Source organism: Panthera uncia, assembly GCF_023721935.1.
Source record: "Panthera uncia isolate 11264 chromosome C1 unlocalized genomic scaffold, Puncia_PCG_1.0 HiC_scaffold_3, whole genome shotgun sequence".
Classification (NCBI taxonomy): domain Eukaryota; kingdom Metazoa; phylum Chordata; class Mammalia; order Carnivora; family Felidae; genus Panthera; species Panthera uncia.
In genome coordinates this window covers 105,454,143-105,526,231 of record NW_026057584.1, presented here as the reverse complement: position 1 = coordinate 105,526,231, position 72,089 = coordinate 105,454,143, and positions in this window count along the sequence as shown.

The following is a 72,089-nucleotide window of genomic DNA, read 5'->3' as shown; positions in this document are numbered from 1 at the left end:
AGAGATTTTAAGACAGAATATACCAGAATAGCCTTAAGGAGGCTCCAAACACAAATCGATCTGGGAACTGCAACCACGGATAATCTCAATTATTCAACGAGAAAAAGTGTAAGGTATGAAAGACACCCATGTGGAAGCAAGATTCTCATAAGCTCATAATTTCATTACTTACAAAAGGCAAGAGAGGGACGCCTGTGTAGCTCAGTGGGTTAGGTGTCCGACTTCAGCTCAGGTCGTGATCTCACAGTCCGTGAGTTCAAGCCCCGTGCCAGGTTCTGTGATGACAGCTCAGAGCCTGGAGCCTGCTTCGGATTCTGTGTCTCCCTCTCTCTCTCTGCCCCTCCCCCACTCATGCTCTGTCTCTATCAAAAAATGAATAAACGTTAAAAAATAAAAATAAAAAGGTAAGGGAAAGGCCTTCATTAGAAGGAGTACTGCAGTTTTTAAAAATGTAATAAATACTTTCAAAAATGAACAACGATGGCTAGCGTCTACATCTAAAAATTAATTGCACGTTAAATATTCACGGAACACACAGCAGCTGTCAGACACCAATCTAGGTCCCAGGTAGCTGAGAGGTAGGACATAATTCCACCTTATAGAACAGATTGGTGACAGATTGGTGGGGAAGCCCCAGGTAACTTTAATTTAACAAGATGAAACCTAGAATTGAAACATAAAACCTAAAAGGGGGCCACATGGCAAGGTCTAGGAGGCAAAAAGATTTCAAAAGCAGGTGATATCTGATCTGGCTGGTGAAGGGCAATCAAGAGAGAAAACCTAATGAAGGAGAAAGAGGATTTTTCAGAAAAAGGCAGCTGCAAGAATGAAAACATGCAATCTGGAGAGAAGCCCAGGTCTGTGCCGGGAACCGTGCATGTACACACAGCGGAAGCTGAATATGGGGATATGGCAAATGAGAGGGGTGGAGAACTCTGAGCTCCGCCAAAGGCTGTGAGGAGCCCTTGAAGGGTAAGCCAGTTCTCCTTTCCAGAAGGTCCTGGAAGCAGGGAGACGGCCACTACAGCTGCTGAAATGCTGGCTGAGATAAGAGGAGGGACAAATCAGAGGATCACGTGACTGGGGTCTGCAGAAGTGTACAGGGCACGAGATTTTCAAGCCGGGTTTGGAGAAAGAAGAAAGAGGCTCAAAGAAAGCAAAAGGGAACAAAACAAGAGCCTCCAGCTGGGGCGGACTCTGCCATGTTGAAGGATGACTGCAAGACACTGAAAGGCAGCCTGCTTTGACTCCTCCAACAAGGAGAGAGCTTTTCAAACTGGAAAGGCTAGACTTTATTAGGAAGGAAGTGAAGCCCAGGAGAGGTTAGAGAAGAGGAAGGGCTATCTCTTACTATAAATATCTTTCCTCCTGCAGGCCAGATGAAGTTTTTTAAGTTACTGTAGGGAAATGCGGGAGCAGAGAGAGACAAGTGGCTCTGTTTCCTACCTTCCTGCCCTTGCCTCTTGTGCACTAAGCAGCAAAATCCCGCAGCTCTCCCCCAGTTTCCCCTCTGTGCTCACCCCTCCTGCTGCCTGGAGATCCCCTCTGCCGGGCAAGTCACTACTCAACTTCTGAGACCTAGCTCAGGCGGCTGGTATCTCTGCAATCTTTCTGATACCAACAGTAGCACTGGCTTACTTTGTCCTCTTCCCCTCCCCCCGGGTCCCCTTTGCGGATTCCTATGAGGCACACGCCGTATTTTGTGGCAGGTTTTTATTTACATGCTTGTTACACCCTCTCTGACTATCAGCAATGTCAATCATTTGACAAATACTGAAAGAATACCAAGAACCCAGCATTGTGATGGGTGTGGGGGTACCTGACAGGTGCAGTGACTGCCTTTTCAAAGCAGAGAGTCCAGTCGGGAGACATATGTCAAAGAAACAATTGAAGAATTAATTAATGAAATGCAATCATACAAAAGCGCTTCAAAGAAAAAAAAAACTACAGGATTCATTAAAGTTCACAGAAAGGTCTTGTTTATTTCTTATATCCCTCAGGGCTTTGCATGATGCGTGGTGTATGTGATGTATCTTAATTGCTCAATAAAGTTGTCAACTGAAGGAATAAATGAGTGAATGAGTGAATGAATGAATGAATGAATATGCAGATATTTCCAAAATGGTTAAAACTTTAAGTCTTAAGAAATTATAGAACTGTAAGTTTTCCACCAATCTTTAGCAACATACTCAAATGGATTTTTGGACAAAAAGGTTTATGAGCCCATGGTGTGGGGAGAAAAACAGTTCCCTAGAAACTACAATGGGTGTTATTAACAGCAAGTAATTTCAGGTGAATTACACGGTTGCCCATGCTGAGACTGGACTGATATATGTATCCATTCATTCCTAAATACCTATTTCTGCCTATTAGGTCCAGAGACTTAATAGACAAGGTGCCTATTCTCATGGCACTTACATTCTGGTGAAGGGCTTTGGAGAGGCAAACAACAAACAAGTAAACCAAAACAAACAAAGAAGATTCTGTTTTGTGAGAGAAACCACGAAGAAAATAAAGGCACAGCATATAGCCAGGGGATAACAGCTGATACACAGGAAGTAGGGCAGGAGACTTTAGAAGGGCAATTAAAGTGGACTTCTCTGGGGGCACTTGGGTGGCTCAGTCAGTTAAGCGTCTGACTCTTGATTTCTGCTCAGGCTATGATCTCATGGTTCCTGAGACTGAGCCCCACATAGGGCTTTATACTGACAGAGTGGAGCCTACTTTGGATTCTCTCTCTCTCCCTCTCTCTCTGCCCCTCCCCCACTCATGCACATGTGTTCTCTCCTTCTCTCTCTCTCAAAATAAATAAATAACATTTTAAGAAAAGTGGACTTCTCTGAAGAGGTGGCATCAGAATTGGAATTGCATTGGCTAAAGGAAGTAACTCTGTAAATTCTTGGAAAAGCTGTTCTGTGCCTAGGGAACAGAAAGTGCAAAGGCCCTGTGGTAGAAAAAGCCTGGCATGTTCCAGGAATAGCAAGATGGCCTCTAAGGGCTGGAAGAACTAAAAGGAATTTGAAGAGGTTGGCAAGGAACCTCCAATAAGAAATTCTACTTGCTGGAAAGGAGTCTCAATTTTATTTTAAGTGAAGTACACAGGGGAATGATGCAATTCTCTATTATATTTATAAGAATCACTTTGGCTACTGCCTCCCAAATAGGTTTGGGGAGACTGGGGCAAAGAGCGGGAACTCCAGCTGGAAGGTGATTTAAATACACTGGGGGAGAAGAGACAGAGGCTGCAGCTCTGGAAGGCAGAAATATGTGGATTCAGAGCACGTTTTGGAGGAGAGAGCTGATGCAGCTACTGTGAACTGAAATAAGTTGCACAGGAATGCCAGTTATGGGAAAGGAGGACTCAAGACTTCTTTCTGGGCTTTTGCTCTAGCAGGTGAACAAACAGTGGTGCCATTTATTGAGTTCAGGGAGATGTGAACAGGTGTTTGAGAGAATGGTAATCAGGAGTTGTATTTCTGCTCTATTCAATTTAGACTTTCACGAGGACATACCTAGCATATTGCCTATATAATTCTAGAGGTCAGGCCAGGAGATACAGATGTGAAGAAGATCAGCATATCCACAGTGTTTAAATTCATGGGACTCTGTAAATTCAGATGGGCTTGGGGTGTAGATGCAAAGAAGTTCTGAGACAGAGCCCTGAGATTGAGCACAGGTAGCTGGTGAGCCAGAAGGGAAAACCAGGTTTTTAAAAGGTAGAAATAGGTAACTGAACCAAATACTACTGAGAGGTTGAGTGAGGTGAGAAAAGGGAAGTGACCACTGGATTTGGTGATGTGGAGTTCTTCACTGGTGGTCTTTGCTGAAGTAGTTTCTGTGGGGTGTTTTGCATTAGATGATAGAGAGATAGATACGTAGATAGACAGATAGATAGATAGATACAGATATAAATAGATACAGATACAGATACAGATACAAATAGATACAGATACAGATACAGATACAGATACAGATACAGATACAAATAGACTACACAGAACTGCTTACATGAGTGTGGGGGCCCCAGGCAAGTCCGAAATTCATCTGCAGGGTGGGCTGTCAGGAAGGGGAGGACGAAACTCGGGCAGGACCTGAAGCTACACTGTTCAGGTAGAATGTCTTCTTCCTCAGGGAAACCTCAGTTCTGATCTTAAAATCTTTCGACCGACTGAATCTGGCCCACCCAGACATCAAGAATACTCTCCTTTCCCCAAAGCCCAGTGACTGCAGATGGTCACCACCTCCCAGCGACTCCTAGGTTAGTGTTTGGTTGGATCCTGGGACCCTGGCTAGCCAAGCAGACACCTGGAACGGAACAGCACGTGTGTCCAGACCGCAGAGAATCAGGTGCAGTGTGCTGGGGTGTGAGCGGGTGGAGGTGCTAACCACACACAGACCTTGGAGAGAAGCTGTTCTGTGAAAAGCAAGGGAGAGAAGGAGTAGCTGCTAAGTAGGGCTAGTCAGCTTTTGTTGTATTCCTTTTGATAGCTTATAGAGCAAAGTCTTCTATGTACAGGAATGACCCAGTCAAAGGGAGGATGAGATGGTATTGAAAGGGAGGACCATCCTCTGATCCAGAGGACACACAGAGACTTGTTTTTAGATAGAAATGAGAGATGAGGGATCGTCTGGGTGGGGCAGTCGTTAAGGAGGCGACTCCTGATTTCAGCACAGGCCACGACCTCGCTGTGTGTGAGATCGAGGCCCACTTCGGGCTCTGCACTGATAGAGCAGAGACTGCTGGGATTCTCTCCCCCATCCCCACATCTCTTTCTCTCCCTCAAAATAAATAAATGTTAAAAAAAAAAAAAAGAAGTGAGAGGTGAATTCTTTTTTTCCCCAAGGGAAAGCAAAAAAGCACCAGGACCAATGATTGGAAAGGACCGAGTGAAAGCAGCTCCCCAAGGTGGCTAACATCCCATCACTCACAATAGGTTCCCAAAGATAAGTTATCCCTTGAGGGAATGCACTCAGTGGACATGGAGCCTACCTGGAGGGCAGACCCCGTAGGACTGGCCTTCCTCCAAATCAGGGACTGTGAGCCTGGTCAAGAATTGGGCTTTAGCAGATCTGTGGGCCTCCTAATATTATAGAAAAATCTGCTTATGAAAAAATGTCACTGTGGGTGCTCTTCTTAAGGGGATGTCCCTTGCTGCCATCAGAGTCTCAAAGGGGTCTGACACTGGGAAAGATGAATGCGTCCCTCCAAGGTCTCTTTCAACCCTCCAGTCTGCTCTTCAACTTGATGCGAGGAGTCTTTTTGTGTATGCATGCAGAACGATGTACATGAACAGCAAAGGAAAGCTGACTGGCTGACAGAAAACAATGAGGACATGTTAAACAGTAATGGGATTGTTACCCCAAAATAAATGGCTGAAGCCATAACATAGGTAACCTCTTTACTTCAGCATGAAAGTGTCACCTTTTACTTAAAAATAAACCTCCGACTCTCTCTCTCTCTCTATCTCAAAATATATAAATAAACTTAACAAAAAATTACTTTAAAAAAAAGTTTTCTTTTAAAAAAAAAGGGGGCATCTGGGTGGCTCAGTTGGTTAAGCATCCAACTCTTGGTTTCAGCTCGGGCCATGATCTCATGGTTCGTGAGTTCAAGCCCCGCATCAGGCTCTGCACTGATGGTACGGAGCCTGGTTGGGATTTTCTCTGTCTTCCTCTGTCTCTGCCTCCACCCCTCATTCTCTCTCTCTCTAAATAAATAAATAAATAAATAAATAAATAAATGTAACAAAAAATTACTTAAAAAAAAGCTTTAAAATTAAACCTCCGAGTAGCAACACCTGTTATCAAGAGAAGGGGCATCAAGGGAATCCGGGCATGCCAGAGAACCTGGGATTGGAAGCATGTGCCCTTATGGACATTCTGTGCTGTGTTATGCAAGGGCTGAAGTGGAATGCAGTGTTTCCCTAGCCTAATGGTGTGCTGTTGATGTATCTGTTGTATAACATACTCTTTCTGGAAATGCTTGTTCAAGATAAAGACAGCCATTTCACAAGTAAATCCCCTCTGTGCAGAAATTTATTTTTACTAGATGCTCTTATGTCCATCACTTCCCTAGGGAGCTTGTTAATACTTAGCTTTCTGGGTCCCTACGCCCAGAATCATAATCCAGTATGTACAGGACTTGGCTAGGCAAATGCATTTTTAAGGACCACTCCAGATGATTCTGATACAGGCATTCAGTTGGCCATATTACAAAAAAGCAGTACAAGCACATAACCCAATAGGCACTCTTATAACCAAAACCAAGATCTGTTGAACCATGTTAGTGGTAGCAATCACATGTGTTCATACATTAGGGGTCACTGGGTTTTAGTATATAAGCAGGAGATGTCACTGCTAAGGTAGAAAACTAATTTATGATGGCCTACTTTTAGTTTTAAATATAAAACTTGCAGAGGAGAATTATAGGAATGATTACATTTCCTGCGTAATTCTGACTGTATTCCAGAGCGATTGCCAGTTCTACCCGTGGTTACCATATTCCTTATTTGCCAGCCACTTTTACGTTCAAGAACAACTCACAGATGAATAGTTGGCTAGCATAACTCCAGGCGAGAAGCACTCCCTGGGTTACATCAGGTTGGAATGCTCCTTTTCCTACCCTTCTAGAACAAGTGAAGAGGGAGAACCTTTTCTCTTCACGGTGCTGAAGGAGGGGTGAATTTATCATACCTGTAATACCTCACTTCTGGGAAAGAATGGAGCCCAAATTCCTCTTCTACTTCAAGGACAAATGATGCTCACATTTCAAGAGCTCTTCACTTTGAACTCTGGGCTGTTGTTAAGCTCTTATCACGTTATCACTACCAAGCTGCTTCATCCCTAGACAGAAGAAGACTTTTTCTAGCTCTGGGTTGAATTTTACATTTTCAAATGTGCAGAAGTTATTAAAGACTTGAAAGAGTTTTGAAACAACCTGAGATTGCCATCACAATGTAGATAAGCTGGTAACCCTTGGGGGGGGGCGGCACTCACAACACATCAGCGTTGAGGGTACGTGTGTACACTTACTATAGGAGCATCCGTAGACCTCCACCCTCATGCCAATCTTTCCACTTGGATTCCATTCCAGGGGCACAAAGCGAATGAAGCGGGCTCTCACTGAGTGCAGTAACTTATGGTGCATCACGCTGTCAGCATTCATGTTTCCTGCAAAGGTCTGCGGAGAGAAAAGGAGGCCCCATGAGATTTGTGACACCATTGCGTCTCCTTCCCATGCCGAGCTCAAAGCACCTCACTGCAAATCCACATATGTTACTCCACTGAGTCTTTCCAAGAAAATCCTCAGTTTCACAGATATGTCAAATAGAAACCGACTCCTGTGAAAATTCATTATGTGCCTTTTTTTTTCAGAAATGCTATCCATTACTCTTTGAGGAATTCTCTCCCCCAAGGTTAGACATGACACCTGAAAGCTTCACAAAGTAAATAATACCATGACGTTCCAATATTTCTAATACTCATAGTCCCTTCCTGTGGTAGAGGAGATAAGTGGCCATCTCCTCTTAGAAGGAAAAGGCTTTCATTGAAGTAACTGTTACCATCAGTTGAGGCCAGTCACTATGCTAAGCACTTTCTATTATGATTATTACCATTTCACAGATTAAAAAAAAAATACCTGAAGCGTAAAGAGAAAAAGGGTGAAGAAAAAAGAAATCTTCACATCATCCAATTGGTTAGGAATTGGTCTGAGATTCAATTCCATGGTCGTCCTATTCCAAAGCTTGTGGTTTTTCTACAGCCCCACACTCTTCAACTATCGCCATGTCAATCGTTACTGGAGGGAGAAGGGGGGTTCTGACTCTTATGACTCTTAGGTAACTCATTTTCTCAGGAAGTTGAAGCAAAGGAGCACATAGTTTGGGAACTATTGGGCGCACCAGAATTATGTCCTCTAGTCTTCATTTGGATGAGGGATTTCTGGAGTAAAAATTTTTCTGAAGATGGAATCCAAAGTCTCACACCCCATCTCTTTTCCCCATTGGGGTAGAATATACGTAACATAAACGTCCCACTGAAACCATTTTAAAGTGTATATTTTAGTGGCATTAAATACTTTCACACCATTGTGCAACCCTCACCACTAGCCATCCGGACAACTTTCTCATCACCCCAAGGTTCCCTAATCCTTAAGACAGTATGTCATCTAGCACATGGATTTGCTTGCTTCATTAAAAATCGTCATTTGCCTTCTTTTCTGATTCAAGTATTTGTAGACAAAGCATACTTGCTAATGTCCCATCAATGTCAATAAAAAGGAGATCCACTAGTTTGTCAAGTGGCCAAAATGAACACGAAGTAAAGTATCTTATGTAAACAATGGAATTGAATCCATTTTCAAAGATCCAGTCTGAACCTTGTCTGTATCCTCACCACAGCTGTGAACACTCAGACATTCTGCAGCACACAATACACCCAGGGGCTACTAACTCTGACATGAAGCAATTGATAGCGTCACTATTACGCAGCACAAAGTGGCTTACTGAAGAATGAATACATTCACTTCCTAATTTGCAGCTACACCTGCAACAAAATTCTCATGTAACGGAATGACTTAGTGGAGAGGAATTCCTCAAGATTCAAATCCAACATCCAGGCCACAGATTTAGGCAAGGCTGTACCATTTTTTCTTCATGCAAATAAGAATGACTCTACTTGGCAGGCTGGCTCTTCCACATGTCCTGCTCCCAACTTTACATCTGGTACAGGTATAAACCTTCTTCAGTCCCTTGTTCACTTAGAAAGGATCTCTCCCAGGGCACCCGGGTGGCTCAGTCAGTTAAGCATCCGACTTCGGCTCAGGTCATGATCTCACAGTTTGTGGGTTAAAGCCCCGTGTAGGGCTCTGTGCTGACAACTCAGAGCCTGGAGCCTGCTTCTCCCTAGAGAATCTCCCTAGAGATTCTGTGTCTCCCTCTCTCTCTGCCCCTCCCCCACTCACGCTCTATCTCCCTCTGTCTCAAAAATAAATAAACGTTAAAAAAAAGAAAGGAATTTTCCCTATAGAGTTTAGAGTTTTCGGTTTCCATTTTTAATATGTTTTTGTCCACATTTCTTTGATATATATGTTCATACATGTTGTATATCTTGGGGAGAGGTACTGGTGGTTTCTGATTGTCCTGGATAGAATGATGGTTTTCTACAACCTAACTGGGGAGTTTCCATTCAGTAATCTGGACTCCCTCTTACTCATGGATGCTACCACCCACCTCCCAGGCACATAAAGGCCCTGGGTCTATAGTATCTCTATCTAACCTAAACTTTCAATAAAATCTTTCTTACACTGAGGACAATGGGGTGCCCCCTCCAGAGTTCTATGTAATATATAGACCAAATATATCTTAAGCTAACATTTAAATCCTGGTTGTATAATTCTAGATATAAGATTTATTTTGTGAACCTGGAATCCTTTATAGGATCCCTTAACTCATGTACTAAGTGCTCTGATGACGGAATCTTGGATTCTCATCAAAAAGGGCACATCTTGGAAAGATTGTGTAACATTAGGCAAGCGACTTAATCTTTCTGAGTCTCTCTGTCATGATCTGAACACCTCACGGTCCCAGAGCTATATAATTTGTAGTTTCACAGCCTCATAGGCTCATGCCAGAGGAGACCCAAGGTCTCAAAGTTTGAGATCTCAAAGTATGCAGTGCATGGTCCCAGGACCCTCTTGGTGCTAAGAGGCTAACATTAACTTGGGAATACTTAAAGCTGGAGGCAGACTGAGTCTAAAGGAAGCTTCAGCCAAATTCTCACCAAGTTCACTAGTTCAACTTCTGACAAGATCAAAAGTAATCATCATATATCAATGCAGGAAGTTGCAGGCTAGAAAGAAAAGCAAACAAATGTCTCCTTCCTTTTCCAGTGCTTGAATTCCAAAGCCCTATTAGATTCATTAAAGCTATCACTCACCCCAAGTCAGCTCAACTGCTAAAGATACCTGGACAGCATTAAGGGTGACAGCTGACTTTTCATGAGAAATGTTAGAGACCAACTAATGCTGAAAGTAGGATACCATTAATCTAGCATTCTTTTGTTTTAAGTTTATTTATTTTGAGAGAGTAAAGAGAGCAGAGACAGAGGGAGAGAGAGAATCCAAAGTAGGCTCCACACTGTTAGTGCAGAACCCAATGCCGGGCTCAAACTCACGAACTGTAAGACCGAGACCTGAGCCAAAATCAAAAGTTGAACACTTAAGCCACCCAGGTGCCCCTCAACTTAACATTCTATACCCAGCAAAAATAGCTTCCAGCTCTGAAGAAAAAATAAACATAGTTTCATTTAAACAAAACCTGAGATAATTTATTACCAATAGATCTCCACTGCTAAGAATTGCTACATAAGTAATTCTATCTAAAGAAATTGATACAAGATAGAATTTTCTATTTTTTTAATTAATTTGTTTATTTTTGAGAGAAAGAGAGAGAACACGCACATGCCAGTGCATGAGTAGGGGAGAGGCAGAGAGAAGGAAAGAGAGAATCCCAAGCAGGCTCCATGCTGCACTGTCAGTGTGGAGCTGGATCCAGGGCTCAAAGTCATGAACTGTGATATCATGACCAGATGTGAAATCAAGAGTTAGACGCTTAACCAACTGAACCAACCAGGTGCCCCAAAGACAGAATTTTCAATGTGCAGGAAGGAATTAAGGATACTGAAAGGGTTAAATGTGTGGGTAAGAATAAAAGACTAGATTTCTTTCTTTTCCTAAAAATTGTAAAGTCAATTCACACTTTAGAGGAAAACTAAAAACACATTGTGAGATTTATAACATATATAGAAGAAAACATATGTCAACAAAGCTGCATAGAACGGGATACAGGATAAATAGAATTACACTAGTGCAAGGCTGCACATTGTATATAAAGTGATATATTAGCAATTTTATATAAATTATGTTAAAGATGCACAAAAATAAACCAAAAAGGTATAGCCGCAAAGCCAATAAAAGAGAAAGGATGGAATAACATAATAATAATAATAATAATAATAATGATAATAATAATAATATAAGAACAACAAACCTGATCCCAGTTTAACACAAAATAAGATAGGAAATGAGAAACAAAGGAATAAATCACAGACAAGAAAAAAAAAAAAAAAAAAGGTAAACTTAAACTTTACCAAACTGGTGATTACATTAAAAGAAAAATGATTAAAACTCCAGTGAAAAGTTAGAAATTGTCGGGCTGATGGAATAAGTGTGTGTGAGGAAGAAGCCAGTAAGGATGTAGAATATTCAAACAGTGAAACTGGCCTAATTAATGTTCACAGAACATGGAACAATTACAGGTTAAATACATTGTTTTCAAGTGCACACATAGGACATTCACTAAGAGGGACCCTATCATATATGGTAAAAAAAATCATATGGCTTGTTTTCTGACCACAATTAAGTTGTCATAATAATAACTTATTTAGGAAACCCTCAAATGTTTGGAAGTTATTCAACACACTTCTAAATGACTCATAGGTCAAAGAAGAAATCAAAATGGAATTTAGAAAATAGTTCTAATTGAATGATGATAAGAACACTGTATCAACATTTCTGGAACATAGCCAAAGCAGCCCTTAGAAGAAAATGGATGGTTACAAATGCCTTTTTTTTTTTTACATGAGAAGGAAGAAGTAAAGTTAAAAATCTATATTTCCATCCCAAGAAGATAAAAAACTAGTAAATCTGAACTCAGAATGTTATACTCAGCACTAAAAAATAACCAACAACACCTGCTCCAATACGTGTGTTGGGCAAAAGTAGCTAGCCATCAGGAGTGCATACTACACGATTCTATGTATATGAAGTTCTAGAAGGCGCAGAACTACGCTCTGAGGATGGAAATCACATCAGCAATTTTCTCGATGATGCAAGACAGAAAATGACCACAAAGAATATCCATCAATTCATCTGAACATAACTTCCACACAAGGTAGAAAATCTGCATGATCTTCATTTTAAAGATGAGACAACTTGATTTTGGAGAGCCTAAATTGAATCATAAATTATAAATCAAGAAATTATCAAATTGAGACTGGATTATAGAGACTCTGATTAAAGTCCGGTGACCCTCTGATTGCATTCTCATTATTGCCCATATACATCGGGTTTCCGAAACCAAATCATGGCTGTGGGACAATAAGAGCTACCAGGTTTGAGGGTCTGCTCCACGCCAGGCACTTGCTAGGCCCTCCGTATAATTTTCGTTCACTCTGTCTACCTCAAGAAGGTTTAGCCAGCTTCCTCACTAAAGGAGCCTCCCCCCGCTCCCCCGCACACGTACATTTCAACTTTCCGAAGTTGCGGCACATCTTACAATTGTGCTGCCAGTCGACAAGGGATTCCCCACCTCACTGGCAGACTTTGGGAATCAGGTCAATTTGGGGCAACGGTATCTATACTGTTTCTCACAAGTTTGTTTGGTTCTCACCCCACATCAACCAACAGTATACTGAATCTGGGCACAAACCTTTTACTATTGTCGTGGGATAAGTGGCATTATTTTATAATAAAATATCATGCATATTGTTCTTTTTAAAAAATGTTTATTTATTTATTTTTAGAGAGAAAGAGAGAGGGCAGGAGGGACAGAGAAAGAGGGAGAGAGAATCTCAAACAGGTTTCACACTGTCAGCACAGACCCCACGGTCGGGCTCCATCTCATGAACCATGAGATCATGACCTGAGCCAAAATCAAGAGTCAGATGCTGAACCTACTGACTCAAGAGTCAGAGCCACCCAGGAACCCCTCATGCATATGGTTCTTGAGGCTGTTCATTGATTTGGTCCTTATATAAGAACATAGTGCATAAGCTCATCTTTCTTCTCCCATATCATCCCCCATAGTTCAAGAAGTGTAACAACCACAGAAGGTGAGTTCATGTGCGCTCATAAGAGAAAACAACTACCTAGAAGGGGGCTCACAGGAGGAGCATGTAGGAGAACACACAAGAAAACGAGAGTTTCAGAGTCAGCATTCAGCTCCTTCCCCTTACACATTCATTCCTTGTCACTACACAACGTTTTGGCTTATGAAAGGAAGACCCTTTGCTCATGATGAAAGTGCTGATACTCTTTTTATTCTTTACTAGGCAGCTAATGGAGTAGGCACAAACTATGAGGCTAAGACGGGATGGTCAGTGGCACTTACCCATGGAGAGTGAACGGGTCTGGGCTCGCTGCTACCCAAGCAACTCACTTGGCTGTAACAAATACATCACATTGTGCCAAACCCACTGATGGCTCTGACTGGCAGCGAGACTGCAAGCATCCAGGTGCCATGGGGAAGATGTCATTAATTTGCCTAACTGCAGCGTGGGCAATAAATAACAGGTGCAGCAACCAAATTCTGCCTCCGTAACCTTGACAGGGAATATCAGGAATTCTCAGGGAGACCTATTTCAAGTCTGGTGCTCTGCCAAACTCCATGCTGCCTAAGGGTCTGTTTTAAAAGAAGCAGTAGAGTGGGAGAGAAAGGATATGAGCTGTGAGTGCTAATCCTAACCACCTTGCTGATTCGCTCTGTCGTCCCTTGCAAAGTGCAAGGACTGTAGTTCCTTTGGGGATATGGGCTGTATCTTATTTTAAACCGGAATGTCTAGTGCACGGAACGTGGTATTTCTTCAAGGTATGTTGAAATGGCATTTGGCAACCCAAACCAAATCTGTGCACTGTAGTTATTTCAAAATCAGTGAATTTCAAACAGCATCTTAACTTCGCTCACACTGGTATTAGTAAGTTGCTGAATCACTGAGTGAATGAATAAGCAAAGGAACACAACTTTTCTGACTCTTGGTTTTCTCACCAGGAGAACCGTGCAAATAAAATCTCCAAGGCAGTGGCGAAACTTACATTAAATACTACATGCAAATGACATTGCACATAATAGATTCTCACAAACCACACAATACTCTCACAGAGAGACAGAAATTCCAATAGCTAGTTCCTGTGTAAAAATATCTTTGTGTGAGAGCATATTCTGAAGCAGTGAGTTACTGATACCCTCAAGCCCCATGCAAGGCATTTGTCAATCATACTTACATTTTCTGAATGACATTCAAAGGGTTCTCCCAGCAAAACAGTACAAACTAAAGCTAAGGAAGGACTAGCAACCCAGAGCTAATCAGAAATACATTTTTTTTTCTTATTTAATAAGATACATTTAATAAGGCAGAGGGTAATTAACATGCAAACTGCGGAGTTAAAACTAAAATTGATACACCCATTCAGGCTTTGAAGTTCCAAACTGCTCTGTAGGTGTGCTGAGCACTTTGTGCTGAAATGGATTTCAGATAGGCACTTATACAAAAGAAAATGAGAGGTAAGTGTTAGGAACTAGACACTATTGGTGGGAGACAGGAATTCTGTTTCTTACCATTTATTTGCTGTTTTTATATATTTTTTTATTTGAGTATAATTGATACCCAGCATCACATTAGTTTCAGGTGTATAACATACTGATCTGACAAGTTCATAAGTTATGGCACGTTCACCCCAAGTGTAGCTACCACCTGTCACCATACCTCACTATTACAGTATCATTGACCATATTCCTTAAGTGACAAATTTTAGGGGTATAAAAAGGAGAATCAGACTACTGAATTCTTTTTTTATTCTACTCCTGTTTGTAGGAAAAGTGTCCATTACATCATTATATCCTTATAAGAGCAGATGTGGTATATCTACTTGCAATTTCATAACAGCAATTATTTAATTGGGCTAGAAAGCCACCCTGAATTTGATAACTGCATAAGAACAACTCCACCTCTGTCGCTTGATCCTGATAGCTGGCAAAGAGGAAAACTAATCCATGGCACTGTCCTCCTTTGCCAGTACAGTCTCCAGAGTAGGAGAACAGTTCAAGGATTGAGGGCAATAGTAGAGAAAAACTGTCACTCCCACTTGACCTTGATCACAAGTGGAGTAGGGTTCTCAGGTCAAGCCCTGCTAGTAACCATCACACACTCATGTTCTGTTCCCTTCTCTTAGGAATGACATGTTCTTATTTTTTTCCAGTTCGTGACTGTATCACTGAAGAGATATTTGCTTCCTCCTCTGTTTCTGGAAGTAGAAGTGCCCTCCAGCTTGAGGTATGAGTGCTTCCTCATTCCCACCCCAGCCCTGACACAACCTTTGCCAGACATGTGCTCTCATGCAGCCAATGGCCAATTGTCATTTTGCTCCTAGACTCCCTGTCCTGACCTTAACTGTCAGTCATCTGCTTGAAAGGATGGTTACTGTGGTTATTGTGTGGCCAGTTGAGAAAATGGAATGTTATGTGAAGTCATAATACTGGCCACTTTATTATTTTTTTATTAATTTATTTATTTTTGAGAGAGACAGACAGATAGTGCAAGCTGGGGAGGGGCAGAGAGAGAGGGAGGCACAGAATCTGAAGCAGGCTCCAGGCTCTGAGCTGTCAGCACAGAGCCTGATGCAGGGCTTGAACCTATGAACTGTGAGATCATGACCTGAGCTGAAGTCGGACGTTTAACTGACTGAGACACCCAGGCGCTCTTTGATCACTTTAGCATTAAATTACCCATATTAAAGTTATTTGCATGCAAATCTCATCAGGTATAAAGTCTCCAAACAAACTTAACCCATCACATGCATTCTGGCTTATTCCAGAGTAAGCCAGAGATAGTGAGGGAAATAGTGAGACTTGCCAGCAAAGTTAGTGAGTAACTTACGAAGATTAAAGGCCTTCAATTAAATGCCTCTCCCACTGGAGGCACCAGTGCCCTCAGAAACCAGTACCCATCCCTAGGCAGAAAAACTGGTTTCTCATAGATACCACAGACCATGACCGTGGCATCTGGATATCTACCTCCACTTTCTCCTTCAAAAGTGATTAATTCTATATCCATTTCCTCATCTTCCTCCAGTCTGATGAACCAGTGTGTTCCTCTGTGATCTACTTGAATTAAAACAATTCCATCAATATCTCAAGTGCAAAGAGAATTAATTCATTGAATGTCAACAGTTACAAGCGCTAGGAGAGGGCATTGCTAAAGTTATGTTAAAGTAGAAGTTGAAGGAAGGGCTCTCAAATTGCCACTGGCCTCTGCCCATTTACAGCTTTAACAAATCATCATTGACTTAAAGGAAGTTTCCAAGTTAAGTTGCTCAAAACTCTCCCTAGACCAATAGGAACCTTATGCATACAATTAGGCTATCAGCATCGTTGTGACAATTATTGATCTAGGTCACATTACTAGAAAATAAAGTAAGATCAACTAATAATGTGTAAATAAGATATATTAACCCACAGCTAAATAATAGAAATGTGGTATTTTGTCTACCAGAGTGGATGATCCAGAACCCTAATTATTCTTGAGGACACTATGCATGTACAGATAAATATTTGTTTAAAAATATGTATTTATATGAGACACCAAATTCCTCCATTGTCATTGCTGTGTTTGTTCAGAGGTTCCAATTTTTGTGTGACTTCTGCTGCGTTAAGTATAATGGGTAATAAAGTGATTGTTGACAACACTGTCATATATTTACATTTCCATCTCTTGTGCTAAGAGCTATAACACCATCATGTATGGCAGCTTGACCATATGGTGCACAACTGGAGAAGATTGAAACACCCACTTAGCAAAATCAGACTTTTCAGACTCCACTAAAGCAAAAAGAAACAATTCCTTTGCCCTCTTCTGATTTCTGGAAAAGAAAGACAAAGCTTTCTGAACTTCCTGGTTCATGAAATGGAGAACTGAGCATGGGGGTTGCCAGGAGGGCCTGGTCTTCTATTACAGGATCCAGACCGAAGAGACCCTACAGTAAGGACCTGGTCCAGAGCTAGAAAGAGACTACCCGATACATCCAGGGTAAAGTCATGGGGCAAAGGGAATAATGAATACCAAGATGGAAAGACTGTTGAGCTTTTCTGCCCGTTTATGTGCACTGCAGTCTTTTGTAGGGGCTCTTGCCAACTCCTTTTCCCTTCCCAGTACAACCCACCCTCCTATCTTGCTTTATTTTCCTTCCTAAACTCATCTTGTTTTACTTCTTTGTCTCTCTCCTTGCACTGTGAGCTCCAAGAGAGCAGGGACTTCTGGAATCACATGTGAGGCCCAGAAAGATTTGCTGAATAAAGGAACGATACACGTTTTTTCCCCTAAATTGTTCCATTATGGAACCCTGCTCTTTTTTCCATGGAACATCTTAAAAGAATATTGCACTGTAGAAATATGCACAAAGCATCACCCTGAGAGAATTTCATGTTCATACCTTTTGGTGGACAAACCAAAGATAGAAGTTTTAAGACATTTTCTCAAGGAAGGACAATTAGTTGAAGGGAGAATTGAAGCAATATTACGTATAGGAGTTCCTTCTACCATTATGGCTGACTTTCATGCTCTTAATTCCCTGACTAGAGCATTTCAGAGAAGCAAATAGAGAGGGAAGTTTCAATCTGTATAGTTAAGAAAGCCTAAGCTATCCAGCCTATCAAAAACTACCCGAGGGAGAAGTATCACAAGGAGAGAGTGGGCAACATACATTGTCCACATTTCTTCCTTCATTCTATTCTGTGCCTGTGATGGTTCAATTGTTCGCCTCACAAACTATATGAAGACTGTGAATGTGGTTCCCACTGTCCTTTACATTTAACTGGCCAGAGAACAGTCTAGGTCCTACGAGGACCAAGTGAGGACTAAAGGGTTCTAGGATGTTCTTACCATTATTTCCTCCACAGTGCTTTACGGGCTCACTTCCAAATAGCAATGTCTATACCAGCTGATAAGCCCCAATTCACCTGTCATGTAGCTGATTTTCTCCTAAAGATAATTTAACCTTGCTGAATAGAAACCTTTGAGGAGACAGCAGATTTCTCTGGAAATAGGAGCATGGAAGCAGTCAACACATGTCTTTTTTTTTTTTTTTTTCCTTCATTCGTTTTCCTGAGATTTGGATCTCAAACCAGCACTCTGAAGAGAAGGTGTTAGCTCATTGTCAGCCTTTGGCAAAACCATATAATAGGCCAAGTTTATCATGATCTACTTCTCTTATCCTTTCCTCCTTTGTTCCATTTCTGCTCTTAGCTGACTTTTAGCTATTTTCTGTCAAATTTTTAGTAGCTCAAGCAATGACCCTAGGAAACATCAGAATTTCCTTTTTTTTTCAGTTTTATTGGGAAATAATTGACATGCATCAATGTATAAGTTTAAGGTGTACAGAATGGTGTTTTGATTTACATAGATTGTGAAATGATTCCCACAATAGGTTTCATTATTAATTCATATTGCATATAAATGCAATAAAAAGAAAAGGAAATGAATTCTCCTTATGATGTAAACTCTTAGGGTTCAGTCTCAACAACTTTCCTATAACATCACGTAGCTATGTTAGCTACGGGCATCATTATGTTGTAGATGACATCCCTAATAGTCATTTACCTGATAACTGGACATTTGTAGCTTCTGACCACTTTCCTTCAGTCCCCTTCCCCCACACCTTCTTTCTCCATTCATTTCCCAATGGACCCTCAGGTTGTTTCCATGTTTTGGCTAATTGTACATAATGCTGGGGGTTAGCTCATTGTCATGAGGGTGCAGATATCTTTGTTTATATCAGCGTTTTCATTTCCTCTGGATATATTTCAAGAGCAGGACTGATGGACCATATGATGATTCTATTTCTAATCATTTGATGATCCTCCATACTGTTTTCCATCATGGCTGCACCAATTTACAATCCCACCAACAGCGCACCAGGATTCCCTTTTCTCCCCACCCTCACCACCACTAGTTACCTCTTGTCCTTTCAATGATGGACATTCTAACAGGTGTGAGGTGACATCTCGCTGTGGTTGACAGTTTTAAAAGGGACCCTTGAAGTACAATGAAGGAGGAAGAAAGGAAAAAAAACTTGCATGCAAAAATATTTCATTTCTGCTGACAGTATGGCTGGTAACTTGAAATAAAATACCTGGATATTTGCTGCAACCTCTGAGGTGTGGCCGTGAGTAAAGGAGAACTCAGGAAACATCTGGCGAAGGTTCATTTCTTTCTTTCTCTGCACTACCTTCATCATCTCTTCCCTGGATGACTGTAACAGCCACCAGATAATCTTTCTCTCTCTGGTCTTACTCCATTTCATCAGTCTTACAAGAGGGTATATTAGCTTCAAAATCAAGGAGAAATTTCTAGTGTGCCCTACAAAAGCCCTCTGTTTTCCAAACCATCTCCTGCTTCTTCTTTCCCTACAGGGCCCTTCTACCATATCGCACTGCTTGAGGTTCGCTCAAAAACACCTGCAAACTCCTTCTTTCAGGATCTTCTCTGTTGTGCTCTTCCCAAACTCTTTGTTTAAATTGGTGACACCCCCCCCCCTTATTTATTCCTACAGTCTCCATCTTGGCCACACATCAGCAGCAGGGCTGGAACATATGCATTAGAGTGGTCTCCTATAGACTGCAATCACCTTGAGGACCTACACCTTGATCATTTCGTGTCTCTAGCACCTGATACATGGTGGGGGAGGGGGGTAATACATGCCATTTTCATTCCACATTTCATGTATTATCCCTGAGCCCTCTGTAGGAAGAGTTATTGGTTCCTTGGCTGCATGACACAGTTTGAAGCTGCTGGACTTTGGGTGGAGGCACCCTCGAAAATCACTTCCTACCATTATTTCATATATAGCCAAAGGCCACTTATTCTGATTTTCAGAACCTTGGTTTCTTTATCTATTAAATGGGAGTAATAAGACATACAGAAGGAATTATATATATATCAAAGCTTTCTTTTTCCAAAAAAAGATTCTCTAGAACTATAAATGGATGGTCCGCTCTCCAATAATGTGCACCAGTGGCTTCTACTGCTAATATGAACCATCCTTCCAGCTGCTGCCATGTATAAATACCAGGGAAGTCTGCATACTCCAGATTGAATGCAGAGAATTAAACTTGGATAATGTCTTTGTACCTCGCTGTATCAAGCAACACTCAGGCGCTGTTCATACTCTGCTTCATCCTCAAATTTAAATAGCGATTTTCAGACTACCTAGCTTGACAATTCTACACTCGGTCTGATTTCATTGGTGATGGTGCCTGAACCAAGTCAAACAGGCGTTTTGAGTTCCTCTGCATGGTGAGCTGACCTTACTCTGTTTCCTGATACTTCTATCTCACAATCCCTGCATGCTCTGTAAACTAGGCTATTCACTGTCACTGGCCACAGATATTACATGGAAGTTTGTTTCGGTACCTTTGTGCTATGCCTTTGCATAGCATTTCAGTGTAGAGTTAGGACGACAGACTCCGGATCATGTGCCTAAGTTTAAATCCTTACTGAGTTTGAGAACTTGGATGAGTACTCAACTTTTCTGTACTAATATTTGCCCAAGTTTAAAATGAGGATAAGAGAACATTCCCTTGGGATTGTTGGGTTGAGTGTGTGTGCGTGTGTGTCTGTGTGTGCGCGAACATGCAGGAATGTCTGTGTGTAAATTTGTTAACACGCACGCACCTGTCTCCTATTTCATGCCAGAATTATCATAAGTAATATATACATTCATATATATGGCTTGGATATTGCTTAGAATAGTTCTTGCGTGACATATGAAGTTCTGGCATAAAGTTCTTCCTGTATAATTATTAACTCTTATTATTGTTAGTTCTACATGTTTAGTTAGATCATATTTACTGTTGAGCCCATGTCAAAAGTTAATTCCTTTACTAAACAAACCCTAACTCCCCATGCAAAAGGGGGAGGGGAGCTCACACTTATTGGATGTGGATTATGATCCAGGCACGCATTCTCGCATCAGGCCTTACCCCATCCCACCTTATTTCCAGGCATTTTGGAGACTGAGACTTAGAGGTCTGCGGAGTCCCAGATGGTGGAGCTGGGATGCGAGTGCTGGGTTGCCCATCAGTCCAAGCCTCCACTGTCCCCCACCCACACAGTCACTTTTCAGGAGCCACACAGTCTCCCTCTCCTGGGAACTATAACAGTATGCTATTACTAACTGTCAGGGCACTTAACACTTTCTATTTTGTATCATAGTGATGCGTGTGCATACCTGACTTTTACTATGAAAGAATGAACATTATTCAGTGCAGGATTTCAAATAGAATTCCCTCTGATAACCTCCACGCTTGCCAGGTATTGTGTGTACGTGCTTAAAGCTTGACTTTACGCAGCACACACCCAGCCCCTCCCTCTTTCCATCTTTGTTCAGCCCTTTGCTATATCAACGGGCATGTTTGTTTCTTCTGTTAGAGTCTACATCCCTTGAGTGAACTTAATTTGGGGCCGACTCTTTCACTCTAGCATGTATGATGGGTAATGTCCAAAGTATTTTAATATTCACGGTAAAAAACTGTAAGTAAATAACCGCTATGACAAGGGGTGTTGACATTTTCATGGGATTTTAAGCCTAAATCTGAGTTTGACTACGTTCTCGTGGAGTGCAGGCAGAATGCATGATTCTCGGGGGGCAGGGGTGCAGTCCAAAGGAAGGGGGACATTCAACCCAATGGAGTGCAGTCTTGTCTCCATCACAAGGGAGCCCCCATATATTAGTTACTTTACCTCTCTGTGCCTTTGCCTCCTCCCCTGTAAAATGGGGATGGTGACAGTGTGTGCGTCACAGGGCTGTTGGAAGGATAAAAGACAATGGTACATGTAAAATACACAGCAGGCCTGCATGCGACCAATGCTCATTACGTGTACGCTACCTGTATTCTCCTTCTCATCGGTAATATGTCATTTGTCAGGATAGGGTCAGGACGAGCTCAAAGTACCCCTGGGGTCCAAACCACGTTCTGCCAGGGACTGCGTTCCTGGTGCTGGTTCTGTGATATATCATTTCCGTCTCTCCTGTTTCCCTCCCTTTATCCTCCTTTATTAATGGCTAGAGAAAGCACACATGGTTGTAACAAGTAAGTACTAGAAATGTCTAAAATATGAGAGATATCTCCTACAGAGGGTTCTCTAATTTACTCTGAGCATTCTAAAACTTTGGTGCTTGGAATCCACGATGGACTGCTAGTTTAAAGCGAACCCCATTTCTTCAGTCATGCATAGAAAGGGATTGCAAGATTGTGTTGTAGAAATCAAGCACAATACCTCAGTGGTCCCCTCGTTCTTGCCAAAGGAAAGCCACAAGCTGGTTTGGATGAAGTGAAACCTGGGACAAGGACATGTGTAGCTTTTATGCACACTGACCTTGCACTCAGAGCAGGAGAAACTGTGTCCTGCCCCTTAGAGTGAGCAGGCAGAGTGGTGCCCCTGGTTTTGGAGCACAGGTTAGTCTAGTCAAAGGCACCCTGGAGGGGCAGGGCAGCCACCTGAGTCCCTGCAACAGAAGGATACCCCAGGAGTGAAGGAGAGAGGTGCCCAGAAGGACAGTCTGCCAGGAAGTGCTGAGAAAGTTGGTCAAGGATCTTGAATAGGTGATCATCGGTTTGAAGTTCTACTGTGTTTTAGGTTTCTTTTACTTATCTCCAAGGCTTCTTTTTTTTATTAAAAAAATTTTTTTAAGGTTTATTTATTTTTGAGAGAGACAGAGACAGAATGCGAGTGGGTTAGGGGCAGAGAGAGAGGGAGACACAGAATCCGAAGTAGGCTTCAGGCTCTGAGCTGTCAGCACACAGCCCGACGTGGGACTCGAACTCACGGACCGTGAAATCATGACCTGAGCCGAAGTAGGACGCTCAACCGACTGAGCCACCCAGGCGCCCCTCCAAGCCTTCTTCTTATGTCCAAACCCTACAGCTGAGTTTTCCTGGCATTTAGAGAATTCTTAGGGCGAAATGCGTCTTCACTTGGGAGACCCGGGGAAGTAAATCCTGATACAGCAAAAAGGCCTTGAGTCCTGACTGAAATGAAGAGTAACAACTAGGATAGTTCTGAAGAACACGTAAGTATTCTCCAGCATCTCAGAAATATTTGGAGGTCAGAGCAATCATGAAAAATGGAGGTCTGGCTAATGCCACGTGGGGACTAAGCGGCAGGGTGTCCTCTGCAGACTGGGAGCTCGGACTGCCACACTACAACGTCTCCACACTTCACGATGTGCAACAGTAAACAGGCGTGGACTCAGATCTGACAAAAGAAAAAAAAAAAAACCCTCTTCCCACTAAACTACGTTCTCTCATTCCTGTGTTTAGACGAAATGATCAGGAGGAAAAAATAGCAAAAAACAAAATAAGCTAGTATTTGGAAATCGGTTAGAGAGCTAACTAAAAAACCAAACCACTTTTAGGAGTGCCATGAGGTCAATGTAGATTAGTCTCAGTTGTCTGTGTGTCCCAGAATGTATTTCAGGAAGAGTTCTGAAAAGTGCCTTTTTCATAATTTCTCAGTTACCCTGACACCCAAATTGCCAAAACAAACTGACCAAAGCATCTTGGGGTTTTGTTTTTTTTTTCCTTTTTTTCTTTCCTTCCTTCCTTCCCTCCTTCCTTCCTTCTTCCCTTCCTCCCTCCCTTCCATATTTTCTTTTGGTAAGAAACAACAAAATATGAACCAAAAAGAGTTATTCAAATATTACACTTAGGAAACATATCTGAGCAAATTATTCAGAGCAGGAAGTAGGGATTCTGAAAGAGACAGCAGGATCGAATGAATAAATTTCAGTATGGCTTTACTTTGTTAGATATAATCTCAGTCTTAATTTCCAATGTGGCTGTCAAAATGCATGAGAGCTCTGTCTCCATTAAAGAGATTTTGGTTTTGTGAACTGACTTACTGAGCTATTTAGAGATTTCATTTAACTAACCGGTTCCTAGAGACTTGTAAAGACAACTGGCTTAAAGGATTAGCATCCTTTTAACTGTTTTCCTTTTAAAGGCAATCAAAGCCATTTCTTTCCATCATCAGGGGTAATTGTTGAGTATATACCATTTTATCCTGTTTAGATTATTTGACCTTTTCCTTGTCAGCTTTTATAGTTCTTCGTTCCTTCTAACATTTCTTCACAGTAAGCAGTCTTGGTATATAGTAAATGCTAATTGGTCCTTTAAAAGGTTCCCATGATAAATATCTTTATGCCTCCATTTAAGTTTGCTGGGCACAAAGCAGACATGGGAGAAGTCACTTTGCTCTGTGCCTTCCATCCAGATTCATGTCCTCTGTCACCTTTCTCACTCTGAGCAACGTTTGATTACTTGCTCCTTGCCTTTTTCAGCTGTCATTCCTGATGCCTGGTCTCACCTTGCCTTTTTTTTTTTTTTTTTTTTTTTTTTTTTTTTGTGACAACAGCAAGTGCTCTGGATTAATGATACTGTCACTGGTCCTGTTTGGGATTGCTACACCAGAGCTAAAACAAAAGACTCGGAGATTACAAAGAAAAGCACTGAGGCAACCTGCCACAGAACCATTTGCCCAGTGCAAGTGGCAATTTCCCGAGGGCCATGAGTGAAGGGGGGCCCCTTTCTTCTCTTTTTATTGTCTGAGTGGCGGCAGATACGAAGTGATGTGAGCAGCTCAATAAGTTGAATTCAGCAAGATGACTTTATCAAATCCATCCATTTTTATGATCAAGTTGTGTCTACTTTCAGTTTGAAAGTTCTATTGTTTCTATTCTTGTTAGCATACCTAACCATGTTAATAGTTTAACATTTAAATCATCTTAAGTCTCCAAAACATCTCACTCCTCATACATTATTAACAAATATTATGCATCTGTCATGTTAATGTTTTTTCCACACACACACTAGAAATCTGTTATTTTGGCTAATTCCCTAAAATGTCTCTGTGAGATAGATTTATTTCTACCCATCTCTTGAAGACTCGGACCCAGAGAATTCAAATGACTTCTCCAAGACATACCTCTGATAATTCATAGAATCAAGGTCTAAACCCATGCCGGTTTGGATTCAGAATTTAACATTTCCACCAGACAATGCAGGATAACACGTAAGCCCACAGCTCTCAGAACTTATGTCCAGCACAAATTCTCATTATATCTTCCTTACAGAAATACCCTTACGACATGGTCTCAGTTCTAGTTCTCTGTCTTTATGGAGAGTGGCTATGCTTTTCTGATCTTGTGCAAAAATACTGCTGAACTGCATTTTTGTCACATCTTTTATGCGTGTTGTGTAACAGTACGATTTAATGCACTGCCCATGATGACATTTAATGGCTTTTTACACAGGTGTGATTAAAAAATTCCTTCTTGAGTTAATCGCAGAAAAAAAATAATATACTGCACAGCTGAATGTGTATTTTCTATTAATATAGGTGAAAAGGATGCAGCCCAACACGTTACCATTTTTTAAGTTTATTTATTTATTTTGAGAGACAGAGACAGTGCAAGTGGGGGAGGGACAGAGAGAGAGGGACACAGAGAATCCCAAGCAGGTTCCATGACATCAGCACAGAGCCCGATGGAGGGGTTCAAACTCATGCAACTGTGAGATCATGACCTGAGCCAAAACCAGGAGTCAGATGCTCAACCGACTGAGACATCCAGGCGTCCCAACATGTCATTATTTTTGCCTCAGCTGCTAGACAAAGAAGTTTTTCCCAGGTGTTACAGTTTACTCAGTTAGGTGCCTCCAACTATATTCTGCTATGTTTCCCTTCAGTATGATCACCTCTGGTGGTCTTTGTCCTCCATGGTCTTTATTCTCCTAAACTGATGGGGATCAGTGAGGGCAACCAAGGAGGAAAGCAAGGACTGGTGGGCTTTTCAGGAGAGAATCTTCTGTTAGAAAGGAAACTTTCTTACATAGTGGGAACAGATGTGACAAAGCTGAGGAAGCCGGGGGTGCCCGTGTGGCTCAGTCGCATCCGATTCTTGACATTGGCTCAGGTTGTAATCCTGCAGTCCTGAGATCAAGCCCCTCATCAGGCTCTGTGCTGACAGAACAGAGCCTACTTGGGATTCTCTCTCTCCCTCTCTCTCTGCTCTTCCCCTGCTCATGCACACGCTCTCTCAAAATAAATATATAAACTTAAAAAAAAAAGAAAATAAATTTAGGAAGTCAGAAGTCACTCACCGGGGCCAGCTGCCAAACTGTGAAAGTCAGACAGGTGAGAGGTGAACCAGAGGGTGCAGATAAGGAACTAAAATCACACATGTGAACACGCACACAATAAATAAGCAAAGCATCTAGCAGTTGACTTGGTCAGCAGTAGGATTATCTGAAGCCAAGGACAGGAACTAACCCATGGTTTGTCACCTGGGAGACCAAAACAAACTTACGTCCCTTTTGTTATGTTTAGTCATGTTTTAGGGGCACCTATACCTCAGATTCTTTAGCTGGATGAGACTTCGGGGCTCACATTCATAGCGGTGACCAACAGATGCTTTGTTGTCTTTACTGTTACTGTTTAGATTTTAAAAAAATTTTTTTAATGTTTTATTTATTTTTAAGACAGAGAGAGAGACAGAGCATGAGTGGGGGTGGGGCAGAGAAAGAGGGAGACACAGAATCTGAAGCAGGCTCCAGGCTCTGAGCTGCGAGCACAGAGCCTGACATGGGGACTCAAACTCATGAACTGAGATCATGACCTGAGCCAAAGCTGAATGCTCAACCGACTGAGCCACCCAGGCGCCCCAGTTTAGATTTTTTTTTTTTTAAACAAGAAATAAGGGTCTGACAATTCTTTGCATCTGTATTCTCTGCAAAAGGCGGAAATGCCTTGGTTTTGGTTTTTGTGTTTTGTTTTGTTTTGTTTTGTTGGTCTCAAAGCAACTAATGCCATAATCCATATTATGTGAATAATTAATTCATTTGTTAAGTAGATGTGTGCCTTTTGTCTGTCAAAATCTAGTCCTGGTGTGAAAAACATAGAAGCAAAAACATATTTTAGAAGGCAAGAGACATAACCTATGGGGTAATTAACCATACCAGGGACTGTGAAAAGTGTCAAAAACTTCGTGTAAAAAAGTCACTAAGTGTTATGTTCTTATTACTAGTAAAAAAATAAATCAACATTAAAAAAAGAAACTTGTAGAATTTTATTTTGAGTGGAATTGGGAAGGAGAACAGTGAAAGAATATTTCCAGCAGACCATCTTTTCTCCCAAATTGTAGGGACATATATATTTTTTAAGCCATGCATTTTATTAGATTTTCAAACTTTTCATTTGCACTTCCTTTCTGCACCCAAACATTACCCCCCAGAAACGATGTTTTGTCTGTTTGTCATGTTTTGTTTTCAGCTCTCTCTCCTTTAATTTGCCTACACTGAGTTTGGCTCTACTGAATCAAATTTCTGGAAAAAAAGACGTGTGTGGGGAAATGGGCTCCTTTCATCTCTCAGGTCTCATGGGCATAGTTCAGCCACTGGCTTGTGAATGAATGAACCCTGAGCCCTTCTGTGTGCCTGGCATTCGGTGAGGCTGTGGGGATAATGGTGACAGCCAAATAATCCCCGTGCGAGGGTCTGAAATCAGGTCCAGGATACACACACTCTAGTACTCACACAAATGAATGCGTGATGATGAAGGGGATACACACACACACACACACACACACACAGACCTTGAGAGCACATAATTCTAGTACCTAAACCTAGAATGAAGGTTCAAAAAAATGCCCTCCCCAGAAATGGGATGCTTGGGCTGAGTGAGGCCAGCTCCCTAAGCTTCTTAAAAGCCAAGGCTTGGGGGCACCTGGGTGGCTCAGGAGATTAAGCAGTTGAGCATCTGATGTGGGCTCAGGTCATGATCTCATGGTTCAGGAATTCGAGCCCCGCATCAGGCTTCAGATCCTCTGTCCCCCTCTTTCTCTGCCCCTCCCCCACTTATGTGTGTGCACGCAAGCTCTTTCTCTCAAAAAATAAATATTTATTTTAAAACAGCCAAGGCTTTTACTAAACATGGGAAGGGGGAAGGACAGAACCCCTGCGGCATGCTGAGTTGAATCACAGGTCCCTGTGGAGCCCCACACCTGCAGCGCGGAAGGTGCCCCCAGTGCTCTGCAAGGCCCCTAAGCTCCGGTGGCTGCAGTGGCTGCTGTAGGGCAGGATCACTTGGGCAACAGCTGCTCTCCCAGCCCCAGCCTGATGGCACCTTGGCTGGAGCCCAAGCCACACGTCTCTGCACTCCAGCCCCAGAGGCCCAGTCTGTGTTCACACATGGTCAACTGAATGTGTGAGGAGTTAATGTGCAGAGAGGGAACTGGTCTATGACACCAAGCTGATGGATAAATTTCTCCCCTTCGTCCTCGGGCACGCTGCTAGGAGGCGCACTGGGTTCCCTGGGCACGCGGTGAGGACATGCACTGGGTCCTCAGGCGCACGGCGACGATGTGCAGTGGCTCTGTGAGGCTACTAGGAAGCCTTGAGAGACGCGGCCAGCTTGTAGTGCCACTCCTTTATCATGATGTAATGGCATTCCCTCACCCCCTTCCCCTCACTCCGGCTTCCCAGGAATTGAATTTGTCAAAACAGCTTTAGCCTCAGGCTTGGTTTTCTCAGGAAACCTTGGCTAAGATCTGAGGGCTATGGACCGAACTCAAAATCAACCCCCGTTCTACTTGTTTTGATCTCAGAGTACAAACCCAGAAATTAAAACAAAACAAAACAGAATTCTTCCTTGAAAGTAATGGATTGTGAGAAAATGAGCAAGGGATCATAGTAGCCAAAGAGCTGGTGCCTGTCCCCAGTGGAGGGATGACGTTCCAGTTAGGCTCTACTTATGAGGCCAAACCTGAAGCATGAGTGTTTGGGGTGGGGGCTGCGGGCCCCAGGGCACGCATCCACCAAGCGTGACACAAGAGGACATTTGCAGGAGCGGGAGGATATTTGGGAATTAGTACAGGAGGAACACGAAGCCACTGAGGTGAGATCTACTGAGATAAGCACACAGAGTGTGGTAAGGAAGATGGTAAAAAGGGGAAGGGACAGTTACCATCAGACTGTTATTGAAGAAAGATGCACCTTTCCATGTACGGGTTTCTATTAGAGATGTAGAACAAGTTGGAAGGAATTCTTGGGAGTTATGCCGTTCCAGAATGGGAGAGACTGCCTGAGGAGGCACCACCACCCCGCAGGCTGACAAGGCTCTCCAGGGATGGCACAGGAGGGGGGACTCCTGCAGGGGGCCGACTGGGTTGGAGGACTGCCAAGGTCACCTACAATGTGAAGAGTCTAGGGCCCAAACTCACCTCAGGAAGTTCACTTATTCACTCACTCATTCATTCACTCGACACACACACATGCTCTCCACATCCTGGATGTTACAGAGATACAAAGTGAATGATGGGTTCTGTAGGAATCTGCAGCCAAAAGGAAGGGAGCAGGAAAAAGAGAAGAAACACACCGTCACCCAGCCTGCTGAAGAAGGGCATGGAGACTTGGGAGGGTAATGCGCTCCTATCCCGGGCTACAGGGCTCTGACAACTTTTCCCACTTCTCAGGGACATTTTACTTGTCTTGAAGGGATACATATGATCATTCTTGGTCAAGAAGGAAGCACAGATTTGTTTAATGTAGCACTTACGATGCTCAGGCGGGCCTGGAACCGGATCCTGATTCAGCCACTTACTTGCAACTTAAGCGTCTGTAAAAGCAGATTCATTTACCCCCAAAAAAGATTATTTTTGAGTGCCTTATCATGTGGCCAGCATTTACAGAGCATCGAAAATAGAGTTATCCAAAGAAAGACACAGACCCTGTCCCCGCAGAGGATATAGACTCATGGGGGAGGCAGTCATTAATTGCACATTAATTTACTTGAATACTTGTATAGCATAATTGTGATGAGAGGAACAGGGGCCTAGTTTGACCACAGGAGCCAGGGATAATAAACACACTTATCTCTCAGGATTGACACAGGGTAAAGTGAGACAAGGCATGCAAAGTTGCTTAGCATGGTGGCTGGTACAACACATGATTGAAACATGTTCGCTATTTACATAGTGTCCATGACGATGTGTATCCCTCTCTCGTTAAAGCCTCTGTGATGAGAACAAACATAAAAACCATCTTCACCTACCAACAGGCCTTTTTATGCTGATTTTTTCAAGCTGAACATCCCTGTGTATCTACAAAACTAATTTATATCTTCAATTTGTGTTCAGATAAAATGTCTTTTGTATCAAAAAATGGGGTGTGGTGAGGAATGCTTGCTCCATGGTTGGTTACCTGCCATTTGCAAAGTGACTTCTAATCATTTGCTAAGTACCAGCTGCTTCTGTGGAAATAGTCAAGCCAGTGAGACACGCGTCCCATATTTGAGTCCATATGGTATCCCTGTCTTCTGTTATTTCGCCTGTCAGGGTTGCGGTCACGGAAGGGAAAGGCAGGCAACATCAAGTGGACAGGAAAGGATGGATGCAGGCACCTTTGGCCCTGAAAGTGTACCTGCTCCGTTCTCCTTGTAGGTTGTAAGACTGAGGAAATTAAATAGCAGAGGAAGAACAAAACAAACCCAAAGCTTATTGGATATGTCTGTTTCTTCTATTTAATAGAGGAACCATACAGGTTTTGGATTCAGAGGAACTCAGACTGAAATTTCCTACCTTTTCTAAGTGCTGGTTTCCTCCTCTTTAAAATGAAGATAATATGCCTTTATCCCAAAAGAGGATAAAGATACACCATCTATAAAGGACCTTATACATAATAGTTAATAAATATCTCCTCCCTTCTTTATTTCCCAGAGTTTACCCCCTTTCTCTATCCTCCATGTTCCATTAGACAATAAAACAATCCTCTCCAAGTCAACTCATGTAAACTTCCAAATTCTCCACTACAACAACACATACATATATATTTCCACAGGAGAAAAAGCAGTGACAGGAAGTGCTGAGTTTTATATGCCTATATGCCGGCAACATTGAATACAATGTGGCCATGTAAGGTCAGTATAGCAGAGAATATGCATTCTTCCTTGGCATACTTGGAATATTTATAAATATCTCCCATACAAAACAACAACAACAACAACAACAACAACAAAAAGCTACCCTACATGATGTCACAAAAGAGATCTGAATAGATTCCAAAGAATTAAACACATATAGACCTATGTTTGAAGACCACAAAGAAATATAAAAAACACACAACCAAAGAAGAAATGTTAAAAATTACATATGTAGAAACTCAATAATCTATTGATAGTAAATGATGAATTAAAGGGGGAATAATAAAAGAAATTGTAATTTAAAGCTGAATGACAAGTAGTAGGACCCACATCCAAGTTAGGACATTATCTAGAGGGAAATGTGTAACTTGACTACACTGGTTAGAAAATATGGAAACATGAAGGCACGTGAGCAAAGTCAAACTGAAGAACTCAGTTCTTACGATGTGATCTCTGTCATATCCTGCAGGACCCTCTTATTATCAGGAAGATAAAAGCATATTTATGTGAAACAATTAGCAAATGATAAAATGTATGTTGATTATAACTCATGAGTTATAATTCATTGAGCCCAAATATGGTCACGAACATACTAGGGAAGCACTTTGCATAAATTAGTCTTGACCTTTATAATAGCCCTGCAATTTCCACAAATAAGGGAAAGGGAGGCTCTGAGATTTTATGTAACAGCTAGCAAAATATGGGGTTTGCTTAAAGCTCTGATTTGTGGGGTGTGTTTGTTTTTTTTTTTTTTTTCATTCTCCCAGACCACATTGCCTTCCACTGCAGCACCGTGCTTGGGGCTGTTATCGCAGTGATGGAATCAGTTCAGGAGCAGGGGCGATCATTGCTTCAGTGATTAGGGAAGGTTTCCTGGTGCAGAGAGACCTCCGAAGGCTGCTAGAAACTGGTGAGTTAGGAAGAAGGACATTACAAGCCAATGCTATCGCTACGCTTGTAAACTTTCAAGACCTTCGTTTCTCTGTCTACACGTCTAAAACTAACACTGGCTTCAAGATGGTAATGGAAGAGTAAATTAGGTAATATGAATGCAGACAGTAGGCTCCGGGGAAGGTTCTGGGCTATGCAAACCTAAAGAATTGTTATCATTACTCCAGAGATAATGTTTGCCAAGTGCTTTAAACTCCTTGAAAGAAAGGTGACAGGGAAACACACAGGGCCACTGCGATCCCTGGCATAGGAATGTGAAACTGGGGCGGGAGGCCCAGAACCTAATGGAAGGTGTGTTTGCAGAAGGTACTAAAACAAAGGGAGCGACTCTGCACCTGGGTTGAAGGAGGGTATTTGAAAACTCGGCATTTCCAAATACATATGTAACTTCATTTCAAGAAAATGCTAGAATTTGAGGAATGTTAAGGACACTTTAAAAGGGAAAGAAAAAAGTCTTTCCTGTGTTAATATCTTGTTTTGCTTTAAAAGAAACACAGGTTCAATTTTCACACTTCTGACATTGGAATTAACCAGAAAGAATCCTTAGAATCAATCAAGCACCAAATAGTTTGACCTAAGATTTGTGGGTAAGAACAATGGCAGCAAAGTATTTTAATCGTTACATGTTTTAATAGTTTATAATGCCATTGCAATACATATATATATATATATATATATATATATATATATATATATATGATCTCCTAGTAACTGTCATTTCTTCATTTTGCAGATTAAATCGAAGGGTGTATATGAAGATGTCTGGCATCCCAGAGCTTTTATGTAAAGATTCCCAAAGATTATTTTAATTATACTGATGGAAGAGACTAGGTGAAAAGATTTAAGCAGGTTTTTCAAGATTGTGAAGCTGGGGAGGGGACTAAATTGAAACTCAAATATGTTGTTCAGAGTTTTAAAACCACTGCTAGGTAAACTCACTCTCCCACTCTCCAAGAAGATAATTTCATGCAATCTTCTCTCTTCTCAAACCTCCAATATTCCCTCCTCACTCCCACACTTGGCTGATGATTCCTTCATATTTTTAGAACACAACAGAAACAGACTAGAACTAGCTCATCTCCCTATCCCCAAAACCATACCCAGTCTGAATCTGCTCGCATAGTTATCTGCTGTCCAGACCAGACAGGTGAACCAAGTGTCCACCTGGGCACATGGGACCAGCTAACTACTCTTAACCCTCCTGCCCACTCTTTCTTTCTGAAGCTACTCCTTATCATCAGCTTTCTCTTTCTTCTTCTTTTTTTAATGTTTATTTATTTTGAGAGAGAGACAGAGCACAAGCAGGGGAGGGGAGAGAGAGAGAGAGAGAGAGAGGGACATAGAATCTGAAGCAGGTTCCAGATGTAGGGCTCAGACTCATGCACCATGAGATCACGACCTGAGTCGAAGTCGGATGCTTAACCAACTGAGCCACACAGGAGCCCTAGCTTTCTCTTCCTACTGCATCATGCATTTGTGCATGTAAATATGCCTCAATGACCCTCATCTTACAAAACAAGTACCAAAAATAAGGCAAACAAGAAAGCTGACCTAGATTCCACTTCCCCTTTTTACCACCACCCTGCTTCTCTGCTTCCCTGCTTCCCTGCATTGCTTCCTCGACATCACCTCCTCCTTGCTTCCCTAAACTCTTCCTATCTCTCTGTCTCAGTTTGCTCCCTGTTCTTGCTATTCCTGCTTCCCACTGTTGGACACCTCGGGGCTCTGCTGTCCTGTGTCCCATTCTCTTCATCACCAGAGGAAGGTCTTTTCCTAGATGATTTCATTCAAGCCCATAGCTGTAACTACCACTGATATGCTCAGTGACTCTGTGTCTGTAGGTCTAATCCTCTAGCACAGCTCCTTGAAGGTCCTGCCCCACATCTCTCAGGCTGGCTAATAGACAACTCAAACCTTTTGAGCTGGAACAAAACCTTCCATCTTCTCTCCATCTGCCAACAAATCATCTCTCACTGGATGCTTTCTCAGGTCCGTAATGACGCCACCATCAGAAGATGCCCTTAAGAGGCTCAGTCTTGGGGGTCACTCCTATTCCCATCCTTCCCTCACATATGCGAGATAATGCATCACCTTTTCCAATGACTCTAGCAAATATGATCACTTTTTCATTTCGTCACTGTTCCACTCTTGTCCAAGCCATAATCACAGCTTTCTTGAGCTGCTGCAATGACTTTCTAAGAAAGTGGTCTCACTTCTTCCACTCTTATTCTGTCTGCTGTCCATCTTCCCCAAGTTGGTGTAGTTGTTCTCACAGGTAAAACAAGTCACACTACACACCCATGTAGAACGTTGTGTTGGCAGCCTGATGGGAGTTTGAATGAAGTTCAAACTCCAGACGTTTCACCAAGTTCTGCAAGACCCCCACATGTTTTTTGTCCACCTTGCTCTCCACCACTCTCACCACCATATCTACTTGTTTCCAACCACCCAGCTACGTCAGACCTGTGTCCATCCCCAAACACACCCAGCTAGCTTCCACATCAGATTCTCTGCACTTCACGTTCCTTCTGGGTAGAACTCACTTCCCCTAGATCCACCCTTCTCCCCTGTGGCTGCCTGTTTTGAACAATTAAGTACCAGCTCAAATACTAGAGACTCCAACTCTCTCTTCTCCAGTGAAATACCCCTTTCTCTGGTTTCCAAATCATTCTCTTCCCGAGGATCAGTATTTTCCTTTTCTGCACAACACATACCATGATTTAAAATCAATTATTTATTTTTGGTATGTTTTCTTTCTTATTTCCAGAACAATATGAATTCTGTGAAGACACGGACTCTGTTTTGATTGTCGTTCTATCCCCGGAGTCTACAATAGTGCCTTGCATTTAGGAAGAGTCCCAAAGAATGTCTGTGTTATGACTGGCTGTTTGCTCAAAAACTGCTTCAAAGGGGAGACAAAAAAAAATTGGTAGTTTTTATTAGAAATTTGGAAGGAGTTGGTATAAACCAGTGAAAAGGGGAAGCGTGAGCAGCACAAAATATGTAACTAAGTGATAAAATACATGATGTGTATGGCAAGTCCTAGAAGGAATATGCTTATTTGATGAAGATGGAAATTAACTGACGTCTATGCTCCTATGATTTCAGGGAATTGCAGCATTTATCTGTCATCCTCTCTACCACAGTATGGAGATATTGTACTCTCCAATCTCCCCAAGGGCAAACTCAATATAAATTAGTCAGTATAGTGAAAAAGTATGAGAGTTGCAAGAAGAAAAACCTGACTTTGAACCTTAAAGCTCAGCCATGTACCAGCTCTGACAATTTTCCTTATTTCTTAGATCCTCAGTTTTATCTTTCAAGATGACTTTTAAGATTAAATGAGATGATGTTTATAATGCAGTTCTTGCCATATGCTTAGTCTTAACAAACTATAGCTACTAATATCTGGAAAAACATCTTCAAGTCTTTTTAAAATTTATATAAAATCTGCATTAATTCCAATAATAAATCAATATATAGGATAAGATTTTTGGATATACAAAACAAATGGACTGTATTCATTGATGTGGGAAACAAAGGCAGAAGGAGAAAAATTAAATTTCCTTACAAATTACAGCCTATTGACAAGTCCTTGAAACAGTCAGAGTGACCTTCCTCTAGGAATTCAGCTATCTCCATGATGACACTTTGCTAAGAGCAATAGTCAATCTTAGCTTAACATTATCCTGACCTCCAGGATCCTGTAAGTCGACTTTAACATATAAAAATTCCTTTGAAAAGTTCCTTTACCTCTACCCCCCAAGATGTATGTTAGCAATCATACTCCAAGCTTTTGGCCCCCCTGATATACATGTGAAGGATCTCAGGACTGAATTTTTTTTTAATGTTTATTTATGTTTGAGAGAGAGAGAGAGAGAGAGAGAGAGAGAGAGGCAGAGAGAGAGGGAGACACAGAATGCGAAGCAGTCTCCAGGCTCTGAGCTGTCAGCACAGATCCCGATGCAGGGCTTGAATCCATGAACCTGGAGATCATGACCTGAGCCACAATCAGACGCTCAACTGACTGAGCCACCCAGGCGCCCCTCATGACTGAATTTTTATGAGACAGTAATAAATGACCTTTTCCTAACAATAGCTAGCCCCCTCAAGGTCCTGGGAACATTGCTTCCAAAATTCCTTAGAGACATAAGCTATCCATAACTCCCTCCCATCCTGAAGGTATCTAATCAGTCACCGGTCACAAGCCCAGTGCAGCTCTTTCTGCCCACAGGTCGTGTCCTTGTGCTCTAATAAAACCACCTTTTTGCACTAAAGACGTCTCAAGAATTCTTTCTTCGCTTTTGGCTCTGAACCCCAACATGTCAAACCACATCATTCATAATGACAGAAAACCAGCTTAAGGAAAGAAAATAAAACAAACATAAGACAAATATGTTAATCCAGGTCCTAATTCCAATTCTGATTTACGTGTTAAGTGTTACGTTAAGCAGTTTCCACAACCAAAGTATGAGAAACAACAAGTTTAAATTTTAACCACTTGACCATCTGCTGTCCCCGAGTATCACTGTGCTATTCCATAGGATACATTATACCATCTACCTTTTGCCGAACCATGGGTCCATATTCAGGATAGACTACACAGGAGGCTGTGTTTACCATCTACAGGAGCAGAATCTCAGGGATGGATGAAGAACACTGTTTTGAGTGTAGAATTCTCAGGGAAGTCAGAACCAGCATGCTTATAGACCTCATGAAAATAATAAAAAATTAACAGTAGTGATTTTTTTTCATAGGGTTTTAGAGGAAGCAAGCCTCCAATGCAAGATAATCCATCTGCAAAGTGAGCTTGTCCTTAGACTTCTGAGATGGAACACTGTTTCTTTTTATCAAGATGTAAAATGAGAATGACAAGGGTTCACAAATGTCAATAATAACTGAGGTCAACAATACTAATAATAATAGGTATATAAATGCTTATACCCTCTGCCTTAACAGTTCCACTCCCAGGAAATGACTTTCTAACTATTTCTCACCCAAGTATGCCAAAAAAAATTTTACAAAGACTGTGTCTACACTATATTTGAAACATGAAAACCTAGTTGAAATCAAACTGATTGTCCAAAAATGAAGGAAACAGTGGTAAGACCATATAATGAAATGTTAAGCAGCTACTGAAAAACAAAATCAGGCAAATGTACACGTGATGACAGAAAAAAATTAAAAAATATGTATTCCTTGACATACACATGTATATGTTTAGGCTTGTATATTTAGAGAAATATCTGTAAAAACACATGCAAAGATACTAAAAATAGCCACCTCCTAAATGTATACACACACACACACACACACACACACATATATATATGTATATATACGTGTATGTGTGTGTGTGTGTGTGTGTGTGTGTATAATTGTTAAATTATATATGGTTTATTCCATAAAGTGAGTTCATTCTTTTTCAGTCTTTATGTTGTCTTCATGAAGTCCTAACTTAAAGGATTAGGTTTTTGATGTGTACATACCCATGTGTATATATAGACCAGTTCAGTCCTCTTAGACCATCTGATAAAGATTCTAAATAAGCATCAGTCCCCATTTACAAAATCTTGTGATCATATGGCATGTGATGGTGCTAAAAGTGATACAAAGAAGTAGAAACCCTGAAACAACATTACCAGGAATTAGCATTGGCTCCTAGAATCACCAGTGGCAAAGAGCGTGAATCCAAAGGCTGGCTATCTCCTGGCTCAGCCAAGAGACCCACCTGAATCAGACACCACTTAAGATGTGCACATAAGGTACATAGGAAAGCTTTCCCTTCAACTGCATTGACACATTTAGCTCAGAAATTCCTATATTTCTTGGAACTAAAAAGAAAGTTTAATATGTAGGTACTACATTCTTTTTAATGACAAAATTTTCCAAAATCAATTTCCTTTTTTTCCAGTGACTTGAATTATCATCCTTAGGATGCCTGACCCCTATTTTTGTTTCCAGAAATTATTGGTGGCCCCGACTATGATTTTTCTCCGTAATTCTTTCATTTCTACACCCACTACCTTCTTCACTTCTCTCTCTCAACCGAAAAGTGACCCATACGCTAACCTTTAAAAACATAAGAAGAGACCCTTTTTGAAGAATAAATCTTTCTACAAAATCAAATAATTATTTCTGAAATGGAAGAAAGTGTTCCTAATGTAACTAACCACCTCCACTTAGTTACCTGCTTGGTAAGCTTGAGTGTTGCCTACCACATTATCACTGAAAGTACTGACTGCCTCTGGGACTGCTTTAAGGCTATTAGCAAAGATTTTTTCCAGCTTCTTTCTCCCCAGAAACTTTTATTTTAATCCCTCACATTTCTTACTTTAATGCTATAAAATCTAAATCTTACTTTGATTCAAATACACAACACAGCTTCACATCCCCCAAAACCTCAGGAGAAACCTGTTTACAGGTATCAATATTTCCATTTAAATACAGGAAATGAGTTGAAGAAAATAAATCGATAGTGCCTTCCCTAGCACTCCTCTGGAGGCATGAAGCTTGACTCATCAAAGAACTCTAATTCATTTCTCATTACTTTCTTAAGCTTAAGAGGAAAAAAAGGTTGGGCCATCTGGACCCTTTGTAGAAGCTCACACCAAAGTAAATATCTTCTTTAAAAATAGAAGAAATTGGAGATTAACATGGAATGGCATGCTCACAAAAAGCCATTTATGCAACCACAAACTGCTACCCCCAAATGCCAAACTTTATAATAATATTGCTTGCGCATTCCACTTTGGATTACACATACATACACAAAGTACATACTCTAATGTCACAACATTTTAGTTTAGACACTCTTAGGAATCATGAAAAACTCATCCTAGCACAGAGAATCTTGGCCAATCAGCCCCAAAGTGACCTGGCATTAACCATGGATCTGCGACACTCCACCTCGTAAGTAACCACTGCTGGGTTTTCCTGGTTATGAGCCAACATGTACTTCCCACTAACTTTTATTGTTGTTCCTACTTCTGTCTTTGAGAATAATATGAAAAGGAAAACTATTTATTCTTCATTATGGATTTGCAATAAAGGGAACTCAATTTTGTTATGTGAATAGCAGCTACGGCTCATCCTACTTCACCTGAACTCGTGACAATCAGCATCTTTCCACTTCCATTCCAGTGTGGATGATTATTTTGAAACGAAGGGTAGTATTTTCTCCTCCAGTTCACGAATTTGGGGACCCAAGTTCTATTATATTTTTCCTCCTTCCCAGTTTTGTATTATATGAAAAACTTGGAAGCTTGGTACCTGTTGCATCCTGATTACAATACAGAGCAGCAGGCTAAGGTCTTCAATGACCTTGTGATTCCTCATTGAGGCCATTCCTCGGGGCGACACTCTCCCAAAGCATTTTGCATATTATGTGGTCAACATCTCTGAATTCATCAGTGTTAACATTTAGTAGATTTTAAAATTTTATCTATATAAATATATGAGAACATGTGAAGCTGGATTGTTCTATTTTTTTCTAAACTTTTTATTTTGAAATAATTTTAGACTTAAAAGAAAATTGCAAAAATAATACAGAGTGTAGCTAAAAACTGCTCAGCCAGATCCCCCTGCTGTTAACAACTTGCATAACCACAGCACAACCATCAAAACCAGAAAAGTCTACTGGGTCATTCTATTACCTCTACTGTCGTCCTCCCTTGCATTTCACCAGGGTCTCCACTGCTGTCCCTTTTCTGTTCCAGAATCCAATCCAGGATCCCACATGCATTTCACTGCCATGTCCCCTTCGTCCCCTGCAATCTGTCAGTTTCATACTCTTCCCTCATTGTCCATGACCCTCAGACTTAAAGAATGCTTACCTGTCAGTTATCATGTAGAATGTCCTTCAATTTGGGGCTGATTTTTTTTTTAATGATGATATTGAGGTTATGTATTTGGGGCAAGAACCCACAGAAGTGACACTGTGCCCTTGCCAGTACATCATACTGGGGGGATGATAATATTGATATGCTGTATTATGGGTGATGCTAACCTTGATCACTCAGTTTAGGAGGAGTCTACAGGTGTCTTTATTATAAAGTTATAATTTTTTCCCTTTGTAATTAATATTTTTAGAGAGATAGTTTGAGGCTTTGCAGATATCTTGTCTCTCTTCAAACTTTTACTCACTAACTTTAGCACCCATAGATGATTCTAGTCTGCTTATTACTGCGGTACTCTCACAGTGACTTTTTATTTTGCTCAGTCAATCTACTTGGCCAGTTAGAATTCTTCTATAAGGAAAAGCAGTCCCTTCTCTCACGTTTTATTTATGTATTCAATGATTTACTTATATCAGGACAGACTCAGTTTAGTCTATGGGTTATAATCTAATATGATGATTTATCATGTTCTCAAATTGCTCCAGCTTTGGGAGCTCTTTTAGGTTGACCTGTGTGTCCCCATGACACAGTCCCACCTTTTCTTCAACACCCCCTTACTCTTTTTTGCATCACAAGATGCTCCAGGCTCACCCTGTATTCTCCCTGCCCCGGCTCTGGTATCAATCACTTCTGCAAGAATCCCTGGCTCTGATTATTGGAGAATGGTATTTAGAGACCAAGATCTTGCCACCAGGTGTGCTCATTCCTACTGGAGCAGGCCTTACTCCTGATAAACTCTTACCAGCTTGCAGTAATTACTATTTCATTTACTAGGCACTAACACATCACTTATTAACTAAGTCATTCTATGATTTTGCCGAAGATAAATATTTCATTCACTAGCATTTATTCATGGGCTCTCTTACTTTTATTTTACTTTCCTATACTACTGACCATGTTGGTTCATATCTTTTTAATCTGGAGAAAACTATATATGATAAAACATTACATAACTTTGAGTTTCCATTTGATTGTTATTAGAACATAATCCATATATATATATATATATATATATATATATATATAAGCTTACATAAACTTATTTTTCTGGATACAATTATTTCTTACTATATCTATCTAATTTTAATCTCACTTTATATTTAAAGTTTAAGAATTTGTCTTTATTTAAAAATAATGCCAAGCTCCTGTAATACAAGGTCACCATAAAATAAAAAATTCCATAATGTCACCACCAGAGATACATATTTTACCTACTGTGTACATATACACATGTATATGCAAAATACATACAAGTGATTTTACACTGAATATAACTATATTCTGCTATTTTTTCATCTAACATGGTATCATGGGAGGAATTTCACATCTAAAATTATTCAAAATCAAAATTTTAGTAATACATAGTATATCATTTTACATATTCATTAGAATTAATTTAACCTACTCTCTATTATTAGATTGTCAGTTTTTTTTCAATACTGTACCGTAAATAACACTATGATAAACACCTTAGTACATAAATCTTTGTGCAAATTTATAATCACCTATTTAAGAGATATCCTTAGAAATAAAATCACATAGCTCCTAATTTAACCAAATGTATTCAACATAAATGAAAATATTTGTTTTATTTTGTTTTTCTTTGCACTTTTTTGAAAGCCTCAATTATAATGGGCTTTAGGCTTCTAAGTAGTATTATTACAATCCTGTGCAAAGTTTGTGTATTTGTCCTTAATGACATGTCTTTCTTCACATGACTTATAGACACCTTGTTAAAATCTCAGTTTAATAGTGAGCTCCTTGCCACCACTTCAAATACTTTAGTTCTTCCTTGTCAATTCATTTGTCAAGGTCAATGCTGATTTTTTTAATGACAATTTCATGTCAGACTGTGTCCCACTTTTCTTAATATATTCCCTTTATAATTCTCCTTTCTGGAAATCATGATGGTGGCCACCATTAAATTAATGTGTTAGAATACTTCATATAGAGGAGATTCAATGCTTTCATGAGTTTTCCATTGTTCTAATTTATAAAGAAACATCCCTTTGTGGATAAGAAGTAATAGTTCTTTATCCTTTCTAATACATTCCAGGAGTTTAAGGTTGCCTATAAAGCAAATCAAAAATTTATCAAATGTTTCTCTCTATGCTGAGACTCCCAGCTAATATCAAGAACAATGATGTTACTCCAGCACGGTGGTACATTCCATACGTGACTATTCTGTTATCTATCTTTGGACTGTCATGTCTTTGTCTCAAGTTTGAATGACACCATCTCCCTTCAAGGATAAATTTTCTGCTGCCTTTGTTTTTTGCATCTCTGCAAAGTTCCTCAAACGTGCTCAAACCATCAGGTTTAAAGAATTCTAGACAGTAGCATATTCTTCTCACATGCATATTCGATTCTTTTTTCAATAAATTCTAACTCTTTTGGACACAGTTGCTCTTCCATTCTGTGTTGATGAGTGCCATGTTATTAATTCTTTGGGGATGTTCCAGTTAACATAAATAGTCAAGCTGGTTTAAATAAAAAAGATTTTAATACATATCAGTGTGTTAGAATTAGTAAGTCCAGAAGCAGGGGAAGCTTAAGGGTTGACTGAGTAATACTGTGATATCTTCAGAAACTTAAGTTCTCTACAACTATCCTTGCTACTGTCCATAGATGCAGCTTCATCCCAAGGTTGATTAAATTCATTGTCAGAAACTGGCTACTAACAGGCACCAGGCAACTTGTTTCCCAGGGATCTTTAAAATAAATAAATAAATAAATACATACATACATACACAATGTTTATTTTTGAGAGGGAGAGAGAGCAAGGGAGGGGCAGAGAGAGGAACACATAGAATCTGAAGCAGGCTCCAGGTTCTGAGCTATCAGCACAGAGCCCGATGTGGTGTTCAAACACACGAGCAGTGAGATCATGACCTGAGCTAAAGTGGGACACTTAACTGACTGAACCACCATGTGCCCCTCCCAGGTCTCGTAACTAGGAAAAATCTATATCCCTTAAATAATAAAATATAAATCTTCCTTTGCAGTCTTATTTGAAAACGTAGGACATCATGGCCTTCCCTAACACCACAGAATCCTTGTGCTTAGATCCAGCCCTGAAACTGGGGATGGTGTAGACACGTCCCATGCATTTCTTCATTACCCATGGGTTAAGTATTTATATACAGGAAGTTAAGATGATATCTATGATTCCCTATATCCTTCCACATCTTCCCCCACATTTACTGCTACTTTAACTTTATTCTTACCAATGACTGCAATGTTTCTCAGAGTATTTCAGTCGTATGAGTTCTACAACTTTATGAAACCAATGTGCTGTATCTGTCAGAGGGGATTCCTAGTTCATATTAGCTTGCTGAAGTTCATAAGAAGCTCCATGATTAAAAGCAAAAGCCCCTTTGGTATATTTAACCCAAAATTTTCCAAACTAACTCTATCATGGAACTCTCATGTTGCATATAGTTTCTTTGATCTTATGGTAATGTTCCCCAAAAGAACACTTTGAGAAAAACTTCTCTATTTTATACAATAGTTATTTTAATTAGATATTTTATCCCTCATTCCATACATTGATAGACTAAGACATTTTTGATAAGATTTCAAATGTCAGAGCAAACACATTCTTCCTATACCCATGAGGTACGCTCAATCTCCAGCTGAGGGCATCTAAAGCACGATTCTAAAAAATCAAATTGTGATGTCAAATATCAAATCCATAACCAGCAGTTTGTACTTCATATCCAACTTTATTTCCCTAGTTCCCCGTCCCTTGATTTGGAGTGGGAAATAGGAAATTAAAATGACCCAAATATCCAAGAGTTCAGACTTCTCTCAAGGACTTCACCATCTCAAGATTTGCCCACTGAACAGAAATTACTCCAAAGAAGACATATCCAAGGCCAACAGGTATAAGAACAGATGCTCAAGGTCACTAATCCTTAGAGAAATGCAAATTAAAACCACAATGAGATATTATCTTACACCTGATAGAATGAAGATCAAAAAGACGAGAGATAATAAATGCTAGTGTGAATGTAGAGAAAAGGAAACTCTTGCACTGTTGGGACTGTAACTTGGTGCAGCCACTTGAAAAATTGTAGGGAGGATCCCCAAAAAATTAAACCGGAAGTACCATATGATCCATCAATTCCACTTTGGGGATTATATCCAAAGGCAATGAAAACACTAACTCCAAAAGATATCTGCACACCCATGTTCATAGCAACCTTATCTATAAGAGTCAAGACATGGAAACAACCTAGTGCCCATCAATAGGTGAATGGATAAAGAAGTTGTGGTATAGGGATGCCTGGGTGACTCAGTTGGTTATGTGTCCGACTCTTGATATTGGCTCCGGTCGTGATCTCGCCATTGTGAGATCAAGCTCTGTGATGGGCTCTGTGTCAAGTGTGGAGCCTGCTCAGGATTCTCTCTCTCCTTCTCTTTCTGCCCCTCCACTGCTCTCATTCTCTCGCTCTCTCTTTCTCTCCCTGAAAATAAATAATAAATAAATAAAACAAAAGGAGTTATACGTGTTTGAATGTACTGAAGAAAAATCTCACATCGGCAGGAGAGTGAGAGTTACATTTATTTTTTTTAAGTGTCTAGAATAACTAAACATGCATGGGCTTGGCTACAAGTAACATTTATGTGGTCAACATAGTATAATGCTGCATATATATATATATATATATATACACACAAAACAAGATTAAAAATAGGAGAGAAGGATTAAGGTATAGGAAGCAAATATGTTTCTGGAAGGGAACAGTAAAAACCAAATCCTCATGGTCTCTAGGTGGAAGTAAATAGATAATAAAAAAAAAAAAGGAGTTATATAAATACAGGGATAGAGATAGAGACAGAGATAGAGATAGAGATGATAGAGATAGAGATAGAGATACACACACACACACACACACACACACACAAACATGGATGGATCTTGAAAGCATTATGCTAAGTGAAATCAGTCAGACAGAGAAACACAAACACTGTATGGTCTCACTTATATGTAGAATCTAAGAAAACAGAAAGCAAAATACCAAATTCATGGACGAAAAAAACAGATTTGTGGTTACCTGAGAAGCAGGGCAGGGAGAGGGGAAATTGGAGGAAGGTGGTCAAAAGGTACAAATTTCCAGTTACAAGGTAAATAAGTACTAGGGATGTGATGTACAATCTGATGACCGTGGTTAACACGCTGTATGATATATAAATAGAAAAGTTGTTAAAATCCTGAGTTTTCATCATAAGAACATTATTTTCTTTTCTTTTTGTTGTATCTATATGAGAAGATGGATGTTAGCTGAACCTATTGTAGTAACCATTTCATAATATATGCAAATCAAACCATATTATACACCTTAAGCTATACAGGGATGTATGCCAATTATTTCTCAATAAAACTGGAAAAAATGAAAAAAGCAAAAACGAAAGAATTGCGCATATGAGCCTGTAATTCCACTACTGTGGAATTTCTTTTACCCAAAGAAAAGGAAAACGCTATTTCAAAAAGATATGTTCACTGCTACTAGTTACAATTGCCAGGATATTGGAGTAAACCAAGTGCCCAACAATAGATGAATGAAGAAGATGGGGTCTATAGATGATGGAATATTACTCAGTCATAAAAAATAACGAGAATGAATAACGAGTGCAATTGAACCCTGATGGCTCTGACTTTAATTTTTTTTTGAATTTTTTTACATGTTTATTTATTTTGAGGGAGAGAGAGACAGAGTGCAAGCAGGGGAGGGGCAAAGAGAGAGGAAAACACAGAATCTGTAGCAGCTCCAGGCTCTGAGCTGTCAGCACAGAGCCCGATGCAAGGCTCGAACTCAAGAACTGAGAGATCATGACCTGAGCCAAAGTCAGACGTTAAACTAACCTAGCCACCCAGGAACCCCTCAGATGGCTCTGATTTTAATTTGGTGCTCTTCCTACTAAGCCCAAGGAAACTATCTTTACTGGTAATTGATATGCATATAGTATAATCGCTACAGGTGTAATCAGGACCTCCTTACATTTGTTCCACGGAGATTTTTAAAAAACATATATGGAATATATGTATATAGACAATTTGCTGAACACTTTGTATGTGCTGAAAACTGCAGCAAGCTCTTTAAAAGCTTCACTTTCTTCTTAAAACACTTTATGCGGTACAAATGTGTAACTGCCCATTTATTATTTCATTTGATGCTTAGAAATAACACTTTGACAAGTTATACAACTGAAGAAAAAAAAATGGTTTTTAACCCTGGCTCCAATTTGAAATCACCTGGGACTCTTCTAAAAATATCAATTCCTATGTCCCTTTAGAGATTCTGTTTTAATTGGTTTGAAGTGAAGCCTCCAATATGGGTATATTTTTTAAAAGCTCTCCAGTTACATCTAATCTTAGAAAGAGTTAAGAATCATGAAATTAAATGACACAACTAAAACCATATAATTGACTGCTGCAATTAGAAGGGGAATCTCTTGGTTTTGACTCAAGTTATCTTTCTTCTAAGCTCAGTAGTGTCCAAGATCTTTTTCTATGTAAACACATAAAATCATTTAAAGACACTGAGAGTCTGAGTTGCGGACACTTCCGAAACCACTGGATGACAGGAAGTTGCTTGTTCCCTTTCCCCAAGAATCACGCTCTCTCCTCACCCTCCTCAGGACTCTGGGAAAACCCTGAGACCCGATGGAACCACCCGATCCACCCAGGCAGGGACCACCAAGTTTCCGCAACCCTTTTTCTTCTCCCTCTTTATACCTTTCTAATTAAATCAGCTTTTCTTCAAGCTACCAGCTTTCTTTCAGCTCATGGCTAACCTTTTTTTTTTTTTTTTAATGTAGCTAAAAACTGAATGATAAAATTTTCGGTAAAGATTTCTCTCCCAACCCTGCGTGCACTGTTAGCCATTCAGCTTCTTTGCCCTGAAGTGACAATGTCTAATTTCTTCTGTATCTTTCCAGAGGTATCCGATGCCTATACCAAAAAGACATGTATTTTTTGCTCTTATTACACAGGTGGTATTATCCTATATAATCTGTTTTACATCATGCTTTTTCTTTTCTTTTTTTTTAATTTTTTTTAACGTTTTATTTATTTTTGAGACAGGGAGAGACAGAGCATGAACAGGGGAGGGTCAGAGAGAGGGAGACACAGAATCCAAAACAGGCTCCAGGCTCTGAGTGGTCAGCACAGAGCCCGATGCGGGGCTCGAACTCACGGACCGCGAGATCATGACCTGAGCCAAAGTCGGCTGCTTAACCAACTGAGCCACCCAGGCGCCCCTACATCATGCTTTTTCAATGAATAATATATTTTGGATTTCCTTCCATATCAGTATATAAGGTACTTCTTTATTCTTTTTATGTCTTTGTGTACTCAATTATATCTCACTCTTCTACTGCTGATGGGCATTTGATTTGTTCCCAATTTTTTTGGTATTATAGGAAAGGATCTCAACTAATTTATTCCATTAGTTTGCCCGTGTCAAGTGCATTTCTAAGATAAATTTCTAGAAATGAAATTGTTGGGTCAGATTATGCACATTTGTAACTTTGATGGATATTGCCAAATTGATTTCTTTAGAGGCTGTACCGATTTTCACTCTGACCACCATCTGTGAGAATGTGGCTTTCCTTACACCCCCACCAACACATTGTGTTATAAAGCATTTTGATCTTTTTGCCAACCAACAGGTGAAATGCTCTCCAGCATAGTTTTATTTTGCATATCTCAGTATGATCAGGTTTCAGAAGCCAAATTTTAAAGCTATATCTTTTTGTGTTTCTCTTATATTCATTCTCAGTGTTTCACCAATCAAACTTGGTATTTATTACTGCAACTATTTGTCTCAACATAAGCTTAGAAGGCTAATACATGGGCTAGACAGGGAATTTTGCCATCATTTACAACAATATTTATATAAAAAATCCACTACTGTTCCGTACAACTGAATTATAGGTACACATTTGAAAACCATGCACTGTAGAACATAGACAGTCCCCATTCTCCACACCAGTGCTCCACACCACGCATGTGCTACACGTTTGACGGGAACAAAATATCTGCTCAAGATTCACAGTGCTGAAAAGCAAGTGAATTTAGAAATTATCTGCTAGTCCCCTTCCAAGAATTGATTTCTTTCCCTAAGTAATTGCTCTTTGAATGAAGGTCATTAAATGGCCATAATAAGAGTTAGCATTTTACAAGGTTTTGTGAATCTTATAATTTTCCATCACATCAGGGAGCCAAATCCTTTCTGTGGTTCAGATGGAGCATCATTTAAAACCCAAGGGTCTCACAAATCAATTTATGCCAACACCCAGCTTTCAGATGTGAAACGGAGGCCATGGGGCTGGTGGCGAGCCTGGGCTCAAGCTGCTGGTGGCTGGCGGGAATCAGAAACCAGGCCTCTGGCCCCTAGCACAAAGGTTTCTCTCTACCCTGTCTGCCTTCACCTCTCCGAAAGAACGTGCCTCTGTTCAGGAAGCAACAGTCCTCAACTGAAACTCATAATTATCCGAAAAGAGTCATTCTAACTACAGCTGACCACTGAACGACCCAGTGGGTCTACTTAAGCATGGGCTATTTGCCTTTTTTGTTGTTGTTGTTGTTCATTAGAGTTGACAGCAAAAGTCACAAGGCATGTATTTGCAACTGCCCACCCTGGTCTCCAAGGGATCCAATGGAGGCGACTGGTGCAGGGATGGCACCCTCTACCCACCCAGCGCGCGCGGGACTAGCGCCCCAGCCTTCAGCAGCCCCAGGCGCAGGCCCAGGCAGGCCCTCAGGTCGCTGGGAGTGCCACCGGGGTGGTCTGGTCTGGCAGCTGTAGCAGACGGGCAGGGGACTGGGCTAACGCAGAAGAACATTCCCAAATGGCATGGATGGCGCAGTGCAGGGAGACCTGGGCCCTAGCTCCCCTGCCCCCTCCCCGTCCTCTGCACGCCCGCTGCTGGGCTGCACTCGAGTGGCCTCAGGCCTCGGTTCCTCCCGGGCATGGCCCCCTCTCCCCAGCAGCGCTGCAACTGGACCCCCACAGTCTCCGAAAGGCCGCAGCACTCACGTGTGGCCTCAGCTGCCAGGGGCCGGGGCTGATAGCGCAGCTCAAGACAGACGGGGCAGCCTTACCGCGCTCCAGAAGGCTGCTGCGGCCGCCGCCTGCAGGCCACGGGGGCTGGTGAGGGGAAGCGGCGGGGCTAAGGACCAGCGCCATCCAGCGGCCACGCCCCGCCTTGCAGCCCTACCTCTCCCCCACCCCTGGCCCCGCCCACCTGCACTTGAGTTCTTTTACAATAATACACCTACCCTGTTCTAAGTGTATCCCCGCTTCCTTATGATTTTCTTAATAACATTTTCTTTTTTTCTAACTTCACTTACAGTGAGAATACAGAATAAGATACCTATAACATAAATTGATTTATGTTAATTATCCAGAGCTAATAGACTTTATGTTATCTGTAAACATCTAGTCAACAGTATGCTATTAGTAAAGCTTTGGGGAGTCATGAGTTAAAGGTGGATTTTTGACTGCCTGGGAGTCAGTGTCCCTAATCCTTGCCTTGCTCAAGGGTCAACTGTAGTTTCTATTTCTTCTGACTGGGCATTGAATGAGAGTACCTGAACTCATTCATGACGTTGACTTAGCTACCATGTGTACCTGGGTTGGGTGCTGGGCCATGTGGGCCGAATCCCCAGTCAGGACTGAGGCTCTCATTCTCTTAGCTGATGGAAATGCTGCCACCAGACAGCCTTTGGCTGAGTCCATCCCTGGGAATTGTGCTGGTGGAATAGAACCTCCTTGTCCAAGTTCATGTCTCCTCCCTAGGGCCTACAACCTAAGACTCGTCAGCGTCTATGGGAGACTGGAATAAGGCTCAGCCCCCTTTTCTCGATTTGGAGAATGCCGACGGGCTCTCCCAGCTTTAGAGCTTCCATAAGATGGGTTAAAGTTCTTACATCATATCCCAGCCTCTCTCTACCCAACCATCCTGCTTTTCCTTCCCTTCAACTGCTACTGACTTCCAATGCACCTTCCAATAATCTTCCTACACACCACTCTCTTCCAAAGTCTGTTTCCCGGGGAACATGACCAATGCCCATACACCTGTCTAATTTGGAACCCTAATTCCTTGGTATGTGCACGCATATGCTGATTGTATTAATAGACCCATTCAGCATCACATATTTATTGAGAACCTATCATGTGCCACATACTGACTAGATGCTGAGAGTAAAAACATTAATAAAAGCCAAGTCACAAGGAAAGACTCCTATTCCTCAATACTGGATATGTTTATCGGGTAAAGAGGAAATATAATGAGTACTTAGTCACAGCCTTTAAATAGGTCACTCTGCCTTGTTTTCTGTAATCCCAGACATTCTCTGTGATGGTTCTCTACCACGTACATGCACCAGGTATAACAATTATTATGCTGCATATGACATTGATCCCTCTGCCAGCATTTTGATAATTTCAGAATTAATTAAACTAACAGGGTGAGAATCAAACATGAGAGACATCCCATCCCCTTATTATTGCCACAGTGAAAGGAGATGTCTGCAGCCTTTTGGTGATGCAAGGCTACACTGTGCATATACAACGACTGACTTGTAGTCTAGTGATATCACCAAGGATATTCTGTTCTCTGCAGCCATAGAGATTTCAACATCATATTTTGTTTTCTCCTACCTGCTCCTCAGTTTACTCTGGGCTTCCTGTTGGCCATGGGGGGAGGCTAACAAATTTTTTTTCAAGTTTCATATCAAGTTTGTCGTTGACTATAATTAAAAATCTAAAGACTATGAACTTTGGAGGCAGATTGATGAAGGATTGAATCCTGGCTCAGCCACTGATAACCCTTGGTGACCTGAGACTAATTCGTTCGTCCTCCTTAAACCTCAATTTCTACATTTTGAAAATGGGGCAAGGTTATCTGCCTTAGAGAGCTTCCAAAGGCAGAGGATTGGAGAGTATCCCAGAGTGTCGGAAATGAATAGCTTTAAGTCAATAATCCTGACTAAAATATTTTATTGGTGAGAATACATGCATTTCAACTAGACTTGTAATTGGAGTGTGTCCTTATTTTCTTGGGGGAAGAAATGGCTGGTGATTTATGCTGTTGTGATGTGTCTTTAAAATAACACTTTGAGGGGCACCTGGTGGCTCAGCCGGTTGAGTGACCACCTCTTGATTTCTGCTCTGGTCGTGATCTCACAGTTTGTGGGATCTAGCTTTGTTTCAGACTCTGCACTGACAAGATGGAGCCTGCTTGTGATTCTCTCCCTCTCTCTCCCCCTCTCCTGTGCTCTCTCTCAAAACAAATGAACATTTTAAAATAAAAAAATAAAATAAAATAAAATAAAATAAAATAAAATAAACACCTTGAGAGGTAAGATTGTACAAAGCTCAGGCTGTTACTTGTCTTCAAAGAAAGTTCCTCTGTAACCAGGGCTTCAGCCCAGGGTTGGTTTCCTTCTTCTGAGGCTGCAGACATTGCGATACAAGATACTCACCAGCATTATTTTTCTTATGAATGCTGCCAGATGGCCACTACTGTCAGTCTTGCCCTAGCAATTTCAGTGTAGATTGGAATTGAATTAGATTGTGTTTGATTTAATTTTTTAATTCAATACATTTGACTAAAGGAAATAACTGTTAAATGGAGAGGAGGAGGAAAGAAAGGAAGAGGAGAAGGAAGAAGAAGGCAAGGACTGTCAGTTGGTCCGTAAAATCCCCACAACCATTTGGTGAAGATGTCCTTTATCAACCTCATGTTTCAGATTGATAAAGTGAGCCTCACAAGGTAGAAGGATTTTCCCAGGAAAGCTTTTCTAAGAAGTAGTAAAACCGAAGCTTAAATTCAAAAGCCTGGCTTTTGTTCGACTTCCCTATAGTGTTACTATTGGAAGGGACCATTCGAGATCATCCTTTTCAATGTTTCCAACACCATGCCTTCTAAGGCACCAGTGTGGTGTGAGATATTTGGAAGTAATCCGCTAAACTTCACTAAATTAGTTTCCTTATCGTAGCAAAGGAATGTGTCCTTAAAACCTAACCTATTGACGTGAACCACGCATTTCTGAGAAGTGCAAAGCATGTGAAGATTCCCCAGAATAGTTTCCCCACAGATTCCCCATTAACATTCTTCCTATTGTATGGAAGAATCCTATCTCTTAGGATTTCTGATATTTCTTGGTAAAATCCATTCAAGAACCATTAACTAGTGCTATATCAACTTTGTGGTCATTGTTCGTGGTTAATTGATATCTCTTCTAGAATTTCAGTTCAGTTCAGCAAACAATTATTGCATGTCTACCATGTGCCATGACCATGTGAGAGGAAAGGAGGGTGATGAGGGAGACCTTAAGAAGATAACTGCTGTGTCTCTCAACTCTTCGAACCAAAGTTCTACTGCATTATCTCTCATTAATTTCCTTTCTCTCCTCTTGTACTATTTATTTATTTATTTATTTATTTATTTATTGCATTCTACCCATGCAGTCACTGTCTGAATTCAGAGTATTGTGAGGAAAATTAACCAGAATTATAGCACCAGTTTCCTCCTCTGTAAGAAAAAAATAAGAATCACTAAATGTATTGATTCTTTCGTCCATTTTATTGTTGTTGTTGTTCACTGAATGTTCTCAGTGCCAGATATTCTTCACCACACTTGGGGTATAGCAACATACAAATCAGAAAAAGATTTATGCCCTGGTGGAGCTTATGTCCTAGCAGAGGGGCAGACAGAAACATGAGCGTATGAAACAGTATGATAGAAAGGTACAGGTGCTAGGGACAAAAGAAAAAGATGTGCAGAGTAAGGAAAGCTAGAGTGCACAGGTGAAGGAGGCACTCAGCAGCATAAAGGAGGTCCATCATGGAAGTATTTGTTGAAAGAGTGAGATCTGAGCAAAGATTTAAAGGAGTAGAGAAGGAGCCATATGTTATCAGAGATGTGATCCGGAAATAAGAAGCAGCCAGAGCAAAGGCCCTGGTGTGTTCTAGCAGGAGGAAGGCGGCTAGAGGAAAAGAACAAGATCAGAGGGGGCTCAAGAAGTTGTGTGTATTATGACATCCATCGTTATAGGCCAGTCCAAGGACTTTGTCTTTTACTATTCTGAGTTCAATCAGAAGCTGCTGCCTGAGGTTGAGCAGAAGAGAGACATAATCCGACTCAAACTATAAAGGGGTGCCTCCGACCTTTGGGTGGAAAATAGACTGCAGGGAGATAAGGAGGGTGACAGAGGCTTGGAGCATGGGGTAGTGATGGGGAGGTGAAGGTTAGTGGGATGGTTTTGAAGGTAAACAAGATGGATTGCTATGATGTGTCTGTGAGAAAGAGAGAGAGGAGTTGTAGGGATGTGGCTAAGGTTTTGGGGGCTGTTGGAAGGATTGAGTTGCCATCTACTAAGATTTCAAAGACTGGGGATGGAACAAGTTTGGAGAGGAAGTCATTTGTTTCAGGTGTGCTGAGTTCGTACAAGGGAGATATTGAGAAGGCAGGTGGATTTATGGGTCTAGAGGTCAGGGGAGGGAATCTGTTGGGAGCTACACATTTGAGAATATAAGAATAGTTGAGATCCAGTCAGAGAGCAAAGAAAAACTTTATAAGCAAATATGATAAGGATCTACTACTGATACAAGAGGAAAACCCAAAGGGGGAGGTGTCCAGGGAGCCCATAAAGAAAGAAGTGACAAAATATGATTTACAGTGGAATTACATCTGCACATGTCCTGATTGATAGCTAGCAATAGGGGAATCAATGTGAAACATTACAAACAATCATAATCCCTGCAGACAACTGAAATCAGCGAAACTTATTTGTGTATTATTTGTTTAGCATCTGTCTTTTTCACCCTACCATAAGCCACATTCTTGGATTGTTTTCTGCTCTATCTTGAACTCCAACAAAAAGCCTGACTGACACACAGTAGGTGTGGTCGTAAAAACTTATTGAACAGTGATTGGATATGTACAGGTAAATCAAATGTAGTCCATTACTTGTTGATAGGGCAGTGACTTGTCCGCCATAAAATCCATTGCTAAACGGTAAGGTGTAGTGTGCACTGAGGGAGCTGAACGGAGGAGATACACATGCACTTTTAATAAGGTCAAATCTAAGGCTGGGCCTGGAGGGCTGAAACAATGAAAACTGACAGCCAGGTGAAGGCAGAGGTATCAGGCCAGCATGCTATCATGTTTATTCCCTCACAGCCCGATGGACAACAGCTTTCTTTTTGACTTTATGCGCTGCTATCATCCATGGTAGAGAAGCTCAAAGACTAACTGAGGTAAACAGTGGTTAAAGAAATCAGAACAGAAGTCTAGATTTTGGAAGAGTAGCAAGTGATATAAAAATACGCTGTAACTACTTGTTGAATTTATCATGAGATACTAAACAGAGATAAGATTCTGGAAACTAACAGTACTTAGTAGGCGTAGGGTACTGTTTAGTACTTAGCTGTTTCTTCTTCGTGAAATTTAAGGTGTTGGGTTTCTATGTACCAACATCTGTCTGCATATTTCTAAAGAGAAAGTGCTAAAATCATTGAGTGAGTACATATTTTAATGGAAACAAGATATTATCTTTCATTTTTACACCTTCAGAGAATTTGTTATGATTTTATCATATTTTATAATGGTTTTACTAAAGATAGTCTCCAGATCATGTGACAGAATCTCGATTCTATCATTTGGTCATAATATATTTATCCATACTACCAAGGCTTAGAGAGAGGAAATTGTGTTTATGTTTCATCTATAAGCATTGTTTATCACCTACTCTTAACACCCACAGAATTAAATTAAATTAAATTAAATGAATTAAAATTCATGAGGGAAAGCTAAAGTTACTTCCAGTTCATTGGCAGATACGTTATCCTGGCAATACATCTGTCCTTGCTGACATTGGGTACATCAAATGCAAAAGGAAGCTCACAGAGTGGGTCTTTCCAACCATGGAAATGCCCTCCTGCCTCTTTGATATTCATGCTTTATCGTATCTAGTAAATTCAAATTGGAAATATCTAAGTTTTGGTGTGCCTGGGTGGCTCAGTCAGTTGAGTGTCTGACTCTTGATTTTGGCTCAGGTTGTGATCCCAGAGTCGCGGGATTGAGCCCCATGTCAGACTCCACGCTGAGCGTGGAACTTGCTTGAGATTCTCTCTCTCCCTCTGCTCCTCTCACCTGCTCGCACTTGCTCCCTCCCTCCCTCTCTCTCTTTCTCTATCTCTAAAATTAAAAAAAATGAAAAAACAGAAATATCCTAGCTTCACCTCTATGTTTAGCTCTCATAAGTTGGACAAATAGAAATGGACCCTGGCTGTAAAAGCCATAAATTTGTACAGACGTTATTCTGCTTGCTGTGACACTGAGCTCACTCCTGAAAGTGAAAGCCAGAACCTCACTTCCCAAGAGGGCAATGCAAATGGAACCTCTAGGTTCATGTGCATGGAAAGTCACTCAAATTTCATATGTTTTCTTCCGAAGATGGATCATGCTGCACAAAGAACCGCTGTGGAAAAGTTGGTTCAATGGGACGGAAATCGTGTTCCTGCTGTGGGGCTGTCCGCTATAACACAGACCTGTTCCGCTCATTTCCACCAGCACATTCTCTCACACACTAATTGGACACTGGAAAAAGTTAAGAGTAGGAAAAGAGAGCTTGAAAGCTTGTGTATCTCTTTTATTATGCTTCTTTATAAAATTAAAATGAGGTTTCCACCTATGGCCAAAATTATACCTATTCCTTAAAGGGATGTGGAAAGTAAGAATAGTAGACTTTAAAAAAATTCACCTAGTTGGCCCATTTTCCAAAATAAAACAGACTTTGTAAAGATTTTAGAACATTTATCCTCTGATCCTTTTTTGTACACATATATTTAAATGTCTATTTTTAAGTTTTGAAATTATCACTCACTTCTTTTAGAAAACAAATTATACAGAAAAGAACAAAAAATGATGAGGAGAAAGATGATATATATGGAGTGTACAGAACATGGACCTGATTTAGGGAGAACTCTTCCTACAGAAGAAAGAACTCATGCATAGGACAAGAGCTATCTCAGACAAAATGGACATTTACCTTCTTAAATTGATGATCAATCCCATTGTAGTTACCTAAAGGCAGGACTACATTCACACAAAATTAATCACAAAAACTCCACATGTGGCAACATCTGGCCACTTTTTTCAAGATAGAAGAACAAAGGGGAAAAAATAGAAAGACAATCTAGATTACTCATTGAAGACTAAAACCAACTTAATTTTTTGCCCCTGTATTAAACAGGACAGAGACTAAGCCAAAGTGTCTTACCATTTACCCTGGAAAACTCTTGTCTCCTGACATGAAACTGTCAACCAACTAAAATAGTTATCTCATCAAGACTAACAGTCCATTCATCAAGACTCATTTCAGAGTTCTTGGTTCTCTGTGTCCTTCAACCCAAATGGATTTGGTATAAACTGCCTGCTACCAATTTATGAGACCAGCCTTGAAGTAACTCAGCCCGGATTCTTGACCTCCAAAAATATCCCTCTGTGCCTTTCCTCTTCCAAGAACTACTGAGACTCCGACCAAGTGGGTTCTCCCTCGTTATGGTAGGTCTAATGGCTTTCCTCTCGCAATGTATTTTTATCGTTGTCTTTTGAGGAGTTGTCTGTCCTTATACACTACTAAAGAACCAAAAGCATTCTCTCATGCTCTGGACTAGTTTTTCAAGTTTCTTTTGTTTGTTTGTTTGTTTTTCTCTTCACCTATGTTTTAAATATCTGCAGAGTTATTTATGTTCTTTACCACTTCCAGGGAAGAAGACAATAAATCCTATGTGGCCATTTTTAATTTCCTTTCAATCCTTTCTTATTTGACACGTGTTTATTTCATCTCACCTTGATGCCTCTTATTCATACTTATGTCCTTGTTTCGTTGCAAACATGTCTTCTTGAATCCTGTTGAGTTTTTATGAAGTTTTATGAATCGTTCTTGTCCAAGTAATAAATTATTTCCATCTGCCTCATGGGTGTCATATGATCATTTGCATCTTTTAAACAAACTTGCAGTCTGCAATGGACTTTTATCAAATGCACCACTTTTTAACTGAAATGTGATCCAACCTGTCCTCACTCTTTACATATGGCTCTCAGATGCATGGAGATAAAAAGAAGCATAAAGGAAATTGAAATCTCTTGTTCTGAGTATTTTTTTTTTATTTTTAATGTTTATTTATTTTTGAGAGAGAATATGACTGGGGGAAGAGCAGGGGATGGGGTGGTGGTGGAAAGGGAGGTACAGAGGATCCAAAGCAGGCTCTGCAGCGACAGAGGATCTGAAAGGGCTTTGCACTGACAGCGGCAAGCCTGATGCGGCGCTCGAACTCCCGAATCATGAAATAGTGACCTGAGCTGAAGTCTGATGCTCAACCAACTGGAGTCACCCAGGTTCCCCTCGAGTATTCTTGTCTCCAACCCTGTCAATACTTTTAAGTTTCACAGACTACCACTCCCTGATAATCAGTGTCCACCTCTGGATTCTTTCTCTCCTTCTAAACTTGCACAGATATCACTACTTCTATTCTGGATTCTGTGGCAATGGGGAAATTCATATAGGAATCTGAGGGCAGTCTGTTATGGAGATGTAGTGGAAGAGGATGGCATATACTGCAATTGTCTCGAAGCAGGCCTGCAACAGAGCAGTTGTCTAGATTCCTGTTTGAAACACCTTTCGCATTTCTGACCTGAGGACATGCCAGCAGGCTCCACGTTGTCAGTGCAGAGCCTGACTTGGGGCTCTATCTCATGAATCATGAGACCACAACCTGAGCCAAAACCAAGAGTTGGACACTTAACCTACTGAGCCACCCAGGCGCCCATTTCTTGGTTTTTCTTCTTGTGAAAAGTTGGGACAGAGTAAAAGACTGATCTTAAATTCATATCAATACCCTAAAGTCCCAAGAAAGAGGCAGAGCACATCAAACCCATTGTATTTATCATAGTAGTGTCACCTTACATTGAAAATATGCCTGAGGCACCTGGGTGGCTCAGTCAGTTGAGGGTCCGACTTCAGCTCAGGTCATGATCTTACAGTCTTTGAGTTTGAGCCCCGCATGGGGCTCTGTGCTGACAGCTCAGAGCCTGGAGCCTGTTTCAGAATCTGTGTTTCCCTCTCTCTCTGCCCCTCCTCTGCTCATGCTCTGTCTCTCTCTGTGTCAAAAATAAATAAAAACATTAAGAAAAAAATTTTTGTTAAAGAAAATATGCTTTCTGTCACCTGTTGTGATTTTCACAGTATTTTGAAAGATGTCGGCTAAAGACCTAGCTCAATGTGGCCCAACCCCAGTTCTGTAGCCATCTAAGTTTCTGGTTCATTTCTTCCCCATACTTTTTCTCTTTGCCTACGTTCCACACCTGCATATCTTGCTTCAGTTCGTCCCCACCTTGATTTGGGCCTAAAACTTAACCACTTTATTGGTCTTCCTTCCTATCAAAAAAAAAAAAAAAAAAAAAGAAGAAGAAGAAGAAGAAGAAGAAAGAAAAAAAGAAAGAAAAGAAAAAACACCTTTACCTAAGTATTTTATGAGTTTAATAACTTCACCAAAGATTTGGGCTGTTTGAAGGACGGGTCAATTCATGTATTTCCAGCTCTCAATTATCCTGCTGGCTCTACTTACACTTGGAAGCAACACCAAAAATTTTTCTCTTGTCTTATAAACAGAGAAATGTAACCTATATTTAGGCCCTGGAGCCTAAATTTTTGTTCATAAATGTGCTTATCAAATCATAGTTTTCACTAGAGATGCCAGAAAACTCCACAAAACTTTCACTATCCCTCTATATTTACTGCACCTTTGGGTTTATATCTGTGCCTTACAAAGCAGCTACAAAAGCTCAGAGAAACCAAGTGCCTTCCTTAGAATGCGCAACTGGTTAGTGGCAGATGTCCCAACCAGTGGCTCTCCCTCCAGACAAGGCATCTCTGTTTCCAAGGCACTGGAGTCACCAAGAGCTACAGCCCTCGCCTTCTATACGTACCATTGGTAAACTGTTTAACCTAAGAGAGGCTCACTTCACCATGTGTGGAAGGGTGTACTATTCATGTAGAGAGAATAGTCCTGTGATAAAGACTCTCTATGGGTAAGACAGTGCTGCACACATAATACCTGCTTAATATTAATATCCTTCTTTCTCCCTTGATAATTTTCTTCTCAGAGTAGTGACCATCAGAAAACATCATGTGTCAGAGGAAAATGGATCTTGATAGCAATATTTATTTCCGATGGATTGGGTGAAATGAGGAAAGGCCACTACAGCAGGTAATTGTTGTGCAACTTTCCTATTTGCACAACACAAGGCAAAAATACACTGGCACTGTCCAGAAATTTCCTCCAGAATTGCAGCTTCACCCTACTATTATGGGTCAGTATTACGTATTCTCGGAATGTTTCCCCTACTCCCAAGATTATGCTCAGTATTCTTTCTCGGTGTTTCTACCCTAGCTTTACCTTTGTAGTTACCGTGTTAAATTGTTTACCTATTTACACCTCCATGTAAATATCAGCTTTTAGAGCTGCGTATTTATTGCTTTGCTTCTGTAATGGAGTTACCGAAATTAATTTTAAGTAATATAATAGACATTTGATGAATGCATGTCAATCTCTCTTAATTCCAAAGCAAAATACTTTTTGGGACTACCAATTGTTATACAATTTTCCCAGATCCCTTAACTACACCTGGCCAGATTATGCAACAGATGTGAGAAAACGCGTCTTCCTTATTCTCCAAGACAGCTCTTTTGTACCTCTTCGTATTCTTTCTGCTTCCTCAATCTTTTTTTTCCCTATTATCTCCCTCCAACCCCCAACTTCATCATGCACTTTTTGCTTTGAAAACTCATTCAGATGGGACTTTCCAATATACTGATTTGAACCCACTATTTGCACCTTCCATTGGTCTCCCTGCCCACAGCTGGGTTTAGAGATGAGATCATGATGCTTCTATCACACCAAGGAGAGTGCTACCAGAGTGACAGGCCTGCCGGTCACAGAAAGTGAATATGACTAATGGTGTGTCCACCATTAAAGTAAAGATAGAGTATATAGCCACAGAACAGAAAGAACTGGCCTAATACAACCTCTGTCTTAACTTTCCCCTTACACTGGGGTGAAAGAAAAAGGTTGCCTTGAAATGGATCATCTCTGAAACCAGGACACTCTCAAGGATCTGCAAAGTGTTAGGGAAACAATGTAAAGAATACCTTTGGTGTTAAGAAACATCTTTTCTATGACATTTCTGCAAACACGTCCCCCAACCCCCAAAAGGGATGAGTTCTTGGTTTGATGTTGAAAACTTGTTCTCTTCTCTAGAGAAATGTATCTATCAAAGGCATTATCTGTGATGTACAGATAAGGTGAAGTCTAGGGATGATACAGAGAAGTATAAGCCAGTGTAAGTTGAAGTCTTTGGAAAAATGGAAAGTTTAAAGGGAAACATTTCTAATGATGTTCATTCAGGGCAGTAGCCTCTTTGGGGAGACACAGAAAAACCTGGCTTGTCTGTATTTTTAAAATATCAGGTAAAGCACTGAAAGAGAAGTCCTTGAAAGACAGGGCTACAAGGTAGCCTAGCTACTTTGTTAGAATGCACAAAGACTTCTTTATGTTTATTTTGGGGGCCCAGGAATGTTACAGGTGTATCTGGTAGGAATGTATAGAATCTTATATGTAATATATACTCAATGAATTTTCATTAATGGGATTCAGAAATTATAGATAAGGTAGCAAAAATAATTTCACGCCTTCTTATTCTTTGTTAAAGTTACTAAAGTCATGTCTCCTCACAAACACTAGATATTGAAATTTATTTTTTAAGAGCTGTGAAAAAGGTTGATCGCTTTGTGTAAACGTGTTGAAGAAATGTAAAACAACAACAACAGCATTTTATGAGTGTAAAGGTGTAAAAACTGACAAGAAGAGATGAGGGATTAAAAGAGGAACAAACCATTTGTATTTCTATAAATTGCGTGTATTTACATAGGTATTTAAATGTATCAGAAAACATAACGAATATTTTAGCATTCCAAGTAGTCACAGTGGGTGGAGATTAAATTTTACTGATAACTGCTAGGCTTGCTTATGAGTTTATAACTCTTCTTCTTTCTAACCAGTTTATGTTAGAACTAAGAGCTCATCCTTTTGATGCTACCCATAGCAACAAAGATTTATCCTTTCAAGGTGGATGTTAGTTTAGAAAGAGCCAGAAGTCATTTCAAAATCAAGTCTGGGGAATACGTGAATGAGCAATTTGGCGACACTGAATTGAGCTCACAATAATAAAGAAGGCTGGGTTAATTCTGTGGTTTGCATTAGAGATCTTAAGGTCATTCCAGAATAAAAATATCTCATGGTGCTGTAATAAATGGAAACAACATTGAAATAAGTGTAATTTCCCATAGTGTCTATTTTGAAGGAAATGCTACTTGGTTAGAAGTATACATTTTTTTAAGATTTTATTTTTAAGTCATCTCTACACCCAACGTGGGCTCAAACTTACAACCCCAAGATCACAAGTACCACACTCCACTGAGTGAGCCAGCCAGGAGCCCCTGAAAGTATAATTTCTAGTAACTCAAAAAGAGTCAGACTTCTTAATAGGTGTGATAGACAAAAGATTGGTGCTTTTACCATACACAAGGATCAAACAATTTAAGAGAAAGCATTAACAACCTAATAAATGTGTAAAGGTCATGAACAATTCACAAAGGAAGAAAACCAAATGGCTCACACATTTGAAATATATAATTCAAAGTAACATTTTAAACATGAGATGCCAGCTCAAAGCAACAATCCTATACAATCTCTATTTGTTAAATCAGCAAATGTTAAAAGAAAAAAGAAAAGACAGTGCCAAATGTTTACAGGTTACCAAAGAATGAAAACATGCACGTCTTAGAGGAGTATGGATTGAAACAAGAATTCCTGAAGAAAATTTTTAAATTTATATGTATTTACATACATAGATCTATAAAGAAAATTATATATGCAGATAGGTACTTAATACATAGATGACAGATGGCGAGGTGGCTAGATGACAGGCAAATGATAGAAAATAGATAAGAGAGATGAATAAGAGATTGAAGCACATGCAATACTTATGTCCTTTGATCTTAAAGCACAACGTCTAGAAATCTTTCAGAAAGTAATCCAGAATAATGGGAAAAAAGTAACTTACACAACTACATTCGTTATAACATTATCTACAAAAGTGGAGAATAGGGAACAAAAGCTTGAAGTCTAGTATTTTCCTCTTGGTTGTGTGCCAGAGTGAATGTTAGTGACAGTTTTGTTTAGGTGGTATGTTGATGACTGATTCAAAATACGTGTTAGCATTTTCTAAAGTTAATATAATAACCATGGCTTTTTGATAACTAAAAAGGAAGATTTATTATGAGAAAGTCCCTTTACAAATTTCTCATATGTCCTCAAATTGAAAAAGAACATCTACTAAAAATATAACGAACATTATATCTAATAGTGATAGACTGAGAGGTTTTCTCCTATGTTTAGGAACAAAATAAAGATGTCTCTCTCCTTACTTCCTTACTCTGATTCAGTGTTTACTCTAGGTCCTAATTAGCGCAATTAGGTAAGAAAATGAAATCAAACGTTTCCAGGTTGGAGAGAAGGAAGTAAAACCATCTCTATTTGCAGCTCAAAAGAACGTATATGTAGAAAAGCCCTGAAGAACATGAGTTCAGCAAGCGTAGTATCCAAGATCGATATACAAAACTCCAATTTTATTTTCATACATTAGCAATGAAAAATCTGCAAGGGAAATTGAGAAAATGATTCACAATATAGTAAAACACTAAAAATAATTAGAAAAAAAATGCCAACAGAAGTATGAGATTTGATACGGAAAAGTACAAAGCATTGTTGAAAGCAAAAATCCACACAAGTGGGAAGAAATACTGTTTTCATGGATTGAAATAATTAATATTGTTAGGTTGTAATACTTCCTGAGTTGATCAACAGATACAATACAATCCCTATTGAAGTTTGAACTTCTTTTTTTGAAGAAGTAGGTAAGCTGATATTAAAATTCATATAAAATACAAGAGGCCCAGAACCCAGAATAGTCAAAACAATCATGAAAAAGGAAAACAAAATTGGAAAACTCATACTTCTCAGTTGCAAAATTACGACAAAGTTGTAGTAAATGTGACAGTTTACTGGTCCTGGAATACAGTTAGAAATACAGACTAATGGAATAGAATTAAGAGTCCTGTGATAGGAGTGCCTGGGTGGCCCAGTCAGTTAAGCATCCAACTCTGGATTTCAGCTCAGATTATGATCTCACAGGTTTGTGAGATTGAGCCCCGAATAGGGCTTTCTGCTGACAGCCTGAAGGCTGCTTAGGATTCTCTCTCTCCTTCTCTCTGCTCCTCCCCCACTAACACACGTGCATTCTCTCTCTCTCTCTCTCTCTCTCTCTCAAAATAAGTAAATATACTTAAAAAAAAAAACAGTTCTGTAATAAACCCTTCCACTAATTTTGACAAAGATGCCGAGACAATTCAAAGGAGAAAGAATAGTCATTGCACCAAAGGGCACTGGGATAGCTGGATTCCACATGCAGAAGAAAATATTGGGGTGCCTGGGTGGCTCAGTAGGTTAAGCATCCAACTTTGGCTCAGGTCATGATCTCATGGTTCTTGGGTTCAAGCCCCACATCGGGCTCTGTGCTGATCGCATGGAGCTTGCTTGGGAGTTTTGCGTCTCCCTCTCTCTCTGTCCCTCCCCTGCTTGTGCTCTGGCTCTCTCTGTCTCCCAAAAACAATAAATAAACATAAAAATTTTTTAAAACGAGGAAAATATTGAGGTCCCTCCTTTATACCATCTGTAAAAATGTATATCAAATGGATCTAAGACCTAAATGCAGGAGCTGAAACTCTAAAACTCTCAGAAAAAGACATGGCATAAATCTTCATGACCATGGAGTAGACAATGATTTCTTGCCATGTCACCAAAAACAAAAGTGACAAAAAAAGGAAAAAAAAAAAGTAGAGAAATTAGACTTTAATGATTTTTTTTAAAGTGTGGGTTAAAAATCACCAATGAGAAAGTGAAAAGACAATCCATAGAATGGGAGAAAATACTTGCAATCATGCATCTAAAAGGAGTCCAGTACAAGAATTCATAACAAAATCTTAAAACTCAACAGTAAAAAGACAAAGGACTCAATTTAAAAACGCATGAAGAATTTGAATAGACTTTTCTCCAAAGGAGACATACAAATGGCTATTAAGCACATGAAAAGATGCTCAGCATAGTCATTAGAGAAATCCAAATCAAAACCACAATGATGTTCTACTTTATACCAGTGGGATGACTAAAATGTAAAACAAACAAACAAACAAACAAAAAACCTAAAAACAAAACAGAGAGTAGCAAGTGTTTGCAAGGATGTAGGGAAATTACACTATTGGTGGGAATGCAAAGTGGTGAAGTCTTTGGAGTAACAGTTTGGCAGCTCCTAAAAAATGAAATATGAGTTATATGAGAAAGGGAGAAGGACAGAGAGTGACTGCAAATTGGAACGGGGTTGTGTTTTGCGTGATGAAAATTTCTGAAATTAGTGGTGATGGCTGTGAATAGGCTAAGATGCACTGAATAGTATGCTGTAAGGGGGTGAATTTTATTCTATGCGAGTAATACCTTAATAACAAATGTATTTCCCATTAAAAAATACGTATCATGGGGGCGCCTGGGTGGCTCAGTCGGTTGAGCTTCTGACTTCAGCTCAGGTCACAATCTCATAGTTCGTGAGTTCGAGCCCTGTGTTGGGCTCTGTGCTGACAGCTCAGATCCTGGATCCTGCTTCGGATTCTGTGTTTCCCTCTCTGCTAGCCCTCCCCCATCCCCACTCCCGGCTTGTGCTCTCTCTCTCTCTCTCTCAGATATGAATAAACATTAAAAAAAACATTTTTTAAAAGTGTCATGTATTCACACACACACACACACACACACACACACCTGTACTTAAATACAGTTTCAAATCCTTAGGGGTATAAAAATGAGAATCTGCTAGATGATGAACATATTTGGAAGATGAATAGGCCATGAATTCTGAAGCCACAGTTCAGCACTTCTTTTTCACTCTATTTTCCATCCTGTAAAGGGCTAAGGAGAAGTAGCATGTAAACTGTCATGGGTAAAAACTTTAAAGGTGGCGGAGGGCAAATTACACGTATGTGAGTTGTGTCCGTTGGGGTGTAGATGTAAACGTACAGGCACGCTCACATATTCGCCTTTGTACCGTATTCATCTTCGTACCGAAGATGGAAGCAAAGGGCATTATTTACAATGTTAATTTTAAACTGGCAGCTGATGAAGAACCTGGGTTAAGTGGCCTGTGACACAAGGGAAGTGTGAGAGAGGAGGGTAGCAGGCACCCCCACTGCAAAGTTATACAAATGGTAAGCCAGACTCTGGCCATCCCTGTTCACCTGCTCACCTCAAAACTGCACACATACTTAATTCAGGGAATAGAGATCAAAGGAATCAACCCCTCTTTCACAGCTTTCTTCTGTGCAACTCCTTCAGCCTCCCCTGCCCTCCCTTCATTGGTCTGTTTTTCTAGAATTGCTCTTGGACCTGACCTCCTGCTCTGGGAGGCTCTTGTGAGTCAGTGACCAGCCCTTAACCATCAGCCACCAAGAAGCTTCTCCTTACCTTCCTCCTTCACAAGAAAAGGAACATTTAAAGAAGCTGCACCTTATCCTCCACCAGCTGTCCCCCAAAAGAGCAAAAGGCTGTGCTGAGAAAAATTAAGAAAGCATTCAAGCTTTGACAACCATATTAGTTTCCTATTGCTGATGTAACAAAGTACCCCAAATTCAGTGGCTTAAAACAACACAGATTTATTATCTTATTGTACTGGATTTTAGTGATGCTACACTCAGTTATTTATGAGCATCTATGTACTGAAATCACTAATAAAATATCTTCAAAATTTGTCATTTAATAAAAAAATATGTCTTGATATTCTTCCCTAGCTTTCCACTTTATCTAATATTAATTAGGAGAGCAAGTCTTAAAGAGTAATTGTTTTTAGTTTTTTTTTAAAATTCTAATTGGTAGAATTTATGCATTTTAAAGTGTTATTAATTAGCACTTTTAAAATGTCCATCTATGTAACCCTTTGCATTTCCTGTAGAAGTCATAGGGGCTGTGTTGTTGCTAATTGATATGTTTGTAGTGTTTGTACTCATGTGTAATACTGACACATTATTTGACTCTCAGCCTCCAATTTACTTCCTTCCAGACTAAAAAAAATGTATCTGTGGTTAAAAGGAAGAAGAAACCAAAGTAAACCATAATAATCACAGCTCACAATCTCGCTGATTTTTTTTTTTTTTTGACAGAGATAGAAAGAGACTGAGAGCAGGGGAAGGGGGTGGGGGAAGAGAGAACGAGAGAGCAAGTGAGAGAGAAAGAGAGAGGGAGAGAATCTTAGTCAGGTTCTTTACTCAGAGCAGAGCCCAACTCGGGAGCTCAATACCATGACTGTAAGATCAGACCTGAGCTGAAATCAAGAGTCGGATTTTCAATAGACTGAGCCACCCACGCACTCCCCTGCTGATGATTTTTGAACTTCAAGATTCATACTGTGGCATCAGTGACAGTTACTTCCCCAGTGTTGGAGTTTTAAGTATTTCTCTATTTTGTTCACTACAATGCCATGCTTTTTTTTTTCCCCCACCGAAGAAAATACATTGGAATTCAAGTAAGCAAGTGAGTAATATTTATTCTAGAGATACTATTGAGATAACCTTGAATGCACCTTAGTTTATTTTAAAAAGTAAATCATTCACAAACTTCAACACAGTATTATGATAGAAAAATATTTGCAGTACAATTTAGAATTGATCTCAACCCACTAGTGTGGCAAGCTGTTGATTTAAAACCAAGAGATTCATGTGTCTGGAGCGTGTCTTCTGTTCCGTAGTCTTCAGAGTATGGCAAGGTCAGGCCAGTTGGTATTTTCTTTATTGTTACTTCTCAATTTTAGTAACTACTTCGGGTTGATGGGAATTTTAGGTAAATGTATGTGGGTGGGAGGGGGAAAAGCTAGAACTGGAAGGGTAAAGGATCATTTCACTGAACTCAGTAAGGAAAGGAGGCCATAGTGAAGCAGGAAGAAAGTTTGCTGCCTCATGGCAAAGTCGTTCGATGTTTTGGTCCTCACTTTGTCCTCTTCTCTATTCCAATTACCGTGATGAGTAAATGGGACGGTGGCTATGAAAAGCACTTTGAAATATAATGGTTATCATGTCAATGTAAGGACGCATGGACAGAGTTAGATCCGTATTGTGAATACATTCACTAAATTATTTTACTTACGAATGCTGACATTTTCATTAAGCCCTTCTTTCCACTTCTGTTCAATTCTAAGCCGCTATTCAATTTGCTGTGTAATTCCTCTTTGGGGAAGTCAGATTTTAGCATCTGTCCTTCCCCATGCTAATGACAGCAGGTCTGCACCTCCACGCAACTGATAATGAGCTTGCTGCAATGTTGTCCCGGTTTCCACTGAGTTTTTATTTGGGTCACGGTAATAGAGCAAACTCAGAGAGGAAATGGTTTCCTAGAAGCCTGCCTGACGACCCCACAATGGAGGTGACTAAACTATATATTCTGACATAGTTAAAATATTATAGGAGATAAGTGCATTCAAACTCTACTAGTTACAACAAAACCTTCAATGGCTTAAAGTCAAAGAACCACACTGCCTTAGATCCAAAGACCTTTGTAACTCTGCAGTGTTACACACAGTTACCTCCACTTTCCTTTCCCACAGGTATTCAGGTATTCAGGTATTTCGGCCCAAGTTGCCTTTTCCTTGTAAGCCTGCATTACTCTCTGCAACTGGCCTCCTGCCTCTTCTCTTTCTCTTCTCCAACCTGGTCAACAGACTGCTACAGGATTCATCTTCATTTACAGCTTCAATCACATCACACTCCTGCTTATAAAATGTCAGAGACCTATTGTAACTTGTTATTGAAACATTTCTGGCCATTCGGCATAGGATGGAGGGAGCCAAAGAGGTCTACCATGTTCTCACTGAGCAATCTCTGGCATGATTTTCAAACTTCCGGTGATCCCCCTCGGATCACTGGAAGTGCACGGAGGTGCAATTTACCACTTAACACCGTGTCATGATCAGAGGGTACGGAATCCATGTAAAGCATCCAGCAAGTCGATCATGCTCTTCTCTGCAGCTTTATCTGACTTTGATCCCCCACATGCATCACAAGTCTCAGACAGAAAGGATACTGGCTCTCCCGGCAACGGAACCTCTAGGGCCATCCACCCCTATTCTGGCTCATGATGCTCTACCCACTGGGAGGGTCTCCCCGCTACCACATCCATGAGACCAAGTCATGCCCATCCTCAGGGTTCAGTTTCAACAGCACTTTTTCCATGAAAGCTTTTCTTCTCACATTACCTAGATTAAAAATTTCTCCCTTTAAATCTCCCTAGCTTTCCTTTCATATTTCTGTTATAGAAATACTTGCCTCTGCCAGTCCTATTAGAACCTTTCAGCAAAAATCTTATTGTCTGGTGATACTGCTGACTAGAGTCTTCTCTTCACCCTCTGCAGTGAGGAGAAGAGTTGCATCCATTTGCATTTCTTTGAGGTGAAATCTTGCAAGAGGACAATGCTTATATGCATTTAAAAGGAACAGTAAAAGGAAGGAAACTCCTGGAGGGTGAGGAGGGAGAAGTCACTAATTTAAAGAACAAAGAGGAAGATTTGGGGGAGAGAGCTCTGGGGTAAGACCAAGATTTGAATGAGCTCCTAGAATTCAGAGAAAGAAGTAAGATATTATAAGCAGTATCCAAGATGAGGCAGTAGCTCACAGCCTCACTGGGGGAGGAGGAATGAGCACAAAACTACTGGTTTAAAAAAACAGAGAACAATACAAAACCTGCCATTTAGAAACTATAGGTTCTCGCATGGAATTTCCACTCCAAAAGGGAACAAATCCCAGAACTTCTTTGTCTCATACATGATATAAGAAAAATAAGAGCATTATTTGTCCTTCAAATATAACATACACATTGTAGCACCTGAAATTAAGCCAACTGAAAAAAAAAAAAAAATCCCACCTTCTTTTCCCTGTAACTCTGCATCTTATATGTTTTGAAAACTTTCTTTCCATGAAAACTTTCAGCAGTTTTGAACACAAACAGGCCTTGCTCTAAGGTCGTGTTTTGTTTTGTTTTGTTTTGTTTTAATATGGAATACTCACTTAATTCTCAGGACCATCTTGTGAGTGAAACATTTTTATAATAATTATGTTATGCATGAAGAAGGTGGAAGCAGAGAAAAGCTAAAGTACCTTGTGCTTAGGTCACAGCTCAGAGTAAATTTCAGAGCAGGGATTTTAACCAAGGAATCTGCTTCCAGAGCCTCTGTGTTTCATTGTTTTAATAAACTTCCTTTCTAACACAGTATAATTCTGATCAGTTCACAGCCTCTTCTCTGTCAAGTAAATGCTTAGTACTCATAGCTCGGCCATGTATGGAAAAACTCGATGCTTTACTGTAGGGGTTTCTTCCCACAGCCATCATACGGACGCACACACGCTTGCAAAAACGCACCACTAGTTCTTGGCTGAAAAGCAAGTTCATTGCTCTAAAAATCATACTGAAAACTTCCTAATTATAGTACTGCTTCAAGAAGGAAGTGTATTTTGTGCAGGCCATGCACATAGCTTATCAGGAATTTTAAGCCCCATGCACACTCTCAGGAGGGATGAATTCTTCATGATGAGCCTTCTACAAAGAAACATCATTCCGCCTACCCGCCTACTTGCCTACCCTCTTGTGTCTAAACTTAATGTTCTCTTGGCTCTCTCCCATGACTGCACTCCACTCTGATACATTCTGCAAACATTTAATCCTATTTATTACTTGTTTGTTATCTGCATTTATCCTCCTTAAACTCCTTGCAGGTCTCATTGTTGGAGCCAGAGTGACTGTGCTTAAATCTTAAGCCTCTGGCTGGTGTGGCTCATGCTTATTCTCTCTGTATGAAGCCCTGAACCTGCCCCACCCACTTTAGAGAGACATGAGGGGGAAGGGGGCCCAGTCAGGGTAGCTCACTTTCCAGGGAAGATTTCCAGTTACAGTTTCTTCTAGTACTCTAAGTAAATTTGAGTTAAGGCAGTCAGATCCCTACTTAGGCATCTCCGTCCTTATTTGCAACATGTGAATAGTTAGAATATAAAATATGCAATTGGGAAGGAAGCTTGGAAATATTCTCATTTCCCTTTCTCATCTTACAGATGGAGAAATAGAAGCTCGACAGGAGAAGGGACTTGATCAATGTCTTCAATTATGTTAATGAGTGCCAGATTTGGAGGCAGCAAAAGTTTTTGACTCCAAGATTAATACTTTCCAATCAGTTGCACTACAGGTCAAAAAGAAAAAAAAAAAATAATAATGCATGGAGACAACCTGTGTCATAGACACATCGCTGATGAGATAAAGTTTTGCAGGGTTCCATCATGGGACAGCGAATTGCTTCTTTTCTTCTGTATCACTAGTCATCATACTGGTTCAATTTCTCATGACCCATTTCTGGAAACTCTGAAACTGAATGAATGGTTCTGTTTCTATTTCTATTCATGTTCAAACTATCCTGAGTAGAACTGTAATAAAACAGTATTTCTTGTACTGTGTGTTTATGTTATTCCCACTCAAAAGGATTTCTAGAAGATATAGGCAATTGCCTTTAAGGTCATAGAACCACAAAAACCTTGAAGCTGATGGGAACTTATTTTTTCAAATGGCCCCCTTTCCATTGTGAAGAACTAATTTCTCCTTTCTCCCCCTTGAGGTCTTCAGGAAGCCGCCTTTCCTGCCCCCTCTATCTGGTCAGCAATCATTCTTACAAGCTTTTGCTTCTGTTACACACAACATGTTGGTTTAAGGTTGTCAGTTGACAGGACTGCCTCACTCATTGGACTACACACCCCTTAGAGGAAGTAACTCATTCACTCTCAAACCCCCAGGGGTTAACACATTTTATATGTGTTATATACATTGACTTATAACTTTTGCCCCTACCCTCAAACTTTGGGGACCCAATGAACTATCTGGACACATGAGCGCTTGAGGAATTCTCTCCAGGTCCTGCCTTCCATTTGCCACATATCTGCTCATTCTCTATTGTCATCTTTATTCCAGCCCAATTTTCTCTGACTTTATTTTGACTTTCCATAGACCCATTTGGACCCAACATACACACCTATGGACCTAGAAATTCAATTTCTAGACCTTTCATAACCATTGCCAATGCAGCTTACATACACTCTGGCTCTGGGAACTCCGGAATTGGACCATAGCTTGTTTTGTTCATCTTCTATCCTCACTGTCTGTCACAGTGCTTGACACATATTAGATGATCAATTAAAAAAAAATTAAAAGGCAAACAGATTAATGAATGTCAATTAGCGCATCCATTTCTGGCTCTGTCTTTTTTTTTTTTTTTCCCTTGGTCCAGATTCTATCTAGTACTTTTCCGAAATTGGACCTCCAGATCCCAACACAAATACCTTCTCCTTCTCTTTCTACCCCTATAACTCACCTCAAAGCTCTCTGTTCTCCATCTCCCTCTTTCACATACACATGGACACACATACACAAAGGCCATAATGTTTCCCCTTTATTTTGACTTTTAATTTGAGTAATTGAAGGAGTTATTGAAGGTCTAATGAAGTAATGTAAGAATGACGTAATGCCTCCCTACCTAAGCTATTACCACCATCTTGACAAGCACTGTTTAGTTAATTCTCAGAGCCCCCCCCCCCAGGAGACAGGGTTGACAGACCTGACTTAGCTTGCCTCTGCTTGTGATCTGAGGATTCTGTGGCAGCGCTGTTACATCTATACACACACGATGCCCCCATCTCTACCATGGTCTTGGTGCCCCCAGGGTCTGGGCCCATTTGTGCCCATCTCCTCCTATAGATGGAATCCCTGTCCCTGGCTGCTTTGCTGTGCTTGATTCCCTTGGATAGTTTAGTTGACGCAAGAGATGTATTGTTTTTTTCTTATAATTTTTTAAATGTTTTTTTTATTTATTTTGAGAGAGAGAGACAGAGACAGAATGTGAGTGGGAGAGGGGCAGAGAAAGAGGGAGACACAGGATCCGAAGCGGGGTCCAGGCTCTGAGCTGTCAGCACAGAGCCCGACACAGGGCTCGAACTCACATGCCGTGAGATCATGACCTGAGTCAAAGCTGGGAAGCTCAACCGACTGAGCCATCCAGATGCCCCAAGAAATGTATTATTGAATTTTATGACTCATAGGACTCTAAGACCTTATTCACATCTGCATATAAAATTAGGTACTGACTTGATTCTGTGAAGTTCTGTTTTAGGACTTCTTT